This window comes from Medicago truncatula, chromosome 2 (genome assembly GCF_003473485.1).
Source record: "Medicago truncatula cultivar Jemalong A17 chromosome 2, MtrunA17r5.0-ANR, whole genome shotgun sequence".
Lineage (NCBI taxonomy): Eukaryota > Viridiplantae > Streptophyta > Magnoliopsida > Fabales > Fabaceae > Medicago > Medicago truncatula.
This window is the reverse complement of record NC_053043.1, coordinates 28,482,026-28,554,114: the sequence shown is the minus strand read 5'-3', so window position 1 is coordinate 28,554,114 and position 72,089 is coordinate 28,482,026. Positions and strand designations below refer to the sequence as shown.

Here is a 72,089-nt window from a genome sequence, read left to right as displayed (position 1 = left end):
CATTTTTAAACTATTCCAGGTTCAATCTCAATCTAAAAACTTTCCTAATCATTATTATACGTATTCAGGCACTCAAAATCATCTAAAGTTCGACTTAACAAGTGAAATCACAAATCAGGTTCCTCACTGGTCACACTCGATATGGCGAGTGAACTGCTCGCTATGGCGAGCTGCAAGGTGCAACTCGCGAGGCAGATGAAACTTGCTCGCGAGGCGACCGATGAAGATCATCACTCGCTATGGCGAGGATCATCACATGGGAGGCGAACGATGAATGTTGGCTCGGGCAGAATTGCAGTTTTAACAAAAATCCACCTAAAGGCATGGTTTTAAGCTTAACATTGATTCCAGATATCATCCTATGGATTGTCTAAGGTCTGCAAACAGTTTCTACATCAATCTAACAGTTTTTCATCAATTAATCATCAATTCATCACTTTAACCTAATTCTCAAATTCTCTAAAATCAATCCTACACTTGTTAAATTTAATCATCGGAATTACAAACTTAATAGAATTAAATGCTAGTCTCACCCTTACCTTAGCAAAATCTAAATCGCAGCTCTCTTGGTCTTCTCTCCTCTTGTTCTCCATTTTCTCCAAAAAGATCGTACCTTAAAACTTTTCTAAACCTAACCCTCATCTATTTATATCTCTTCCCATCTATTCTATCTTATTCCTCTTTTTACCACAAAACTCTCTAAAATCTCAAAACAACCCCTCAACTCAATATTTATTTTATTAAACAATAAAATAAGTCACAACCCCTCATTAAATCACATAAATCACATAAATTATATAAATATATTCTAAACTCAACAAAATAATTAATTAATTAAAACGGGCGTTACACATTCTAGTGATGTAATTTGTAACGCCCACTTTTTATTAATTAATTATTAAATCGAGTCAAGACGAGTTATATTATATTTATATAATATATGTGTGATTTATGATGATTTATGACAATTCAAATGATTTGGATGAGTTATGTGATGTGACGATTTTTATGAGGTTTTGAGACTTATTTTGTTGTTTAATAAAATAAGATTTGAAAATAAAATAAAATATTTAGTTAGGGGCTGTTTTGAGATTTTAGAGAGTGTTGGGGGAGAAAGTGAGATAAGTAAGATTTTAGGACGAGATATAAAAAGAGAAAACCTAGTTTTTAGAAACACTTTGTACGTACGACTATTTTTGGAGAAAAGGGAGAAAAAGCCATAGAAGGGAGAAGTCAAGGTAGAAAGCTGCGATTTCATAAACTAAGGTAAGGGTGAGACTAATGATTCAGTAGTATTAATCCATGTAATTCTGATGATCAAATTAACAAGTTAGGATTGAATTAAAAAGTTTATGAAATTAGGGTTAATAGGTGATTTTGATGATCCAATGATGTTAGGTTGTTAGATTGATGCTTAAAACGTCCTTTGACCTTAGATTATGAATATGATGAATTCTGGAATCGAAATTAGGCTTTAAACCATGTGAGTTGTTGAATTTTCGTGAAAAACTGCATTCTGCCCGAACCTATATTAATCACTCGCCCTCGCGAACGATGATCCTCGCCTCGCGAGTGATGAAGTTCATCGCTCGCCATGCGAGCCATTTCCCTTCGCCTCGCGAGTTACAAGTCGTAGCTCGCCACAACGAACAGCCTTACTCGCCGTAGCGAGCATGACCAGAGAACATGTTGAATTCTGTATTTTTGACTTTTGAGTTGAACCTTAGATGCTTTTGAGTGCCTAAAGATGTTTATTAAAGATTAAATGATAACTTAGAATGAGATTGAACCTAGTTTAGCTTAGAACAGTTTTAGTTGGGATTCTGGTTTGTACTCGCCGTGGCGAGCAGATGCTCTCGCCTCGCGAGCACTTCCTGAACTGAGTGCAAGTGAGAATGTTGTGATCTGTGTTGCTTGAATTGATTTGGGATGGACCCTTAGGTAGTAATGAGACCTATATAAGAAGTTAACTGCAATCTGTGAAGCTGATATGAGATGTTTGTGTTGAAAATGATGTATTATAATGTTTATGCATTACTTGAAGATTAATTGTATACATAAGATGTTGATGAATTGAATTGGTATAATTATCATGATTGTTGTTGTAATCTGCCTATGTTGCTATTGTTATTCAACCAAGTTGCATGAGTCGATATAAGATGATTAAGATGATGTTAAGCCTCCAAATTATTGGATATATATGAGATGATGATTAAGATGTTTTAAGAGATTGAGTCCATACATTAGCATACATTTGTTGGGGGCTCATGCCCTAGAGCTTTGTACTCACCACGATGGAGCATTAGCTCAAAATAACGATGGGGGCTCATGCCCTGGAAGTATATTAATACTAAAATAATGTTGGGGGCTCATGCCCTGAATTGGTACCACATGCATATAAGAGGTCTAAGTTGCATAGTCGCATAGTCGAGTCAATGATGAATGATGTTAAGATGTTATGAGATTTATGATGCTTTAATGAAGTGATTACTTGATATATTATTATCTATGATGCTATGATGTTTTAAGATGCTTATGTTGAAGATTTATGATGTTAATTATGATTGTTGAATTATATTGTTTAATATTATTGTTTTGTGAAATCTCACCCATTCTGTTTGGAAACGTTGCTCTTCGTATGAGTAACTTGCAGGTGATCGAGCGTAGGTTGCTGTTGTGCTGTTGTGAGTGGCCATGCCTCACTGAGTCTTAGGTTGCTCTGATACGTAATGATGAGTCATTTATTGACTATTTTAATATGCTTTTTAGTTTAGTTTTATTTAGATTTTATTTGATTTTATATTAGTATTATTTCCTTTTTAGGATAGTTTACTTTAAATTGCATTTTATTATATTTCAGGAAAGAATATTCGATGGATTGAATCTTGGAGCAAAAGAAAGGGACTTGGAGCTGATTGGATGCAAAAATATGAAGATTGAGAGACAAAAATATGTCTCCCACAAGTCAGAAGCTTGGCACGGCCCGTGCTAGCCTTGGCACGGCCGTGCCACCCTCCAGAGTCACTTTTGCTACTTTTGCTTAGATTTTAAGCTACTCTATTTTTAGCCCAAATGTAATAGCTTAGATTTTAAGTCGATCGAATGCTATAAATAGAGTAGCCATCCATCACAAATATTCATCTTTACTTGGAATTCAATAAGTGACAATTGCTTTTCTAATTAAAGTTCTTTTCTTTTCCTTTATTTTCTTGTCATTACTTTTATGTTTTCTCTCTTCTCCCCCATGTCTACGATGAACATGAGTGAGTAGACTTCTCCTTGTCTTGGGATTGTTGGATAAGTCTAAATGACATAATCCTAATCAAACCAAGCTCTAAGCCTTAATCTTATGTAACCCTAATTTCTTATCTGAATTCACCGTCTTAACATGGATCAACCATTATCAAACTGTGGAAACGAAAGTGGAGGGTTTGATAATTGTTTATCCATTATTCCAAATATCAATTCATAAAACGAAAGTGGATCTTTGATATTCAAACAAGTGAATTCAGACAAGGATTGCAAAGTCAGCGAAATAGGCTTTGCAATCTTTGAGACATATAGTTTCGATCTTCAAGGGAACTAATAACAATCAAGTCAGCGAAATAGGCTTGGTTGTTATAGGAACCAAAATCTAATAGTAATCAAGTCAGCGAAATAGGCTTGGTTGCTAGAGGAACATAAGAGAAACTGTCTTGAGAAATTAGGTCTAACATAACATTATAAGCTTATAGTTTTGGTTTGAGAAGGACTTGTTATTTAGATGAAACTAATGATCCCAAGGCTCTTTTTATTATTATTATCTTTCAAACGCTTGAAAACCCCCAACTTACAATTCTCTTCTCTTCTAATCATCTCTAAAGGTTAATTGAGTTAAATTACTCCCTGTCGGAACGATACTCTTTTAATACTACTTCGGTAAGACCATGCACTTGCGGTTTTATCTCATCAAGTTTTTGGCGCCGCTGCCGGGGAGTAAACTAATTTGATTAAATCTTTCTTTGTGATTAGAACTCTTCTCTCTCCCCCTCTTCTTTCTTTCTTTTCCTACACTTGACTTCTTGGGTAGCATAAAAATAATAGATAACATGGCTGAGGAACGCACTCTTAAGGAGTATTCGATCCCTTCTTCGGATGAGCCATGCACTATTATAGTTTACCCAACTGTTGAAGGTAGCAATTTCAAAATAAAACCTGCGCTACTAATTCTGGTACAACAAAACCAGTTTTCTGGATCACCCTCTGAAGATCCAAATTTACATATCTCAAACTTTTGGAGACTTAGTGTAACTTGCAAAAACGACCAAGAAGCCGTTAGGCTACATCTCTTTCCTTTTTCTCTAAAAGATAGGGCCAGCAATTGGTTCAATTCTTTAAAGCCCGGTTCCATCACCTCATAGGACCAACTGAGACGAGAATTCCTTTGCCGCTTCTTTCCCCCATCAAAGACCGCCCAACTTAGGGGAAAGCTTTACCAATTTACTCAAAAAAACGGGGAATCTCTTTTCGATGTGTGGGAGCGTTTTAAAGAAATACTTAGACGTTGTCCCCACCACGGTTTGGAGAAATGGTTAATCATCCACACCTTTTATAACGGTCTAACATCTAACACTAAATTAACTGTTGATGCAGCTGCAGGTGGTGCCCTAATGAACAAGGATTTCACAACAGCTTACGCCTTAATTGAGGACATGGCTCTAAATCTTTTTCAATGGACGGAAGAAAAAGCAATCATCAATCCTTCACCCTCTAAAAATGAGGCAGGTATGGACGAAACCTCTTCCTCTGACTATCTATCTACCAGGGTGAATGCATTATCTCAAAGACTTGATCGCATGAGTACTTGTGTTATCACACCTACCTTCTCACCTCCATGTGAAGCATGTGGCCTATCTAGTCACTCTAGCATCGATTGCAAACCAAGTAGTATTGAGCAGTTAAACTTTGTTCAGAATGGCCAAAGAGTTGTTCAAAAATCTCACATTGAACTTTTAATGGAAAACTATTTTCTTAAACAATCCGAACAGCTCCAAGAGCTTAAGGACCAAACTAGACTTTTGAACAACTCTCTTGCTACTCTCACAACAAAGATAGACTCCATCTCCTCTCACAACAAAACCTCTGAAACTCAGCTCTCCCAAGTAGTTCATAAGGTTGACCACCCCAACAAAATGAATGCTGTTACACTTAGGAGTGGCAAGCCACTCGAAGACCCCGTAAGGAGAGCCAAATCCAATGACAGTGAGAAAGAGATCTGCGAACCACCATCTAGGGAAACTAGGGCAGAAAGAGAAGAACCACGAGTTGAGGAAAACACACCACCTCCCTTTAAGCCGAAAATTCCTTTCCCACAAAGGTTTGCCAAATCTAAGCTAGATGAGCAATTTAAAAAGTTCATAGAGATGATGAACAAAATATACATTGATGTGCCTTTCACCGAAGTCTTAACCCAAATGCCTACCTATGCTAAATTTTTGAAAGAAATCCTTTCTAAAAAGAGAAAAATTGAGGAAGGTGAGACGGTTAACCTTACGGAAGAATGCAGTGCCATCATCCAAAATAAATTGCCACCAAAGCTTAAAGACCCAGGCAATTTTTCCATACCTTGTGTCATAGGGTCAGAAGTAGTGAAGAAAGCTATGTGTGATCTAGGAGCCAGTGTCAGCCTAATGCCTTTATCCCTTTACGAGAGGTTGGGAATAGGGGAACTTAAATCGAGAAGGATGACCCTACAACTAGCGGACCGTTCTGTTAAGTATCCAGCTGGAATCATAGAAGATGTCCCCGTTAAGGTAGGAGAGGTATACATCCCCGCTGATTTTGTTGTAATGGAGATGGAGGAAGACAACCAAGTACCAATTCTTTTAGGAAGACCTTTTCTTGCTACCGCAGGAGCCATCATTGATGTAAAAAAGGGTAAGCTTGCTTTTAATGTCGGTAAAGAGACTGTTGAATTTGAACTTGCCAAACTAATGAAAAGTCCTTCCATTAAGGACTCTTGTTGCATGATAGATATAATCGACCATTGCGTGAAAGAGTGCTCTTTAGCATCATCTACACATGATGGTTTGGAAGTATGCTTGGTAAACAATGCAGGTACAAAACTGGAAGGGGAGGCAAAAGCTTATGAAGAGCTGTTGAATAGAACTCCTCCAATGGAAGGTCTAAGTGTGGAGGAGTTAGTAAAAGAAGAACCAGCACTTCTACCCAAGGAGGCACCAAAAGTAGAGCTTAAACCGCTCCCATCAAATCTAAGGTATGAATTCTTGGGCCCTAACTCTACCTATCCTGTTATTGTAAATGCAAGCCTCGATGAAGTAGAAATTGAAAAGTTACTTTATGTCCTCAAGAAGTATCCTAAAGCTATAGGGTACACCATTGACGACATTAAAGGAATAAATCCTTCATTATGCATGCATAGGATACTTCTTGAAGAAGACTATAAACCCTCCATTGAGCATCAAAGAAGGCTAAATCCTAATATGAAAGAAGTTGTGAAAAAAGAAGTTTTAAAACTCCTAGATGCAGGTGTTATTTATCCAATTTCTGATTCCAAATGGGTTAGCCCCGTGCAAGTTGTACCTAAAAAGGGTGGTCTCACAGTTATTAAAAATGATAAAAATGAATCCATTGCCACTAGGACTGTCACCGGTTGGAGAATGTGTATTGATTATAGGAAGCTTAATAAAGCAACCCGTAAAGGCCACTTCCCTCTCCCTTTTATAGATCAAATGTTAGAAAGGTTAGCTAAGCATTCACATTTTTGCTACTTAGATGGTTATTCCGGATTTTTCCAAATACCCATTCACCCTAATGACCAAGAAAAGACGACTTTTACATGCCCCTTTGGGACCTTTGCCTATAGAAGGATGCCTTTTGGTCTTTGTAATGCCCCTGCTACTTTTCAAAGATGCATGATGTCTATTTTTTCTGACTTTGTTGAAAAAATAATGGAAGTTTTTATGGATGATTTCTCTGTGCATGGATCTAGTTTTAATGATTGTCTGACTAACCTTGAAAAAGTTTTGGAAAGATGTGAACAGGTGAACCTAGTCTTAAATTGGGAGAAATGTCACTTCATGGTAAGAGAAGGAATTGTCCTAGGACACTTGGTCTCTGACAGAGGTATAGAGGTAGATAAAGCAAAAATCGAAATTATTGAAAAAATGCTAGCTCCTACCTCAGTCAAAGAAATTAGAAGTTTCCTAGGACATGCAGGGTTCTACCGCCGTTTCATTAAAGATTTTTCATCAATCACTAAACCACTAACAAGCCTCCTTCTTAAGGACGCAGACTTTGTGTTCGATAATGCTTGTTTGCAGGCATTTTGCAGGTTGAAAGAAGCACTGATCACTGCCCCAATCATACAACCACCAGATTGGAGTTTGCCCTTTGAAATAATGTGTGACGCAAGTGACTATGCGGTTAGGGCGGTGTTAGGTCAGAGAAAGGAAAAAAAGATGCATGCCATATACTACGCCAGTAAGACCCTAGATGGGGCACAGGTAAATTATGCCACAACAGAAAAAGAACTGCTAGCAGTTGTCTACGCCATTGACAAATTTCGGCAATACTTGGTGGGATCAAAAATCATTGTTTACACAGATCACTCAGCCATAAAATACTTGCTAAACAAAAAAGATGCCAAACCGAGATTGATCCGATGGATTTTGCTCCTCCAAGAATTTGACCTTGAAATAAAAGATAAAAAGGGTGTAGAAAATGTTGTCGCTGACCACTTGTCCCGACTTCGGGAGACCAATGAGGATGAGTTACCCTTGGATGATTCCTTCCCGGATGACCAACTCTTCTTATTGGCACAAACTGACGCACCTTGGTATGCAGATTTTGTTAATTATCTTGCAGCAGGAGTGCTACCGCTTGAGTTCAGCTACCAACAAAAGAAGAATTCTTCAATGATCTCAAGCACTACTATTGGGATGAGCCCTACCTCTTCAGAAGAGGCTCAGATGGGATTTTCAGGAGATGCATTCCTGAAAACGAGGTAAGTAGTATTCTAACTCATTGCCACTCCTCTTCTTATGGTGGCCACGCCAGTACACAAAAGACTTCTTTCAAAATTCTTCATTCTGGTTTCTGGTGGCCATCACTCTTCAAAGATGTGCATTCCTTTATTTCTAAATGTGACAAATGTCAACGCACCGGTAGTATTACTAAAAGAAATGAAATGCCTTTGAACAACATCCTTGAAGTCGAAATTTTTGATGTTTGGGGTATTGACTTTATGGGACCATTCCCCTCCTCTTTTGGGAATCAATACATATTGGTAGCAGTTGACTATGTGTCCAAATGGGTTGAAGCCATTGCTTCCCCCACTAATGATACACAAATTGTTATAAAACTGTTTAAAAAAGTCATCTTTCCTAGGTTCAGAGTGCCAAGGGTTGTGATAAGCGATGGAGGGTCTCACTTCATTTCAAGACATTTTGAAAAACTTTTGCAAAAACTTGGAGTGAGGCACAAAATTGTGACACCCTATCACCCCCAAACTAGCGGACAAGTGGAGGTCTCAAATAGACAAATCAAAGCTATCCTTGAAAAAACTGTTTCAACCTCTAGGAAAGATTGGTCAAGTAAGCTTGACGATGCCCTTTGGGCCTTTCGAACGGCTTATAAAACTCCCATTGGAATGACTCCTTTTAAACTTGTCTATGGGAAATCTTGTCACCTTCCCGTTGAGCTTGAGCATAAGGCCTATTGGGCAATTAGAAACCTCAACTTAGACCCCAATTTAGCCGGTGAAAAAAGAAAGCTTCAATTAAGCGAGCTAGAAGAACTTAGGATAGATGCCTATGAGAATGCCCGCATTTATAAAGAAAGAACTAAGAATTGGCATGACAAGAAAATCGTCAAGAAGCACTTCAAAAGCGGTGACCTTGTGCTACTCTTTAATTCTAGGCTAAAGCTCTTCCCCGGTAAACTAAGGTCACGATGGTCCGGTCCTTTTCAAGTTCGCACAGTCTACCCTTATGGGGCGATTGAAATATTTTCTGAAGAAACAGGATCCTTCACGGTTAATGGGCAAAGGCTTAAAATCTATAATACCGGAGAAGTAAATGAAGTAGTGGCTGATTTCACTCTGAGTGACCCACCTTAAGGATTTTTATCCTTATTTTTGTCAAGCTAGTGACAATAAAAGAGCGCTTCGTGGGAGGCAACCCACTAATTTAATTGCTTTCTTTATTTTCTGTTATATTTTTTGTTTTGTAGGTAACTGTCCGAGATTAACTAGGAAACGCAAGCAAAATCAAAGTTACAAGAACCAGAAAGGTGGCACGGCCCGTGCTTAAGTTTGCACGGCCGTGCCAGGAATCACAACACCACCTTAACCAAAATTGGCAGAATGATGGCACGGCCCGTGCTAAGGTTGGCACGGCCGTGCCAACCTGACAGGCCTCCGGGGTTCAAAATTTTCGGCGAATTGTGAGCTTTCCGCATCCTTTCTCACTTTTTCCTTGTTTCTTTCGTTTTTTTTTTTAAAATCATTGAGGAAAATGCTTCTCCTAAGTGTGGGGGGAGCCTAATAAAGTGTCTTTAGTCGTAGTGTTTCCAAACTCCTTTGAACTTTATTCTTTTGTTGTGTTTTATTGTAAAAGGCATGAATAAGCAGCTTGTTTTTATTGTTTTATTATGACATAATTTTTTGTTGTCTCTTCAATGGTCGTTTCTTGTACATGAAAGTGATTTCTTGTGTTATAAGTATTCTTGCTATACCCACATCAATTTTTATTGTGAAACTAATTCTCCAATGAGAAAAACACCTAGTTGCAATCCTTGAGTAAGTGTATGAATAGGTATTTTAAGGAACACGTTCTAACTTTAATGGTAACCTGGACCCTTAAAAATCTTCAGAGTAAAAGTAGTATAAGTTTATGTGGGAATAATTCTAATGTGATGAAATGTGTAAACCGAAATGGGGCGGAAGGATATCACCACACGTGGAGGAAAGGATACCCTCTCACTAACTTCCTAAATGTGGTGATGACTTCTCAAATAAATTGTGCTTGAATTAAACCCTCTAAAAAGAGGAACTTCCTTAGTGAAGTAAACAAGTTGTAGCACTACTTAGGGTGATCATAGAAACTTGGAGGAAAGGATACCCCCTCACGGACTTCCAATGTGAAATGATAGCCCCTAGGCATCTACAAGCCCCCAAATGTATAAATTCATCAAGTCTATCTTAACTCTCCCACTTCTCTTATATGAAATGAAGAAAAGATTTTTCTCGGTCATTCTAGTGTTAAGGTTAGAACCTGTTCCTCATAATATCTATCTTATACAGGAGCAAGAAAAGGGTTGGACTACACACACACAGTCACTTGAAATTTGTTGTCGGGTTGAATAAGTTTACAAGGAATGCTTGAAGTTGTGATTAGTGTACATTGAAATGAAACCTCGAGGGAGACATAAGCTTTTATTTAAAGTGTCATATATTAATCCTTTTGTTGCTGCCATGTCTATGCCTTTTTGCTTGAGGACAAGCAAAGATTCAAGTGTGGGGGAGTTTGATGAGTCATTTATTTACTATTTTAATATGCTTTTTAGTTTAGTTTTATTTAGATTTTATTTGATTTTATATTAGTATTATTTCCTTTTTAGGATAGTTTACTTTAAATTGCATTTTATTATATTTCAGGAAAGAATATTCGATGGATTGAATCTTGGAGCAAAAGAAAGGGACTTGGAGCTGATTGGATGCAAAAATATGAAGATTGAGAGACAAAAATATGTCTCCCACAAGTCAGAAGCTTGGCACGGCCCGTGCTAGCCTTGGCACGGCCGTGCCACCCTCCAGAGTCACTTTTGCTGCTTTTGCTTAGATTTTAAGCTACTCTATTTTTAGCCCAAATGTAATAGCTTCGATTTTAAGTCGATCGAATGCTATAAATAGAGTAGCCATCCATCACAAATATTCATCTTTACTTGGAATTCAATAAGTGACAATTGCTTTTCTAATTAAAGTTCTTTTCTTTTCCTTTATTTTCTTGTCATTACTTTTATGTTTTCTCTCTTCTCCCCCATGTCTACGATGAACATGAGTGAGTAGACTTCTCCTTGTCTTGGGATTGTTGGATAAGTCTAAATGACATAATCCTAATCAAACCAAGCTCTAAGCCTTAATCTTATGTAACCCTAATTTCTTATCTGAATTCACCGTCTTAACATGGATCAACCATTATCAAACTGTGGAAACGAAAGTGGAGGGTTTGATAATTGTTTATCCATTATTCCAAATATCAATTCATAAAACGAAAGTGGAGCTTTGATATTTGAACAAGTGAATTCAGACAAGGATTGAAAAGTCAGCGAAATAGGCTTTGCAATCTTTGAGACATATAGTTTCGATCTTCAAGGGAACTAATAACAATCAAGTCAGCGAAATAGGCTTGGTTGTTAAAGGAACCAAAATCTAATAGTAATCAAGTCAGCGAAATAGGCTTGGTTGCTAGAGGAACAGAAGAGAAACTGTCTTGAGAAATTAGGTCTAACATAACATTATAAGCTTATAGTTTTGGTTTGAGAAGAACTTGTTATTTAGATGAAACCAACGATCCCAAGGCTCTTTTTATTATTATTATCTTTCAAACGTTTGAAAACCCCCAACTTACATTTCTCTTCTCTTCTAATCATCTCTAAAGGTTAATTGAATTAAACTACTCCCTGTCGGAACGATACTCTTTTAATACTACTTCGGTAAGACCGTGCACTTGCGGTTTTATCTCATCACGTAACGGGATGGGGTTTCTAATATGCATGCTTCATTTCCTTTACGTATTTGACTATGATGTTTATGACTTGATTTGTTTAACTGAATTTATTTGAGATATTATGATGGAGCCTGCGTGCCAAGACAATTTATGATTTTGAATTAACTCCGCTGCGATGATTGAGATATTTTGTTGGGAAGTTAAATTGTTATTTTACTATTTTAGATTATATGAAATGTCATATCCCGTTTTGTGATGTTTACTCTGATTTATGTTAAGAAATTTTTATGTTGGGAAAACGGGGTGTTACACATTATAGTGATGTAATTGCTTAGATTTTAAGTCGAATGTTACCTATAAATAGAGTAGCTAGCCATCACAAATATTCATCTTTTCTTTGGAATTCAATAAGTGACAATTGTCTTTTGAATAAAAGTTCTTTTCTTTTCCTTTACTTTCTTGTTATTTACTTTTATGCTTTCTCTCTTCTTCTCCATGTCTACGATGAACATGAGTGAGTAGACTTCTTATGTCTTGGGATTGTTGGATAAGTCTAATGACATAATCCTAATCAAGTCAAGCCTTAAACCTTAATATTATGTAACCCTAGTTTCTCTTCTAAATTCACCGTTTTAACATGGATTAAATATTATCAAACTGCGGAAACGAAAGTGAAGGGTTTGATAATCGTTAATCCATTATTCTAAATGTTAATTCATAAAACGAAAGTGGAGCTTTAATATTCGATCAAGTGAATTTAGACAAGGATTGCAAAATATGAAAATAGTCTAGTGAACCTTGAGACTTATAGAGTTTCGAACTTCAAGGATTCTAATAGTAATCAACCATGAAAATAGGCGTGCTTGCTAGAGGAACACACTCACTGTGACCGATAGGAGATGTGATAGGCTTAAGAGAAACTCGTCTTTAGAAACTAGGTCTAAAACAGGTTTTAGGTTTAATGGCTTGGCTTGTGAATGATTTGTCGCCTATGACGGACCAACGATCCCAAGGCTCTCTTTTATTATTATTTTCTCTTTCAACCATTTGAAAACAACAATATTGTATTCTTGATTCTCTTCTAATCACCAACTAAAGTTAATTGAATTAAACAACTCCCTGTCGGAACGATACTCTTTTCATTACTACTTCGGTAAGACCGTGCACTTGCGGTTTTATCCCATCAAGTTTTTGGCACCGTTGCCGGGGAGTTAACTAATTTAATTAACTCTTTCTTTGTGATTAGAAATTTTCTTTTCCTTTCTCTTCTACTTCTTTCTTTCTTTTCATTACCATTAACTTCTTGGGTAGCATAAAATAATAAACGACATGGCCGAGGAACGCACTCTTAAGAAGTTTTCGATCCCTTCTACGAATGAGCCATGTGCTATTATAGTCTACCCGACGGTTGAAGGTGATGACTATAAAGTAAAACCTGCACTACTAAGCTTGGTACAACAAAACCAGTTTTCTGGATCACCCACTGAGGATCCAAATTTGCATATTTCCACCTTTGGGAGACTCAGTGTAACTTATAAAGCTGACCAAGAGGCCGTTAGGCTACATCTCTTCCCTTTTTCTTTAAAAGACAAGGCCAGCAGTTAGTTTAATTCTTTAAGGGCTGGCTCCATCACTTCATGGGATCAACTAAGGCGAGAATTCCTTTGCCGATTCTTCCCCCCGTCTAAAACCGCTCAACTAAGGGAAAAACTTTATCAATTCACTCAAGAAGACGGGGAATCTCTTTACGATGTGTGGGAGCGTTTTAAAGAAATGCTTAGACTTTGTCCCCATCATGGTTTGGAGAAGTGGTTGATTATCCACACCTTTTACAATGGTTTAACATATAACACAAAGATAACTGTTGATGCAGCTGCAGGTGGTGCCCTAATGAACAAAGACTTCACAACAACCTATGCCTTGATTGAAGATATGGCTCTAAACCTCTTCCAGTGGACCGATGAGAAGGTCATCATCAATTCTTCACCCTCTAAAAAAGAGGTAGGTATAAACAAAATATTTTCCCTTGACCATCTATCTACCAAGGTGGATGCACTATCTCACAGATTTGATCAAATGAATGCTTGTGTTGTCACACCTGTAACACCCCGTTTTCCCAACGTAAAAATTTCATAAAAATAATCAGAGTTTTCCACATAAACGGAATGCTACACTTCTTAAAATCATAAACGGAAATAAATAACAATTTATCCTTCAAAATTCAATCAACATAAATATTCAAAACTTTGCAGCGGATTTAATTCAACATCGAAACATAGTCTTTGGCACGAAGACCTATCAAAACATCTCATGAAATATCCAATCTAAAACATAGTCATGTAAATTCATAATCAATACGTAAGGAATAGAAAAGCATGCAACATAATCCCATCTCGTTACGTATCAGAGCACCTAAAGACACACGTGAGAGATAGTCCACTCACGACAGCAACTAACATCAACCTACTCTGGATTGTAACAGCCCGATTTTTAGCTAGATTTATTTTAATTACTTTTATTATGTGTTTTATGTGTTTAAGTGTGATTAATCATCATTGGGTGCATTTTCATGGGTTTCCGTGTTAGAAGGGTATTTCAGTCATTTTAGACTTAAGGGTATTTTGGTCATTTTGTGAGAACGGGTAAAATTATAGTTTTGGGTGAGAATTAATTTTAGTGTTTAGTGAGAATAGTTATTTCATTAAGCTACTAGAGTAAATTGAGATTTTACCGTTTAGTGACCGTTGGTGATATTTTACCGTGATTAGTTAAATATCGTTTGAAGTGTAGAAATATTTTTGGTTTGAATAGAAATGGGTTAAGCCCACTAGAAACTAGGTTAAGCCCATTAAGGGTCATACCTAAGCAGTTGTCTTAGGAAAATATCACTTCATTCATTTCATAAGATATTTTCTAGAGAGAGGTAGAGAGAGAAAATGGGAGAAGAGAAGAACAAGGGTTAGAGAGAAGAGGAACTTGAAGAATTCAAGGGTTTGAAGAATTATAGGAGCAAAAGTGAAGCTAGAGCTAATAGTTGGAGATAATTAAGGTAAGGGGGTTAGTTTTCATCATAATCATCTAGTTAATTCTTTTTCTCTTGTTCTATGCATAATTGATTATGAGAATAAGTGATTATCATGAACCCAATCTTTGAAATTCGTGCTTCTGTTGTAGAGATGTGTTTGAATATGTTAATTTGATGTTAAATGATTTGTTCATGATGAAATTGCAAGTTCATGATGTATGAAAATGGGTAGTTTGTAAATTATGCTCAATTGGTGAATTATGCATGGTTGTTGATGAATTGTGATATGTTTCATGATCAATGGTTGTTGTTGTTGTTTAGTAATATTGTTGATGATGATACATGACTTGGGTTTGCATGATTCATGATTTGTTGTTGAGAAATGGATTGTTGTTGGTGGTTTTGTGAAATTGGTGAAGTTGAGTTAAGTGTTCATGTGAAGGACCAAAATGAACTTTTGATATATATGGTTGTTGTATGAAATTTTGTTATTTTTGGATGAACTGAACCTAGGAGAATTTCTGTTTTCATGTTGTGGTTATGTTAGTTGAGTCGTTTGGGAGAAAAAGGGTTTTTCGTGTGAAATCTCGATGTTTAAGCGTTTTCGCCAATAAGTGATTATGTGAGGTTTTGGAAGATGACTTTTGGGATGGTTGAAACATGAAAATTTTGGTAGATTAAGTTAGAGTCAAGTGTCAGGAACGTGTAGGCGAAAACGGCATCAAAATCCGATTAACGGTTTGAATTTTACGCGCGAAATGGTGAAAAACGCACTTTTGGAAAAGCTGATTTTTGGACATGATACTGTCAAAATCGTGCCACGATTTTGCCATCATGCCACGATTTCTTGGCAGGACGTTTAATGGTTCTGGACATAAAAACGTGTCACGATTTCCAGAAAAACGTGACACGATTTTTGTGAATCAGATCCTTCATATTTCACTATTTTTCACCCCTTTCCGCTTTGAATTGGATTTTTATGTAAACATGAAAGTTTTAGATAATTTTGTTAGCTTTCTAATGGCGTTGGTTTGAGGTCCAAATGATTTTTAGAACTTGAGTTATGATCAAATTACTACACATGAGTCGTGGAACTTTTCCAAACTTGATATGGATTTTGTCGGAAATAATTCTTTTAACAGGTCACCTTATAAATCCTTCATGATTGATTTTGTATGACTATATGGAAGTATTGGATTGATAGTTGAATATGGATTGTGATGTTTATCTTAAGGTGACGTATTTTCCTCTTTATTTGGAATGTGAGCAAATCATGTAATTGATGTGAAATTATGTGAAGGTGATGATATTGGTGAATCCATATACATTGTTTATTATGATAAGTGGGTGAATATATACATATGTTATGAATTGTTGGGAGTTCATGTATGTCGAGAAATGATGAATTGATGTGAATGCATTTATGCAAACAATATTGGTGAGAATATGGTGAGTTGTTGTGTGAACATATGCATTGTTGTTGAGTCATATGTTCATGCATACATGACTGATGGAGATGGGTATTTTTAAATATCTAAATGGTGAGATTATGATGTTCTGTCGGCATCAAGGGCGACGACCTAAATATTGGTGAGACCGGTACCGCATGCATATAGGGTGTGTCTAGGATCATATCATGTAATGGCATGAGTCCTAGTTGTGAATGTAGTTGATGTACACTGTGAAGGAAAATCGATTTTAATATAGAATAAGCAGCGGAAAATAATTCGATTTTCTTTCCTTGGATCATTACGAATTACACATGAATCAGTGATTCGATTGTTACCTCGAAGTGTGAAACTGAAAACTGGAATCTGGAAACCAGAATCACGATCACAACAAAGCAAGCAGCAAGCAAAATAGCCTTTAGCAAGTCCATACAAACAGTGCTCCTCCAAAACTCGGTGCTAGCCAAGGAATCAGAAGTCTCAGAGAGCTAGGGTTTCTTCAAAACACGTAACATCAAACTTCAGCACTAGGGTTCTATTTATAGAACTCCTTGTATGCTATGCAAGTCAGAAGCCACTATTGCACTTCACTAAGCCCAATAACGAGCTCAGTAATTTTGCTAACTAATTAGCTTTATTTACTAAACGCACCCCTTATATAAGTCGTACTTATATATTTCTCTTTTGACTGTTCTTTGTGTGTGACCCTATAGGTTCTAGTCACGTTGGCAATAATATTAAATCTGATATTTAATATTATAAACAATGAGCGGTATCTAGCAACACATCATTGCTACCCAAGGGACAAGAATGTCAAGTGATCTGACAAAACCTTTCATGATAATATTCATGCGTACAATTACTCCTTTGTCTCGATACCTTTTATTGATCCCAAGGCATAGCTATTGTCACCCTTGTATAGATCAATAATTATATTTCTTGATTCCGAAATATACTGAATAACGAACAAGTTCAATATCTCATATTGACTTAGTTCGGCATGGCCATGCAGTTTTACAGTCATATTTCATCAAGAGGCCTAAAGATATATCTGCTATTTATGAGGAGGGACAAATCCCATCTAGGACACTCATGCCCCTTAGCATGATTCATCAAGTACCCCTCAACCAACGTTATGATTATCCTTTTACAGACAACGTTAGAATGGAAACAAAGCTCTTGAGTCCACATCTAGGGATCATAGTGGTTTCAGGTCTAAGAGCGATATACATTATTATTATTGTGAGAATATCTTATGACAATTTCATAACTTACTATGTAGTATTCTCACGGTGGGTCAATCCAATATAAATATTACTCCTAATATTTATATCTATGTATAGACTTGATATCTCATATCTATGACCCATGAGATGCGGTCATCAGTCTACATACATAATAGTCTCGACGCTTTATTATTATCCTTTATTCATATTAAAGCTTTGACTACGGATACATTTAAGAATAGCGTTCTTTAAGATAATGTAATCTCATGATTAAGTCACACTTAATATATTATTACACGAACTATCTATTCTAAGGACTTTATTAACATTATCTAAATATAATAAAGAGTGCCATATATTATTCAATAATAAAAGTCATGATACATAAGATAGGTGTAACATAAACTATTGGCCTCTAGGGCTTACACCAACACACTGTGGTTGTGAATGAGTAATTGTGATCATTACATTTGATTGATTGATGAATTGTGTCATTATTGACTATATGAATTGAGGAACTTGTGAATTGGTAAGATTGTTGAATGAATGACTGTTGATGATATTATGTTTGTTAAACACATATCTAAGAGATTTGATTTTTGGTAAGAATGCATTTTTTGAAACTATCTACTCTTGATCCATTACATGTTACCTAAATTTAATTATTCCTGCTTAATTGATTAATTGGATTATGTTGATGTAATACTCACCCTCAGTGGTTTGTCCGCCTGCTTGCCTGTATGGGTAAGTAGACGTTGTGCAGGAGTAGTAGCTTGGTGAGTACTTGGTGTTGCTGGATAGTGAGAGCTTTCTCCACTATCAGGTCTTAGAGTAGAGTCGGCTCTGATCTAGGGATTTTGGTTGATAGCTCTAGATCTTTTGTTTGATTTATTCGTGTTTTAAGATTTGTCCACTTGTCGGACTTGGAGATTTTTCTTATGCTTATGCATTTTTGAGATCATTTGACATGTATGCCTGATGTATAAGAGTTTTGTATCCGCTGTGACTGATGAGGTTTTATATACATGCATGTTGACCGTTGAATTTTCATAAAATGTCACTAAGACCTCCTTGGAGTATTTTCATCATATCTCAAAAACCAAAAATCATTTTCAAGTCAAACCAAAGTCATTGGAAAGCTAACAAAATTATCTACAACTTTGATGAAGATTCCTAAACCTAATTCAGAACAGAGAAATCCAGAAAAGTTGATTTTCCTATGCTCGGGAAAAGAAGACGACTGTGCTGATCCCTCCTGATTCCTTTGTAGTAATTTGATCATATCTTGAGTTCTATGTGCTTAAATCGAGTTCCTCCAAAGCCGAGTGACAGATAACATCCATGTCTACAACTTTCGTGAAGACACCTAAACCCAGTTCGAAACTTAAACTTGTCAAACTGAGACAATAAAAACGCGTTTTGCACACTGACAGCAAAGTCGCAGTTCAGCTGCGATTTCGCCTTTGGGGAAATCTTTTCGACTCCGTTTTCGATCCAATACTCTCCAAACATGACCCTAATCATTACCCTATGATTACCCTATCATTATAACACTAATTATTCATCAACCTACTGTATTATCCACTCTTTTTAAGACTAGAAACTCAATTCGAAACCTAAACTAGTTTTCCTTAATTCTCATCTTTCAATTTCATCTTTTAATTCTAATCTCTCAAATTCTAAAACCTCAACCTACAACCATGTTAATTCATCTTCAGAATCACATACTCAGGATTTTTAAAGTTTAGTCCCACCCTTACCTTAGTATTGATGATCGGCGGCCTGTCTCCCTTTTGGTTCTCCTCTTCTCTTGTTTTCTCCCTTTTTTCTCCAAAAGCAGTTTCACGTAAAAACTTTTCTAAACCTAGTTTCCTCCTTATATCACTCCTCAATCCACTTTATCTTATTTCCTCTATTTCCACTAAACTCTTCTAAATTCCAAAACAGCCCCACATCTCAATATTTATTTTATTTTCAAATCTTATTCTAGTAAATAATAAAATAAGTCTTTAAATAAAATATCAACACATCACATAATCATATAAAATCACATAAATCATCAAAGTGGACTCTAAACTCTAAAAAATAATTAAATAATTAAAGAGGGCGTTACACTGCTCCCTATGGGGAGCTGCAAGGTGCAACTCGCGAGGCGAATGAAACTTGCTCGCGAGGCGAGCGATGAAAATCATCACTCGCGAGGGCGAGGATCATCCCTTGTGAGGCGAGCGATGAATATAGGCTCGGGCAGAATTGCAGTTTTCACGAAAATCCATCTAAGGGCATGGTTTTAAGCTTAACATTGATTCCAGATATCAACCTAAGGATTGCCTAAGGTCTGTACACAGTTTCTACATCAATCTAACAATTTTTTCATCAATTAATTATCAATTTCTCACTTTAACCTAATTCTCAAATTCTCAAAAACTAATCCTACAACCTGTTAAATACAACCATTAGAATCATAGACTTAATAGAATTGAATGCTAGTCCCACCCTTACCTTAAGAAATCGATGGACAACCTCTTCTTGGTTCTTCTCTCTTCTTGTTCTCCCTTTTCTCCCAAAAGTTATTGTACGTAAAAACTATTTTGACTTAGGTTTTCTCCTATTTATATCTCTTTCCATTTATTTTATCTTATTTCCTCTTTTTCCCACAAAACTCTCTAAAATCTCAAAACAACCCCTCATCTCAATATTTATTTTATTTTCAAATCTTATTCTATTAAATAATAAAATAAGACTTCTCAAATAAAATATCACACATCACATAAAAATCATATAAATTATCTTAATAGACTCTAAACTCTTTAAAATAATTAAATAAATAAAGAGGGTGTTACAACACCTACTTCTAATTCTCCTCCATGTGGAGCATGTGGTATATCTGGTCATTCTAGCATTGAATGCAAGCTGTGTAGTGTTGAGCAATTAAACTTTATTCAAAATAACCAAGGGATAAATTTTAACCAAAATTTTCACAAAAATCCCTTTGGTGAAAAAACAACACTACCCGGTTATTCAAATAGCCAAAGAGTCATTCAAAAGTCTAACATTAAACTATTAATGGAGAATTATTTTCTTAAACAATCCGAACAGCTCCAAGAGCTTAAGGATCAAACTAGACTGTTGAACGACTCTCTTGCCACACTTACATCAAAGGTAGACTCCATCTCCTCTCACAATAAAATTTCTGTAACTGAACTCTCCTAAGTTGTCCACAAAGTCAGCCAACCTAAAACTAACAAAATAAATGTCGTTACACTTAGGAGTGGTAGACCATTAGAGGACACCATAGGAAGAACCAAACCCAATGAAGGTGAGAAAGAGATTAGCGAGCCACAAGTTAAGGAAGCTAGGGTAGAAAGAGATAGTGAGGAAACTACCCCACCTCCGTTCAAACAAAAAATCCCTTTCCTGCAAAGGTTTGCTAAGTCTATGCTAGATGGGCAATTCAAGAAATTTATTGAAATGATGAATAAAATCTATATTGATGTGTCTTTTACCGAGGTCCTAACTCAAATGCCTACTTATGCCAAGTTCTTAAAAGAAATCCTTTCTAAGAAAAGAAAAATTGAGGAGGGCAAAACAGTTAACCTTACGAAAGAATGTAGTGCCATCATCCAAAATACACCAAAGCTTAAGGACCCAGGAAGTTTTTCCATACCAAGTGTCATAGGGTCAGAAGTAGTGAAAAAGGCAATGTGTGACTTAGGAGCTAGTGTTAGCCTGATTCCATTGTCCCTTTATGAAAGGTTGGGAATCGGGGAACTTAAGTCGACTAGGATGACCCTACAATTAGCAGACCGTTCTGTTAAATATCCAGTTGGAATTATAGAGGATGTCCCAGTCAAAGTAGGGAAGGTGTATATCCCCACTGATTTTGTTGTAATGGAGATGGAAGAAGACAACCAGGTACCAATTCTTTTATGAAGACCCTTCCTTGCTACCGCAGGAGCCATAATTGATGTTAAAAATGGAAAGTTGGCATTTAATGTTGGTAAAGAGACCGTTGAATTTGAACTTGCTAAACTAATGAAAAGTCCTTCCATTAAAGACTCTTGTTGCATGATATATATAGTCGACCATTGTGTGAAAGAGTGCTCTTTAGCATCAACTACACATGATGGTTTGGAAGTCTGTTTGGTAAACAATGCAGGTACAAAGCTAGAAGGGGAGGCACAAGATTACGAAGAGCTGTTGGATAAAAACCCTCCTATGGAAGGTTTGAGTGTGGAGGAGTTAGTGAAGGAAGAACCAGCACCTATACCAAAGGGGGCACCAAAAGTGGAGCTTAAGCCGCTTCCATGAAATCTAAGATGTGAGCAGGTGAACTTAGTCTTGAATTGGGAGAAATGTCACTTCATGGTAAGAGAAGGAATTGTCCTAGGACACTTGGTCTCCGAAAGAGGTATAAAGGTACACAAGGCAAAAATTGAAATCATTGAAAAAATGCTACCTCCCACCTCGGTCAAGGAAGTTAGAAGTTTCCTAGGACACGCGGGGTTTTACCGCCGTTTTATTAACGATTTTTCATCAATTACTTGTTGAGGCAAAATTCCTAATTAATTTTAAAGATAATAAACCAATATGATTAAAGAATTAATGGACTTTGATTAATTCCTTGGTATTTAACTTGTGCTCTTGAGTGTTTTACTAAGACAGGAACAAGGTTTAGATCATACCAAGAATCAAGAAATCAAAGGACATTTGAATTCATGATCTAACACTGAGGTCAGAAAGTTAGATCAGAATGTTGCTTGAAGATCAGAATGTTCAAGCAGAGATCAGAAGGTTGTTCTTAAACAAGCCAAGAGTCTCAAGAACTTTGATCAAGATCATGCAAGGCACATATGACATGGGAATATGTCCAGGAAGGTACATTTGCATGGATCAATCAAGCAATAAAGGCATATACAAGGATTATGTCAAAGAAGGTATTCAATGTTCATTTAAGACTAAGAACATTGATGTACTAGGAATATTCCACAAGGGAATATCATCCTAGATGTTAAAATCACTACTCTTCATTATTGTTTCACTATTAGGATTTGATTACATCAAATGGTAGTCTTACAAATCATCCTAAGTGAAACAGATGGAACATTCTGATGATCAGAATGTTCAAGCTCTACACATGCTTACTTTATGAACAGTACAGTAGGTGAAAAGCAAAAAGCAAAAGCAAAGCAGATCTGTCATCTTCAACAAGAGATAGACACGTATGGGAGTTGGTACTGTACAAGGATAACACAATCCCTCAAAGCATGGGCAATGAAGATGCAGAATCCCACTATATCTTCCTGCACAGGTCCCAAGGCAAATCTAGGGAAGGAACATTCTGATGTATGAGGAAAAGTCCATACTTTGGTTGTTGCCCAAAAATTCATATGGAAAGCATATGGCACACCCAGAACTTCATGTGTTCATCCATATATGATGAACCCAGATGAAGATCATCATGAACACAACAACATTCTGATGTTCATCAGAGATCAGAATGTTTGCCCAGAATTTCAAGTTAAAGCTTGTGGGACCCAAGACACATGGCATAACACCATTGGACACCCTACAACGGCTATATGAGCCCAAAGACTCTATAAATAGAGATCAAGGCCTTAGAAAAACTTGCACCATTGCAAAGCATACAAGAAAACAACAAAGATTGTTTGAAGCTCTTGCAAAACTGAAATTGATCAATCTCTAAGGCTTTCGTTTACTTAGTGCAAATCAATACTCCCTATTATCTGAAAGATAACTTCTTCTTTTTCTTCTCTTCTGTTTGATTCAACAAACATTCAACCTCCATACAAATTGTAACAAAGTCTCATCTAGCTTTAGGGGTACTAAAGTGTTAGTTTGAGCAAAGGTTGTAAAAGTCTAAGTGGTTAACTTAGCAACAAGGTGCAAGCCTGCTGAGGCTTAGAGAATACAGATTGTAATTGTTCAGGTGAACAAAGATTGTAAGGTGCAGGACTTGAGAGGTTATCTCAAGCACCATAGTGGAAACTCTCACAAGATTGTGAGGAGTGGACTAGCCCACGTTGGGTGAACCACTATAATTCTCTGTGTGTTCTTTCCTTCTTCTCTATACTCTTAAATTATAGTATACACAACACACACTTGCACATTGACTTTATTAAACTGTTTCTGTGTATGAACTTCAGAACGTTCTGAAGTCAGAAAGTTAACTTAACTATTCCAAGTAAACTACTTGAGAATCACTTTTAAGTTTCAGGATAATTTTTAAAGGGTCACAATTCAAACCCCCCTTCCTTGTGACTATTTTATCTACTTCAATTGGCATCAGAGCTAGGCTCTAAGGGTTTGAACACTTAAACAAGTGTTAGAGAAAAGATTCAGGAAGTATGTCTAAAGTCAAGTACATAGCTGAAGGAGGATCATCAAATAGACCACCACTCTTTGATGGATCAAACTACTACTTCTAGAAAGGCAAGATGAAACTCTTTCTCAGATCTCAAGACAATGATATGTGGACAGTCATTACAGATGGAGACTTTGTTCCAACAACCAAAGAAGGAGCTGTCAAAGCAAAAAGTGCATGGTCAACAGATGAAAAAGCTCAGGTATTACTAAACTCTAAAGCTAGACTCTTTTTATCATGTGCACTAACCATGGAAGAAAGTGAAAGAGTTGATGAATGTACAAATGCTAAAGAGGTATGGGATACCTTGAAAATACATCATGAGGGTACATCTCATGTCAAAGAAACTAGAATTGACATTGGAGTCAGAAAATTTGAAGTCTTTGAAATGAGTGAAAATGAAACCATTGATGAGATGTATGCCAGATTTACTACAATAGTAAATGAAATGAGATCTCTTGGAAAGGCATATTCTACTCATGATAGAATTAGAAAAATACTGAGATGTCTTCCAAGTATGTGGAGACCTATGGTCACTGCAATCACTCAGGCCAAAGATTTAAAATCTATGAACCTGGAAGATCTCATTGGTTCACTGAGAGCTCATGAAGTTTTACTTCAAGGAGACAAACCAGTAAAGAAGGTAAAAACACTTGCCTTCAAAGCATCTCAGCCAAGCTCATCAGCTGCTGATGATGATGTGCAAGAATCACAAGAGTTAGAAGAAGTTCATGAAGAAGAAGCTGAAGATGAACTTGCACTAATCTCTAAAAGAATTCAAAGAATGATGTTGAGAAGAAATCAGATCAGAAAGAAGTTTCCAAACACCAACATGAGCACCAAAACTGAAGCTGACAAAAGTCAAGTTACCTGCTTTGGATGCAACAAAACTGGACACTACAAAAGTGAATGTCCTGACATCAAGAAAGTTAAAAGAAAACCTCCATTCAAGAAGAAGGCAATGATCACTTGGGTTGACATGGAAGAATCAGATCCTCAAGAAGATGCAGATACAGACATGGGACTAATGGCTCAGTCAGATGATGAAGAAGAGGTAATTATCTATAAAACTGATTCTTTATATAAAGATCTTGAAAATAAAATTGATAGTCTCTTATATGACTCAAACTTCTTAACTAATAGATGTCATTCTTTAATCAAAGAACTTTCTGAGATAAAAGAAGAAAAAGAAATACTTCAAAACAAGTATGATGAGTCTAGAAAGACCATAAAAATTCTGCAAGATTCTCATTTTGAAATGTCAGAAAAACAAAGAGAACTAAACAGAAAACAAAAAGGCATTATGTCTGTACCTTCTGAAGAACAAAAGGAAAACATACTTTTGAAAAAGGAAGTTGAAACATTAAAAAAGGATCTGACAGGGTTTATAAAATCTACAGAAACTTTTCAAAACATAGTAGGATCTCAAAATGAAAGTGCTAAGAAATCTGGCTTAGGCTTTAAGGATCCAAGCAAAATTATTGAAAGTTTTGTACCTAAAGCTAAAATGAGAATTAAATGTTATTTCTGTGATAAGTATGGACATGATGAATCAGTATGTCATGTTAAGAAAAAATTTATCAAACAAAATAATTTAAATCTTAGTTCAGAACGTTCTCATCTCAATAGATCAGAAAGTTCACAAAAGGCTGGAAAGGCTAAGAAGACATGTTTCTACTGTAACAAATCTGATCATAAAAGACAGAATGTTACTTTTAGAAAAGATCTCTTAGAAGAACTAACCCTCAAGGACCCAACATTACATGGGTACCTAAAATTTTTATCTTGTCAAATGTAGGTCCTGCCTCAGGGTGCAAGAACAAAACCATGGTACCTGGATAGTGGTTGTTCTAGGCATATGACAGGTGACAGGAATTGCTTTCTAACCTTTGAAAAGAAGGATGGAGGACTAGTGACATTTGGAAACAATGACAAAGGTAAAATCAGAGGTAAAGGTACTATATGTAACACCCCGTTTTCCCAACGTGAAAATTTCATTTATTTAATCAGAGTAATTCACAAAAACGGAATGTCACACTATTTTTCTTAAAATCATAAACTGAATAAATAACTATTTATCCTTTACAATTCAATAACAAAATCTTTAATACTTCGCAGCGGAATTTATTCAATAACTAAACAGTCTTTGGCACGAAGGCCTCTTCATAAATTTCTCATATAATCCAATCTAAAACCAAAGTCATAATTCTTCTTAAAACAATACGTAAGGAATAGAAAGACAACAATAAAATTCTCATCCCATTACGTATCAGAGCACCTAAGACACTTGAGCCACCACTCCTACTAATCATTAATACCTGCAAGTTACTCATACGAAGAGCAACATTTTCAATCAGAAGGGGTGAGATTTCACAAAACAATAATATCAAGCATATAATTCAATAATTATATTTAACAACACAAATAACTTCATCTATTAGCAATAATACTTCTTAATGTATAATTCTTAATAATCCAACCAACCTCTAATTACCATTTACTTTATATTCATCACATTATAAATATCATCATATAACACATATTAACCAAATCGTAACAAACATAGATCATCACATCATAGTCATAGTTCATATATAGCATAACAACATCTTAATCCTAATTCATACACAACATAACAACATCATTAATTTATAATAATAATTATTCATCAAACATCTCATTATCAATTCATGAATAAAAGACAACTTATCAACTTAACATGAACATCATCAAGTACACCTAACAACTCATAAATATCTTCATATAATCATCATCACTAATAACTTAAACTACACAATATAATCATCACTTAATAATAATAATAATTATATATATCATAACATAAACATCTTCTTATAGTAATATAACAATAACAACATAGTCATCATTTTATAATAATATAACAACAACATAACATAATATTCACTTAACGATAATAATAATTATATATACATCATCTCGTCATAATTTAATAATATAACAACATATTCATCTTCTTATATTAATACAACAACGTATTCATCATCTTATATAAATATAATCAACACATACTAACACCATAATCGACATCATAAATCTTTGATAAACAATTACCAAGTAATCACAACATTCGATCATCATCAATAACATAACATAATATTCACTTAATAATAATTAATTATATATAGAACAACATAATCAACGTAACAATATCATAATCAATATCTTAAGCAACATAGCAACGTAACAATATCATAATCAACATGTTAGACAACATAGCAACATAACAATATCATAATCAACATGTTAAACAACATAGCAACATCTTAGTCAACACCATATAATTCACATCATAAACATCGTATAATCTTCGTAGGTACTTCTTTAATAACACATAGGTAGAAGACAACTCGACAACTCATAGATGATAATTCATCAACAACGACCTTGACTCGACAAATGCGACAATGCAACTTAGACACTTATATGCATGTGGTACCAATCGTCATCATAAGTATTAATATACTTTCATCGTGCGGAGGACAAAGCTCCTAAAACGTGCGGAGGACAAAGCTCCTAATCGTGGTGAGGACAAAGCTCAATGAAATGCTATGCATGGACTCTTAACAACAAAACACCGTAATCATCGTAATCAACATATCATCATGCATCCAATAATTTGGAGCTAAACGTCATCATTTCATCATATATATAGACATCATGCACTTAGTTAAATAACAGCAGTAGCACAGTCAAGTTACACAACAACAGAGAGATATCAATATATCAATTGCAATTCACAACATAACAATATTAATGTGAAGCATCAACAACTTAAACATCAAACATCTTCCACATAAGGCATATAAATATTTCACATAACCAACAACAGCAACATAGGCGACACATAAACATCTCAGTATATAACAATATCAAATGATAATCAACAACAACTCATGCAACTTAGTTAAATAACAATAGCAACATAATCAGATCATATCAACAGCTTAATATCAATTCATTTTCAACAACTTCCTGATCATTCAATAATAATTCAAGTAATGCAATCAATCAATAAATCACATTATAAACACTTAGCATTTCAATATAGCTTCACAATTCACAATCATTATCCTTAATAGGTCACACTATGTACCTAAAGTTCATTTCTAACCAATCCAAGCAACTCAAGTCTCACAATGCACTAAAACACTCAATTCTGGAAGTGCTCGCGAGGCGAGAGCATCTGCTCGCCGTGGCGAGTACAAGCCAACTTTCCAACTAAGGTTGTTCTAGGTTCAATCTCGTCCCCATTCGTTCCCTAATCATTAGTAGGTACGTTCAGGCACTCAAAGGCACTCAAGGTCCAACTAAAAAGTCGAAATTACAAAATCCAACATGCTCTCTGCCTTAGCTCGCTATGGCGAGTAAGGTTGCTCCCTATGGCAAGCAATACCAAAAGAACTCGCGAGGCGAAGGGAAAGGCTCGCGTGGCGAGTGATGAAGATCATCACTCGCGAGGCGAGATTCATAGCTCGACGTGGCGAGCGATGAATGTCGCTACGGCCAGGCTTCCTATTTTCACAAAAATCCCACGATTCACATGGTTCTAAGCCTAGTATCGATTCCAAAGTTTGTCCTAAACATTATCTAAGGTCCAGGAACACTTTCTACACCAATTTAATCAATTCTTACCGTTTAATCATCAATTTTAGGGATTTGACCTAGTTTTCATTTTCTCCAAATTAATCCTTTCTCAAGGTTTTAAGCCTAATTTCAATTCCTTAATTCATCTTAATCATTATCTAAGGTCTAAGGACAGTTTCTACATCTTTTTAACAAGTTTCCACCGTTTATTCATTAATTCTATAATTTTAACCTACTTTTCAATTCCTCACAAACTCATCCTACATCATGTTAAACCTAACCATTGATTCACATACTTAATAGAATTGCAAAGTTAGTCTCACCCTTACCTTAGAATGAAAATCGCAGCTTTCCTAGGTCTTCTCCCTTCTCTTGGCTTTTTCTCCCTTTTTCCAAAACTGGTCGTACGTACGTTATGTTTTTCTAAACTAGATCTCTCCTATTTATATAAATCTTTAACCTACTTATTTTTCTCTTAAATCCAAATATTAATATTCTATCCCAATATATATATATATATATATATAAAATATTTCTATAACAATAATAAATAACAAATATATCTCTATACATATATATATATATATATATATATATATATATATATATATTTCCATAACAAATCATGTATATTTCCATAGAAAATGACATATATTTCTACAACAAATCATACATATTTCTATAACAGATTATATATTTCTACATCAAATAACATATATATTTCTAAATCAAATAACGTATATATATTTCTAAATCAAATAGCATATATATTCCTAAATCAAATAGCATATATATTCCTAAATCAAATAACATGTATTTATTTCTAAATAAATACCAACATATAACATATCAAAATATTACTCATCAACATAAATCATATAAATCATACAAATCATATAAGTATATTCTAAACTCATTAAAAATAATCAAATAATTAGAGAGGGCGTTACAACTCTCCCCCTTAAAAGAATTTCGTCCTCGAAATTCAAGCACACAATAAATAAATTCAATCATTGCATAACCATACTAAACCATATATAGTTAAATAGAAACTTCAACAAAACATGCAAACCACATCAAAGTTAGTCAATCAAACATGATCATATAATAAACATAACTATTATTCAGAAACACAACAACAACTAATCAAACAGCATAAAGATAGTAATATAACTATTACTATACTCGACACGACTCTTCTAATTGGCCGGACGGACCGACCTGCTCTGATACCAATTGTAACACCCCGTTTTCCCAACGTGAAAATTTCATTTATTTAATCAGAGTAATTCACAAAAACGGAATGTCACACTACTTTTCTTAAAATCATAAACTGAATAAATAACTATTTATCCTTTAAAATTCAATAACAAAATCTTAATACTTCGCAGCGGAATTTATTCAATAACTAAACAGTCTTTGGCACGAAGGCCTCTTCATAAATTTCTCATATAATCCAATCTAAAACCAAAGTCATAATTCTTCTTAAAACAATACGTAAGGAATATAAAGACAACAATAAAATTCTCATCCCATTACGTATCAGAGCACCTAAGACACTTGAGCCACCACTCCTACTAATCATTAATACCTGCAAGTTACTCATACGAAGAGCAACATTTTCAAGCAGAAGGGGTGAGATTTCACAAAACAATAATATCAAGCATATAATTCAATAATTATATTTAACAACACAAATAACTTCATCTATTAGCAATAATACTTCTTAATGTATAATTCTTAATAATCCAACCAACCTCTAATTACCATTTACTTTATATTCATCACAATATAAATATCATCATATAACACATATTAACCAAATCGTAACAAACATAGATCATCACATCATAGTCATAGTTCATATATAGCATAACAACATCTTAATCCTAATTCATATACAACATAACAACATCATTAATTTATAATAATAATTATTCATCAAACATCTCATTATCAATTCATGAATAAAAGACAACTTATCAACTTAACATGAACATCATCAAGTACACCTAACAACTCATAAATATCTTCATATAATCATCATCACTAATAACTTAAACTACACAATATAATCATCACTTAATAATAATAATAATTATATACATCATAACATAAACATCTTCTTATAGTAATATAACAACAACAACATAGTCATCATTTTATAATAATATAACAACAACATAACATAATATACACTTAACGATAATAATAATTATATACATCATCTCGTCATAATTTAATAATATAACAACATATTCATCTTCTTATATTAATACAACAACGTATTCATCATCTTATATAAATATAATCAACACATACTAACACCATAATCGACATCATAATACTTTGATAAACAATTACCAAGTAATCACAACATTCGATCATCATCAATAACATAACATAATATTCACTTAATAATAATTAATTATATATAGAACAACATAATCATCACTTAATAGTAACAATTATATTCAACATCATAACAACTTAACAATATTATAATCAATATCTTACACAACATAGCAACATAACAATATCATAATCAACATGTTAAACAACATAGCAATATAACAATATCATAATTAATATCTTAAGCAACATAGCAACGTAACAATATCATAATCAATATCTTAAGCAACATAGCAACGTAACAATATCATAATCAACATGTTAGACAACATAGCAACTTAACAATATCATAATAAACATGTTAAACAACATAGCAACATCTTAGTCAACACCATATAATTCACATCATAAACATCGTATAATCTTCGTAGGTACTTCTTTAATAACACATAGGTAGAAGACAACTCGACAACTCAGATGATAATTCATCAACAACGACCTTGACTCGACAAATGCGACAATGCAACTTAGACACTTATATGCATGTGGTACCAATCGTCATCATAAGTATTAATATACTTTCATCGTGCGGAGGACAAAGCTCCTAAAACGTGCGGAGGACAAAGCTCCTAATCGTGGTGAGGACAAAGCTCAATGAAATGCTATGCATGGACTCTTAACAACAAAACACCGTAATCATCGTAATCAACATATCATCATGCATCCAATAATTTGGAGCTAAACGTCATCATTTCATCATATATATAGACATCATGCACTTAGTTAAATAACAGCAGTAGCACAGTCAAGTTACACAACAACAGAGAGATATCAATATATCAATTGCAATTCACAACATAACAATATTAATGTGAAGCATCAACAACTTAAACATCAAACATCTTCCACATAAGGCATATAAATATTTCACATAACCAACAACAGCAACATAGGCGACACATAAACATCTCAGTATATAACAATATCAAATGATAATCAACAACAACTCATGCAACTTAGTTAAATAACAATAGCAACATAATCAGATCATATCAACAGCTTAATATCAATTCATTTTCAACAACTTCCTGATCATTCAATAATAATTCAAGTAATGCAATCAATCAATAAATCACATTATAAACACTTAGCATTTCAATATAGCTTCACAATTCACAATCATTATCCTTAATAGGTCACACTATGTACCTAAAGTTCATTTCTAACCAATCCAAGCAACTCAAGTCTCACAATGCACTAAAACACTCAATTCTGGAAGTGCTCGCGAGGCGAGAGCATCTGCTCGCCGTGGCGAGTACAAGCCAACTTTCCAACTAAGGTTGTTCTAGGTTCAATCTCGTCCCCTTTCGTTCCCTAATCATTAGTAGGTACGTTCAGGCACTCAAAGGCACTCAAGGTCCAACTAAAAAGTCGAAATTACAAAATCCAACATGCTCTCTGCCTTAGCTCGCTATGGCGAGTAAGGTTGCTCGCTATGGCAAGCAATACCAGAAGAACTCGCGAGGCGAAGGGAAAGGCTCGCGTGGCGAGTGATGAAGATCATCACTCGCGAGGCGAGGTTCATAGCTCGACGTGGCGAGCGATGAATGTCGCTACGGCAAGGCTTCCTATTTTCACAAAAATCCCACGATTCACATGGTTCTAAGCCTAGTATCGATTCCAAAGTTTGTCCTAAACATTATCTAAGGTCCAGGAACACTTTCTACACCAATTTAATCAATTCTTACCGTTTAATCATCAATTTTAGGGATTTGACCTAGTTTTCATTTTCTCCAAATTAATCCTTTCTCAAGGTTTTAAGCCTAATTTCAATTCCTTAATTCATCTTAATCATTATCTAAGGTCTAAGGACAGTTTCTACATCTTTTTAACAAGTTTCCACCGTTTATTCATTAATTCTATAATTTTAACCTACTTTTCAATTCCTCACAAACTCATCCTACATCATGTTAAACCTAACCATTGATTCACATACTTAATAGAATTGCAAAGTTAGTCTCACCCTTACCTTAGAATGAAAATCGCAGCTTTCCTAGGTCTTCTCCCTTCTCTTGGCTTTTTCTCCCTTTTTCCAAAACTGGTCGTACGTACGTTATGTTTTTCTAAACTAGATCTCTCCTATTTATATAAATCTTTAACCTACTTATTTTTCTCTTAAATCCAAATATTAATATTCTATCCCAATATATATATATATATATAAAATATTTCTATAACAATAATAAATAACAAATATATCTCTATACATATATATATATATATATATATATATATTTCCATAACAAATCATGTATATTTCCATAGCAAATGACATATATTTCTACAACAAATCATACATATTTCTATAACAGATTATATATTTCTACATCAAATAACATATATATTTCTAAATCAAATAACGTATATATATTTCTAAATCAAATAGCATATATATTCCTAAATCAAATAGCATATATATTCCTAAATCAAATAACATGTATTTATTTCTAAATAAATACCAACATATAACATATCAAAATATTACTCATCAACATAAATCATATAAATCATACAAATCATATAAGTATATTCTAAACTCATTAAAAATAATCAAATAATTAGAGAGGGCGTTACAACTCTCCCCCCTTAAAAGAATTTCGTCCTCGAAATTCAAGCACACAATAAATAAATTCAATCATTGCATAACCATACTAAACCATATATAGTTAAATAGAAACTTCAACAAAACATGCAAACCACATCAAAGTTAGTCAATCAAACATGATCATATAATAAACATAACTATTATTCAGAAACACAACAACAACTAATCAAACAGCATAAAGATAGTAATATAACTATTACTATACTCGACACGACTCTTCTAATTGGCCGGACGGACCGACCTGCTCTGATACCAATTGTAACACCCCGTTTTCCCAACGTGAAAATTTCATTTATTTAATCAGAGTAATTCACAAAAACGGAATGTCACACTACTTTTCTTAAAATCATAAACTGAATAAATAACTATTTATCCTTTAAAATTCAATAACAAAATCTTAATACTTCGCAGCGGAATTTATTCAATAACTAAACAGTCTTTGGCACGAAGGCCTCTTCATAAATTTCTCATATAATCCAATCTAAAACCAAAGTCATAATTCTTCTTAAAACAATACGTAAGGAATATAAAGACAACAATAAAATTCCCATCCCATTACGTATCAGAGCACCTAAGACACTTGAGCCACCACTCCTACTAATCATTAATACCTGCAAGTTACTCATACGAAGAGCAACATTTTCAAGCAGAAGGGGTGAGATTTCACAAAACAATAATATCAAGCATATAATTCAATAATTATATTTAACAACACAAATAACTTCATCTATTAGCAATAATACTTCTTAATGTATAATTCTTAATAATCCAACCAACCTCTAATTACCATTTACTTTATATTCATCACAATATAAATATCATCATATAACACATATTAACCAAATCGTAACAAACATAGATCATCACATCATAGTCATAGTTCATATATAGCATAACAACATCTTAATCCTAATTCATATACAACATAACAACATCATTAATTTATAATAATAATTATTCATCAAACATCTCATTATCAATTCATGAATAAAAGACAACTTATCAACTTAACATGAACATCATCAAGTACACCTAACAACTCATAAATATCTTCATATAATCATCATCACTAATAACTTAAACTACACAATATAATCATCACTTAATAATAATAATAATTATATACATCATAACATAAACATCTTCTTATAGTAATATAACAACAACAACATAGTCATCATTTTATAATAATATAACAACAACATAACATAATATACACTTAACGATAATAATAATTATATACATCATCTCGTCATAATTTAATAATATAACAACATATTCATCTTCTTATATTAATACAACAACGTATTCATCATCTTATATAAATATAATCAACACATACTAACACCATAATCGACATCATAATACTTTGATAAACAATTACCAAGTAATCACAACATTCGATCATCATCAATAACATAACATAATATTCACTTAATAATAATTAATTATATATAGAACAACATAATCATCACTTAATAGTAACAATTATATTCAACATCATAACAACTTAACAATATTATAATCAATATCTTACACAACATAGCAACATAACAATATCATAATCAACATGTTAAACAACATAGCAATATAACAATATCATAATTAATATCTTAAGCAACATAGCAACGTAACAATATCATAATCAATATCTTAAGCAACATAGCAACGTAACAATATCATAATCAACATGTTAGACAACATAGCAACTTAACAATATCATAATAAACATGTTAAACAACATAGCAACATCTTAGTCAACACCATATAATTCACATCATAAACATCGTATAATCTTCGTAGGTACTTCTTTAATAACACATAGGTAGAAGACAACTCGACAACTCAGATGATAATTCATCAACAACGACCTTGACTCGACAAATGCGACAATGCAACTTAGACACTTATATGCATGTGGTACCAATCGTCATCATAAGTATTAATATACTTTCATCGTGCGGAGGACAAAGCTCCTAAAACGTGCGGAGGACAAAGCTCCTAATCGTGGTGAGGACAAAGCTCAATGAAATGCTATGCATGGACTCTTAACAACAAAACACCGTAATCATCGTAATCAACATATCATCATGCATCCAATAATTTGGAGCTAAACGTCATCATTTCATCATATATATAGACATCATGCACTTAGTTAAATAACAGCAGTAGCACAGTCAAGTTACACAACAACAGAGAGATATCAATATATCAATTGCAATTCACAACATAACAATATTAATGTGAAGCATCAACAACTTAAACATCAAACATCTTCCACATAAGGCATATAAATATTTCACATAACCAACAACAGCAACATAGGCGACACATAAACATCTCAGTATATAACAATATCAAATGATAATCAACAACAACTCATGCAACTTAGTTAAATAACAATAGCAACATAATCAGATCATATCAACAGCTTAATATCAATTCATTTTCAACAACTTCCTGATCATTCAATAATAATTCAAGTAATGCAATCAATCAATAAATCACATTATAAACACTTAGCATTTCAATATAGCTTCACAATTCACAATCATTATCCTTAATAGGTCACACTATGTACCTAAAGTTCATTTCTAACCAATCCAAGCAACTCAAGTCTCACAATGCACTAAAACACTCAATTCTGGAAGTGCTCGCGAGGCGAGAGCATCTGCTCGCCGTGGCGAGTACAAGCCAACTTTCCAACTAAGGTTGTTCTAGGTTCAATCTCGTCCCCTTTCGTTCCCTAATCATTAGTAGGTACGTTCAGGCACTCAAAGGCACTCAAGGTCCAACTAAAAAGTCGAAATTACAAAATCCAACATGCTCTCTGCCTTAGCTCGCTATGGCGAGTAAGGTTGCTCGCTATGGCAAGCAATACCAGAAGAACTCGCGAGGCGAAGGGAAAGGCTCGCGTGGCGAGTGATGAAGATCATCACTCGCGAGGCGAGGTTCATAGCTCGACGTGGCGAGCGATGAATGTCGCTACGGCAAGGCTTCCTATTTTCACAAAAATCCCACGATTCACATGGTTCTAAGCCTAGTATCGATTCCAAAGTTTGTCCTAAACATTATCTAAGGTCCAGGAACACTTTCTACACCAATTTAATCAATTCTTACCGTTTAATCATCAATTTTAGGGATTTGACCTAGTTTTCATTTTCTCCAAATTAATCCTTTCTCAAGGTTTTAAGCCTAATTTCAATTCCTTAATTCATCTTAATCATTATCTAAGGTCTAAGGACAGTTTCTACATCTTTTTAACAAGTTTCCACCGTTTATTCATTAATTCTATAATTTTAACCTACTTTTCAATTCCTCACAAACTCATCCTACATCATGTTAAACCTAACCATTGATTCACATACTTAATAGAATTGCAAAGTTAGTCTCACCCTTACCTTAGAATGAAAATCGCAGCTTTCCTAGGTCTTCTCCCTTCTCTTGGCTTTTTCTCCCTTTTTCCAAAACTGGTCGTACGTACGTTATGTTTTTCTAAACTAGATCTCTCCTATTTATATAAATCTTTAACCTACTTATTTTTCTCTTAAATCCAAATATTAATATTCTATCCCAATATATATATATATATATAAAATATTTCTATAACAATAATAAATAACAAATATATCTCTATACATATATATATATATATATATATATATATATATTTCCATAACAAATCATGTATATTTCCATAGCAAATGACATATATTTCTACAACAAATCATACATATTTCTATAACAGATTATATATTTCTACATCAAATAACATATATATTTCTAAATCAAATAACGTATATATATTTCTAAATCAAATAGCATATATATTCCTAAATCAAATAGCATATATATTCCTAAATCAAATAACATGTATTTATTTCTAAATAAATACCAACATATAACATATCAAAATATTACTCATCAACATAAATCATATAAATCATACAAATCATATAAGTATATTCTAAACTCATTAAAAATAATCAAATAATTAGAGAGGGCGTTACAACTCTCCCCCCTTAAAAGAATTTCGTCCTCGAAATTCAAGCACACAATAAATAAATTCAATCATTGCATAACCATACTAAACCATATATAGTTAAATAGAAACTTCAACAAAACATGCAAACCACATCAAAGTTAGTCAATCAAACATGATCATATAATAAACATAACTATTATTCAGAAACACAACAACAACTAATCAAACAGCATAAAGATAGTAATATAACTATTACTATACTCGACACGACTCTTCTAATTGGCCGGACGGACCGACCTGCTCTGATACCAATTGTAACACCCCGTTTTCCCAACGTGAAAATTTCATTTATTTAATCAGAGTAATTCACAAAAACGGAATGTCACACTACTTTTCTTAAAATCATAAACTGAATAAATAACTATTTATCCTTTAAAATTCAATAACAAAATCTTAATACTTCGCAGCGGAATTTATTCAATAACTAAACAGTCTTTGGCACGAAGGCCTCTTCATAAATTTCTCATATAATCCAATCTAAAACCAAAGTCATAATTCTTCTTAAAACAATACGTAAGGAATATAAAGACAACAATAAAATTCCCATCCCATTACGTATCAGAGCACCTAAGACACTTGAGCCACCACTCCTACTAATCATTAATACCTGCAAGTTACTCATACGAAGAGCAACATTTTCAAGCAGAAGGGGTGAGATTTCACAAAACAATAATATCAAGCATATAATTCAATAATTATATTTAACAACACAAATAACTTCATCTATTAGCAATAATACTTCTTAATGTATAATTCTTAATAATCCAACCAACCTCTAATTACCATTTACTTTATATTCATCACAATATAAATATCATCATATAACACATATTAACCAAATCGTAACAAACATAGATCATCACATCATAGTCATAGTTCATATATAGCATAACAACATCTTAATCCTAATTCATATACAACATAACAACATCATTAATTTATAATAATAATTATTCATCAAACATCTCATTATCAATTCATGAATAAAAGACAACTTATCAACTTAACATGAACATCATCAAGTACACCTAACAACTCATAAATATCTTCATATAATCATCATCACTAATAACTTAAACTACACAATATAATCATCACTTAATAATAATAATAATTATATACATCATAACATAAACATCTTCTTATAGTAATATAACAACAACAACATAGTCATCATTTTATAATAATATAACAACAACATAACATAATATACACTTAACGATAATAATAATTATATACATCATCTCGTCATAATTTAATAATATAACAACATATTCATCTTCTTATATTAATACAACAACGTATTCATCATCTTATATAAATATAATCAACACATACTAACACCATAATCGACATCATAATACTTTGATAAACAATTACCAAGTAATCACAACATTCGATCATCATCAATAACATAACATAATATTCACTTAATAATAATTAATTATATATAGAACAACATAATCATCACTTAATAGTAACAATTATATTCAACATCATAACAACTTAACAATATTATAATCAATATCTTACACAACATAGCAACATAACAATATCATAATCAACATGTTAAACAACATAGCAATATAACAATATCATAATTAATATCTTAAGCAACATAGCAACGTAACAATATCATAATCAATCTTAAGCAACATAGCAACGTAACAATATCATAATCAACATGTTAGACAACATAGCAACTTAACAATATCATAATAAACATGTTAAACAACATAGCAACATCTTAGTCAACACCATATAATTCACATCATAAACATCGTATAATCTTCGTAGGTACTTCTTTAATAACACATAGGTAGAAGACAACTCGACAACTCATAGATGATAATTCATCAACAACGACCTTGACTCGACAAATGCGACAATGCAACTTAGACACTTATATGCATGTGGTACCAATCGTCATCATAAGTATTAATATACTTTCATCGTGCGGAGGACAAAGCTCCTAAAACGTGCGGAGGACAAAGCTCCTAATCGTGGTGAGGACAAAGCTCAATGAAATGCTATGCATGGACTCTTAACAACAAAACACCGTAATCATCGTAATCAACATATCATCATGCATCCAATAATTTGGAGCTAAACGTCATCATTTCATCATATATATAGACATCATGCACTTAGTTAAATAACAGCAGTAGCACAGTCAAGTTACACAACAACAGAGAGATATCAATATATCAATTGCAATTCACAACATAACAATATTAATGTGAAGCATCAACAACTTAAACATCAAACATCTTCCACATAAGGCATATAAATATTTCACATAACCAACAACAGCAACATAGGCGACACATAAACATCTCAGTATATAACAATATCAAATGATAATCAACAACAACTCATGCAACTTAGTTAAATAACAATAGCAACATAATCAGATCATATCAACAGCTTAATATCAATTCATTTTCAACAACTTCCTGATCATTCAATAATAATTCAAGTAATGCAATCAATCAATAAATCACATTATAAACACTTAGCATTTCAATATAGCTTCACAATTCACAATCATTATCCTTAATAGGTCACACTATGTACCTAAAGTTCATTTCTAACCAATCCAAGCAACTCAAGTCTCACAATGCACTAAAACACTCAATTCTGGAAGAGCTCGCGAGGCGAGAGCATCTGCTCGCCGTGGCGAGTACAAGCCAACTTTCCAACTAAGGTTGTTCTAGGTTCAATCTCGTCCCCATTCGTTCCCTAATCATTAGTAGGTACGTTCAGGCACTCAAAGGCACTCAAGGTCCAACTAAAAAGTCGAAATTACAAAATCCAACATGCTCTCTGCCTTAGCTCGCTATGGCGAGTAAGGTTGCTCGCTATGGCAAGCAATACCAGAAGAACTCGCGAGGCGAAGGGAAAGGCTCGCGTGGCGAGTGATGAAGATCATCACTCGCGAGGCGAGGTTCATAGCTCGACGTGGCGAGCGATGAATGTCGCTACGGCAAGGCTTCCTATTTTCACAAAAATCCCACGATTCACATGGTTCTAAGCCTAGTATCGATTCCAAAGTTTGTCCTAAACATTATCTAAGGTCCAGGAACACTTTCTACACCAATTTAATCAATTCTTACCGTTTAATCATCAATTTTAGGGATTTGACCTAGTTTTCATTTTCTCCAAATTAATCCTTTCTCAAGGTTTTAAGCCTAATTTCAATTCCTTAATTCATCTTAATCATTATCTAAGGTCTAAGGACAGTTTCTACATCTTTTTAACAAGTTTCCACCGTTTATTCATTAATTCTATAATTTTAACCTACTTTTCAATTCCTCACAAACTCATCCTACATCATGTTAAACCTAACCATTGATTCACATACTTAATAGAATTGCAAAGTTAGTCTCACCCTTACCTTAGAATGAAAATCGCAGCTTTCCTAGGTCTTCTCCCTTCTCTTGGCTTTTTCTCCCTTTTTCCAAAACTGGTCGTACGTACGTTATGTTTTTCTAAACTAGATCTCTCCTATTTATATAAATCTTTAACCTACTTATTTTTCTCTTAAATCCAAATATTAATATTCTATCCCAATATATATATATATATATATATATATTTCCATAACAAATCATGTATATTTCCATAGCAAATGACATATATTTCTACAACAAATCATACATATTTCTATAACAGATTATATATTTCTACATCAAATAACATATATATTTCTAAATCAAATAACGTATATATATTTCTAAATCAAATAGCATATATATTCCTAAATCAAATAGCATATATATTCCTAAATCAAATAACATGTATTTATTTCTAAATAAATACCAACATATAACATATCAAAATATTACTCATCAACATAAATCATATAAATCATACAAATCATATAAGTATATTCTAAACTCATTAAAAATAATCAAATAATTAGAGAGGGCGTTACAACTCTCCCCCTTAAAAGAATTTCGTCCTCGAAATTCAAGCACACAATAAATAAATTCAATCATTGCATAACCATACTAAACCATATATAGTTAAATAGAAACTTCAACAAAACATGCAAACCACATCAAAGTTAGTCAATCAAACATGATCATATAATAAACATAACTATTATTCAGAAACACAACAACAACTAATCAAACAGCATAAAGATAGTAATATAACTATTACTATACTCGACACGACTCTTCTAATTGGCCGGACGGACCGACCTGCTCTGATACCAATTGTAACACCCCGTTTTCCCAACGTGAAAATTTCATTTATTTAATCAGAGTAATTCACAAAAACGGAATGTCACACTACTTTTCTTAAAATCATAAACTGAATAAATAACTATTTATCCTTTAAAACTCAATAACAAAATCTTAATACTTCGCAGCGGAATTTATTCAATAACTAAACAGTCTTTGGCACGAAGGCCTCTTCATAAATTTCTCATATAATCCAATCTAAAACCAAAGTCATAATTCTTCTTAAAACAATACGTAAGGAATATAAAGACAACAATAAAATTCCCATCCCATTACGTATCAGAGCACCTAAGACACTTGAGCCACCACTCCTACTAATCATTAATACCTGCAAGTTACTCATACGAAGAGCAACATTTTCAAGCAGAAGGGGTGAGATTTCACAAAACAATAATATCAAGCATATAATTCAATAATTATATTTAACAACACAAATAACTTCATCTATTAGCAATAATACTTCTTAATGTATAATTCTTAATAATCCAACCAACCTCTAATTACCATTTACTTTATATTCATCACAATATAAATATCATCATATAACACATATTAACCAAATCGTAACAAACATAGATCATCACATCATAGTCATAGTTCATATATAGCATAACAACATCTTAATCCTAATTCATATACAACATAACAACATCATTAATTTATAATAATAATTATTCATCAAACATCTCATTATCAATTCATGAATAAAAGACAACTTATCAACTTAACATGAACATCATCAAGTACACCTAACAACTCATAAATATCTTCATATAATCATCATCACTAATAACTTAAACTACACAATATAATCATCACTTAATAATAATAATAATTATATACATCATAACATAAACATCTTCTTATAGTAATATAACAACAACAACATAGTCATCATTTTATAATAATATAACAACAACATAACATAATATACACTTAACGATAATAATAATTATATACATCATCTCGTCATAATTTAATAATATAACAACATATTCATCTTCTTATATTAATACAACAACGTATTCATCATCTTATATAAATATAATCAACACATACTAACACCATAATCGACATCATAATACTTTGATAAACAATTACCAAGTAATCACAACATTCGATCATCATCAATAACATAACATAATATTCACTTAATAATAATTAATTATATATAGAACAACATAATCATCACTTAATAGTAACAATTATATTCAACATCATAACAACTTAACAATATTATAATCAATATCTTACACAACATAGCAACATAACAATATCATAATCAACATGTTAAACAACATAGCAATATAACAATATCATAATTAATATCTTAAGCAACATAGCAACGTAACAATATCATAATCAATCTTAAGCAACATAGCAACGTAACAATATCATAATCAACATGTTAGACAACATAGCAACTTAACAATATCATAATAAACATGTTAAACAACATAGCAACATCTTAGTCAACACCATATAATTCACATCATAAACATCGTATAATCTTCGTAGGTACTTCTTTAATAACACATAGGTAGAAGACAACTCGACAACTCATAGATGATAATTCATCAACAACGACCTTGACTCGACAAATGCGACAATGCAACTTAGACACTTATATGCATGTGGTACCAATCGTCATCATAAGTATTAATATACTTTCATCGTGCGGAGGACAAAGCTCCTAAAACGTGCGGAGGACAAAGCTCCTAATCGTGGTGAGGACAAAGCTCAATGAAATGCTATGCATGGACTCTTAACAACAAAACACCGTAATCATCGTAATCAACATATCATCATGCATCCAATAATTTGGAGCTAAACGTCATCATTTCATCATATATATAGACATCATGCACTTAGTTAAATAACAGCAGTAGCACAGTCAAGTTACACAACAACAGAGAGATATCAATATATCAATTGCAATTCACAACATAACAATATTAATGTGAAGCATCAACAACTTAAACATCAAACATCTTCCACATAAGGCATATAAATATTTCACATAACCAACAACAGCAACATAGGCGACACATAAACATCTCAGTATATAACAATATCAAATGATAATCAACAACAACTCATGCAACTTAGTTAAATAACAATAGCAACATAATCAGATCATATCAACAGCTTAATATCAATTCATTTTCAACAACTTCCTGATCATTCAATAATAATTCAAGTAATGCAATCAATCAATAAATCACATTATAAACACTTAGCATTTCAATATAGCTTCACAATTCACAATCATTATCCTTAATAGGTCACACTATGTACCTAAAGTTCATTTCTAACCAATCCAAGCAACTCAAGTCTCACAATGCACTAAAACACTCAATTCTGGAAGAGCTCGCGAGGCGAGAGCATCTGCTCGCCGTGGCGAGTACAAGCCAACTTTCCAACTAAGGTTGTTCTAGGTTCAATCTCGTCCCCATTCGTTCCCTAATCATTAGTAGGTACGTTCAGGCACTCAAAGGCACTCAAGGTCCAACTAAAAAGTCGAAATTACAAAATCCAACATGCTCTCTGCCTTAGCTCGCTATGGCGAGTAAGGTTGCTCGCTATGGCAAGCAATACCAGAAGAACTCGCGAGGCGAAGGGAAAGGCTCGCGTGGCGAGTGATGAAGATCATCACTCGCGAGGCGAGGTTCATAGCTCGACGTGGCGAGCGATGAATGTCGCTACGGCAAGGCTTCCTATTTTCACAAAAATCCCACGATTCACATGGTTCTAAGCCTAGTATCGATTCCAAAGTTTGTCCTAAACATTATCTAAGGTCCAGGAACACTTTCTACACCAATTTAATCAATTCTTACCGTTTAATCATCAATTTTAGGGATTTGACCTAGTTTTCATTTTCTCCAAATTAATCCTTTCTCAAGGTTTTAAGCCTAATTTCAATTCCTTAATTCATCTTAATCATTATCTAAGGTCTAAGGACAGTTTCTACATCTTTTTAACAAGTTTCCACCGTTTATTCATTAATTCTATAATTTTAACCTACTTTTCAATTCCTCACAAACTCATCCTACATCATGTTAAACCTAACCATTGATTCACATACTTAATAGAATTGCAAAGTTAGTCTCACCCTTACCTTAGAATGAAAATCGCAGCTTTCCTAGGTCTTCTCCCTTCTCTTGGCTTTTTCTCCCTTTTTCCAAAACTGGTCGTACGTACGTTATGTTTTTCTAAACTAGATCTCTCCTATTTATATAAATCTTTAACCTACTTATTTTTCTCTTAAATCCAAATATTAATATTCTATCCCAATATATATATATATATATATATATATATATATATATATATATATTTCCATAACAAATCATGTATATTTCCATAGCAAATGACATATATTTCTACAACAAATCATACATATTTCTATAACAGATTATATATTTCTACATCAAATAACATATATATTTCTAAATCAAATAACGTATATATATTTCTAAATCAAATAGCATATATATTCCTAAATCAAATAGCATATATATTCCTAAATCAAATAACATGTATTTATTTCTAAATAAATACCAACATATAACATATCAAAATATTACTCATCAACATAAATCATATAAATCATACAAATCATATAAGTATATTCTAAACTCATTAAAAATAATCAAATAATTAGAGAGGGCGTTACAACTCTCCCCCCTTAAAAGAATTTCGTCCTCGAAATTCAAGCACACAATAAATAAATTCAATCATTGCATAACCATACTAAACCATATATAGTTAAATAGAAACTTCAACAAAACATGCAAACCACATCAAAGTTAGTCAATCAAACATGATCATATAATAAACATAACTATTATTCAGAAACACAACAACAACTAATCAAACAGCATAAAGATAGTAATATAACTATTACTATACTCGACACGACTCTTCTAATTGGCCGGACGGACCGACCTGCTCTGATACCAATTGTAACACCCCGTTTTCCCAACGTGAAAATTTCATTTATTTAATCAGAGTAATTCACAAAAACGGAATGTCACACTACTTTTCTTAAAATCATAAACTGAATAAATAACTATTTATCCTTTAAAATTCAATAACAAAATCTTAATACTTCGCAGCGGAATTTATTCAATAACTAAACAGTCTTTGGCACGAAGGCCTCTTCATAAATTTCTCATATAATCCAATCTAAAACCAAAGTCATAATTCTTCTTAAAACAATACGTAAGGAATATAAAGACAACAATAAAATTCCCATCCCATTACGTATCAGAGCACCTAAGACACTTGAGCCACCACTCCTACTAATCATTAATACCTGCAAGTTACTCATACGAAGAGCAACATTTTCAAGCAGAAGGGGTGAGATTTCACAAAACAATAATATCAAGCATATAATTCAATAATTATATTTAACAACACAAATAACTTCATCTATTAGCAATAATACTTCTTAATGTATAATTCTTAATAATCCAACCAACCTCTAATTACCATTTACTTTATATTCATCACAATATAAATATCATCATATAACACATATTAACCAAATCGTAACAAACATAGATCATCACATCATAGTCATAGTTCATATATAGCATAACAACATCTTAATCCTAATTCATATACAACATAACAACATCATTAATTTATAATAATAATTATTCATCAAACATCTCATTATCAATTCATGAATAAAAGACAACTTATCAACTTAACATGAACATCATCAAGTACACCTAACAACTCATAAATATCTTCATATAATCATCATCACTAATAACTTAAACTACACAATATAATCATCACTTAATAATAATAATAATTATATACATCATAACATAAACATCTTCTTATAGTAATATAACAACAACAACATAGTCATCATTTTATAATAATATAACAACAACATAACATAATATACACTTAACGATAATAATAATTATATACATCATCTCGTCATAATTTAATAATATAACAACATATTCATCTTCTTATATTAATACAACAACGTATTCATCATCTTATATAAATATAATCAACACATACTAACACCATAATCGACATCATAATACTTTGATAAACAATTACCAAGTAATCACAACATTCGATCATCATCAATAACATAACATAATATTCACTTAATAATAATTAATTATATATAGAACAACATAATCATCACTTAATAGTAACAATTATATTCAACATCATAACAACTTAACAATATTATAATCAATATCTTACACAACATAGCAACATAACAATATCATAATCAACATGTTAAACAACATAGCAATATAACAATATCATAATTAATATCTTAAGCAACATAGCAACGTAACAATATCATAATCAATATCTTAAGCAACATAGCAACGTAACAATATCATAATCAACATGTTAGACAACATAGCAACTTAACAATATCATAATAAACATGTTAAACAACATAGCAACATCTTAGTCAACACCATATAATTCACATCATAAACATCGTATAATCTTCGTAGGTACTTCTTTAATAACACATAGGTAGAAGACAACTCGACAACTCATAGATGATAATTCATCAACAACGACCTTGACTCGACAAATGCGACAATGCAACTTAGACACTTATATGCATGTGGTACCAATCGTCATCATAAGTATTAATATACTTTCATCGTGCGGAGGACAAAGCTCCTAAAACGTGCGGAGGACAAAGCTCCTAATCGTGGTGAGGACAAAGCTCAATGAAATGCTATGCATGGACTCTTAACAACAAAACACCGTAATCATCGTAATCAACATATCATCATGCATCCAATAATTTGGAGCTAAACGTCATCATTTCATCATATATATAGACATCATGCACTTAGTTAAATAACAGCAGTAGCACAGTCAAGTTACACAACAACAGAGAGATATCAATATATCAATTGCAATTCACAACATAACAATATTAATGTGAAGCATCAACAACTTAAACATCAAACATCTTCCACATAAGGCATATAAATATTTCACATAACCAACAACAGCAACATAGGCGACACATAAACATCTCAGTATATAACAATATCAAATGATAATCAACAACAACTCATGCAACTTAGTTAAATAACAATAGCAACATAATCAGATCATATCAACAGCTTAATATCAATTCATTTTCAACAACTTCCTGATCATTCAATAATAATTCAAGTAATGCAATCAATCAATAAATCACATTATAAACACTTAGCATTTCAATATAGCTTCACAATTCACAATCATTATCCTTAATAGGTCACACTATGTACCTAAAGTTCATTTCTAACCAATCCAAGCAACTCAAGTCTCACAATGCACTAAAACACTCAATTCTGGAAGAGCTCGCGAGGCGAGAGCATCTGCTCGCCGTGGCGAGTACAAGCCAACTTTCCAACTAAGGTTGTTCTAGGTTCAATCTCGTCCCCATTCGTTCCCTAATCATTAGTAGGTACGTTCAGGCACTCAAAGGCACTCAAGGTCCAACTAAAAAGTCGAAATTACAAAATCCAACATGCTTCTGCCTTAGCTCGCTATGGCGAGTAAGGTTGCTCGCTATGGCAAGCAATACCAGAAGAACTCGCGAGGCGAAGGGAAAGGCTCGCGTGGCGAGTGATGAAGATCATCACTCGCGAGGCGAGGTTCATAGCTCGACGTGGCGAGCGATGAATGTCGCTACGGCAAGGCTTCCTATTTTCACAAAAATCCCACGATTCACATGGTTCTAAGCCTAGTATCGATTCCAAAGTTTGTCCTAAACATTATCTAAGGTCCAGGAACACTTTCTACACCAATTTAATCAATTCTTACCGTTTAATCATCAATTTTAGGGATTTGACCTAGTTTTCATTTTCTCCAAATTAATCCTTTCTCAAGGTTTTAAGCCTAATTTCAATTCCTTAATTCATCTTAATCATTATCTAAGGTCTAAGGATAGTTTCTACATCTTTTTAACAAGTTTCCACCGTTTATTCATTAATTCTATAATTTTAACCTACTTTTCAATTCCTCACAAACTCATCCTACATCATGTTAAACCTAACCATTGATTCACATACTTAATAGAATTGCAAAGTTAGTCTCACCCTTACCTTAGAATGAAAATCGCAGCTTTCCTAGGTCTTCTCCCTTCTCTTGGCTTTTTCTCCCTTTTTCCAAAACTGGTCGTACGTACGTTATGTTTTTCTAAACTAGATCTCTCCTATTTATATAAATCTTTAACCTACTTATTTTTCTCTTAAATCCAAATATTAATATTCTATCCCAATATATATATATATATATATATATATATATATATATATATATTTCCATAACAAATCATGTATATTTCCATAGCAAATGACATATATTTCTACAACAAATCATACATATTTCTATAACAGATTATATATTTCTACATCAAATAACATATATATTTCTAAATCAAATAACGTATATATATTTCTAAATCAAATAGCATATATATTCCTAAATCAAATAGCATATATATTCCTAAATCAAATAACATGTATTTATTTCTAAATAAATACCAACATATAACATATCAAAATATTACTCATCAACATAAATCATATAAATCATACAAATCATATAAGTATATTCTAAACTCATTAAAAATAATCAAATAATTAGAGAGGGCGTTACAACTCTCCCCCCTTAAAAGAATTTCGTCCTCGAAATTCAAGCACACAATAAATAAATTCAATCATTGCATAACCATACTAAACCATATATAGTTAAATAGAAACTTCAACAAAACATGCAAACCACATCAAAGTTAGTCAATCAAACATGATCATATAATAAACATAACTATTATTCAGAAACACAACAACAACTAATCAAACAGCATAAAGATAGTAATATAACTATTACTATACTCGACACGACTCTTCTAATTGGCCGGACGGACCGACCTGCTCTGATACCAATTGTAACACCCCGTTTTCCCAACGTGAAAATTTCATTTATTTAATCAGAGTAATTCACAAAAACGGAATGTCACACTACTTTTCTTAAAATCATAAACTGAATAAATAACTATTTATCCTTTAAAACTCAATAACAAAATCTTAATACTTCGCAGCGGAATTTATTCAATAACTAAACAGTCTTTGGCACGAAGGCCTCTTCATAAATTTCTCATATAATCCAATCTAAAACCAAAGTCATAATTCTTCTTAAAACAATACGTAAGGAATATAAAGACAACAATAAAATTCCCATCCCATTACGTATCAGAGCACCTAAGACACTTGAGCCACCACTCCTACTAATCATTAATACCTGCAAGTTACTCATACGAAGAGCAACATTTTCAAGCAGAAGGGGTGAGATTTCACAAAACAATAATATCAAGCATATAATTCAATAATTATATTTAACAACACAAATAACTTCATCTATTAGCAATAATACTTCTTAATGTATAATTCTTAATAATCCAACCAACCTCTAATTACCATTTACTTTATATTCATCACAATATAAATATCATCATATAACACATATTAACCAAATCGTAACAAACATAGATCATCACATCATAGTCATAGTTCATATATAGCATAACAACATCTTAATCCTAATTCATATACAACATAACAACATCATTAATTTATAATAATAATTATTCATCAAACATCTCATTATCAATTCATGAATAAAAGACAACTTATCAACTTAACATGAACATCATCAAGTACACCTAACAACTCATAAATATCTTCATATAATCATCATCACTAATAACTTAAACTACACAATATAATCATCACTTAATAATAATAATAATTATATACATCATAACATAAACATCTTCTTATAGTAATATAACAACAACAACATAGTCATCATTTTATAATAATATAACAACAACATAACATAATATACACTTAACGATAATAATAATTATATACATCATCTCGTCATAATTTAATAATATAACAACATATTCATCTTCTTATATTAATACAACAACGTATTCATCATCTTATATAAATATAATCAACACATACTAACACCATAATCGACATCATAATACTTTGATAAACAATTACCAAGTAATCACAACATTCGATCATCATCAATAACATAACATAATATTCACTTAATAATAATTAATTATATATAGAACAACATAATCATCACTTAATAGTAACAATTATATTCAACATCATAACAACTTAACAATATTATAATCAATATCTTACACAACATAGCAACATAACAATATCATAATCAACATGTTAAACAACATAGCAATATAACAATATCATAATTAATATCTTAAGCAACATAGCAACGTAACAATATCATAATCAATATCTTAAGCAACATAGCAACGTAACAATATCATAATCAACATGTTAGACAACATAGCAACTTAACAATATCATAATAAACATGTTAAACAACATAGCAACATCTTAGTCAACACCATATAATTCACATCATAAACATCGTATAATCTTCGTAGGTACTTCTTTAATAACACATAGGTAGAAGACAACTCGACAACTCATAGATGATAATTCATCAACAACGACCTTGACTCGACAAATGCGACAATGCAACTTAGACACTTATATGCATGTGGTACCAATCGTCATCATAAGTATTAATATACTTTCATCGTGCGGAGGACAAAGCTCCTAAAACGTGCGGAGGACAAAGCTCCTAATCGTGGTGAGGACAAAGCTCAATGAAATGCTATGCATGGACTCTTAACAACAAAACACCGTAATCATCGTAATCAACATATCATCATGCATCCAATAATTTGGAGCTAAACGTCATCATTTCATCATATATATAGACATCATGCACTTAGTTAAATAACAGCAGTAGCACAGTCAAGTTACACAACAACAGAGAGATATCAATATATCAATTGCAATTCACAACATAACAATATTAATGTGAAGCATCAACAACTTAAACATCAAACATCTTCCACATAAGGCATATAAATATTTCACATAACCAACAACAGCAACATAGGCGACACATAAACATCTCAGTATATAACAATATCAAATGATAATCAACAACAACTCATGCAACTTAGTTAAATAACAATAGCAACATAATCAGATCATATCAACAGCTTAATATCAATTCATTTTCAACAACTTCCTGATCATTCAATAATAATTCAAGTAATGCAATCAATCAATAAATCACATTATAAACACTTAGCATTTCAATATAGCTTCACAATTCACAATCATTATCCTTAATAGGTCACACTATGTACCTAAAGTTCATTTCTAACCAATCCAAGCAACTCAAGTCTCACAATGCACTAAAACACTCAATTCTGGAAGTGCTCGCGAGGCGAGAGCATCTGCTCGCCGTGGCGAGTACAAGCCAACTTTCCAACTAAGGTTGTTCTAGGTTCAATCTCGTCCCCATTCGTTCCCTAATCATTAGTAGGTACGTTCAGGCACTCAAAGGCACTCAAGGTCCAACTAAAAAGTCGAAATTACAAAATCCAACATGCTCTCTGCCTTAGCTCGCTATGGCGAGTAAGGTTGCTCGCTATGGCAAGCAATACCAGAAGAACTCGCGAGGCGAAGGGAAAGGCTCGCGTGGCGAGTGATGAAGATCATCACTCGCGAGGCGAGGTTCATAGCTCGACGTGGCGAGCGATGAATGTCGCTACGGCAAGGCTTCCTATTTTCACAAAAATCCCACGATTCACATGGTTCTAAGCCTAGTATCGATTCCAAAGTTTGTCCTAAACATTATCTAAGGTCCAGGAACACTTTCTACACCAATTTAATCAATTCTTACCGTTTAATCATCAATTTTAGGGATTTGACCTAGTTTTCATTTTCTCCAAATTAATCCTTTCTCAAGGTTTTAAGCCTAATTTCAATTCCTTAATTCATCTTAATCATTATCTAAGGTCTAAGGACAGTTTCTACATCTTTTTAACAAGTTTCCACCGTTTATTCATTAATTCTATAATTTTAACCTACTTTTCAATTCCTCACAAACTCATCCTACATCATGTTAAACCTAACCATTGATTCACATACTTAATAGAATTGCAAAGTTAGTCTCACCCTTACCTTAGAATGAAAATCGCAGCTTTCCTAGGTCTTCTCCCTTCTCTTGGCTTTTTCTCCCTTTTTCCAAAACTGGTCGTACGTACGTTATGTTTTTCTAAACTAGATCTCTCCTATTTATATAAATCTTTAACCTACTTATTTTTCTCTTAAATCCAAATATTAATATTCTATCCCAATATATATATATATATATATATATATATATATATATATATTTCCATAACAAATCATGTATATTTCCATAGCAAATGACATATATTTCTACAACAAATCATACATATTTCTATAACAGATTATATATTTCTACATCAAATAACATATATATTTCTAAATCAAATAACGTATATATATTTCTAAATCAAATAGCATATATATTCCTAAATCAAATAGCATATATATTCCTAAATCAAATAACATGTATTTATTTCTAAATAAATACCAACATATAACATATCAAAATATTACTCATCAACATAAATCATATAAATCATACAAATCATATAAGTATATTCTAAACTCATTAAAAATAATCAAATAATTAGAGAGGGCGTTACAACTCTCCCCCCTTAAAAGAATTTCGTCCTCGAAATTCAAGCACACAATAAATAAATTCAATCATTGCATAACCATACTAAACCATATATAGTTAAATAGAAACTTCAACAAAACATGCAAACCACATCAAAGTTAGTCAATCAAACATGATCATATAATAAACATAACTATTATTCAGAAACACAACAACAACTAATCAAACAGCATAAAGATAGTAATATAACTATTACTATACTCGACACGACTCTTCTAATTGGCCGGACGGACCGACCTGCTCTGATACCAATTGTAACACCCCGTTTTCCCAACGTGAAAATTTCATTTATTTAATCAGAGTAATTCACAAAAACGGAATGTCACACTACTTTTCTTAAAATCATAAACTGAATAAATAACTATTTATCCTTTAAAACTCAATAACAAAATCTTAATACTTCGCAGCGGAATTTATTCAATAACTAAACAGTCTTTGGCACGAAGGCCTCTTCATAAATTTCTCATATAATCCAATCTAAAACCAAAGTCATAATTCTTCTTAAAACAATACGTAAGGAATATAAAGACAACAATAAAATTCCCATCCCATTACGTATCAGAGCACCTAAGACACTTGAGCCACCACTCCTACTAATCATTAATACCTGCAAGTTACTCATACGAAGAGCAACATTTTCAAGCAGAAGGGGTGAGATTTCACAAAACAATAATATCAAGCATATAATTCAATAATTATATTTAACAACACAAATAACTTCATCTATTAGCAATAATACTTCTTAATGTATAATTCTTAATAATCCAACCAACCTCTAATTACCATTTACTTTATATTCATCACAATATAAATATCATCATATAACACATATTAACCAAATCGTAACAAACATAGATCATCACATCATAGTCATAGTTCATATATAGCATAACAACATCTTAATCCTAATTCATATACAACATAACAACATCATTAATTTATAATAATAATTATTCATCAAACATCTCATTATCAATTCATGAATAAAAGACAACTTATCAACTTAACATGAACATCATCAAGTACACCTAACAACTCATAAATATCTTCATATAATCATCATCACTAATAACTTAAACTACACAATATAATCATCACTTAATAATAATAATAATTATATACATCATAACATAAACATCTTCTTATAGTAATATAACAACAACAACATAGTCATCATTTTATAATAATATAACAACAACATAACATAATATACACTTAACGATAATAATAATTATATACATCATCTCGTCATAATTTAATAATATAACAACATATTCATCTTCTTATATTAATACAACAACGTATTCATCATCTTATATAAATATAATCAACACATACTAACACCATAATCGACATCATAATACTTTGATAAACAATTACCAAGTAATCACAACATTCGATCATCATCAATAACATAACATAATATTCACTTAATAATAATTAATTATATATAGAACAACATAATCATCACTTAATAGTAACAATTATATTCAACATCATAACAACTTAACAATATTATAATCAATATCTTACACAACATAGCAACATAACAATATCATAATCAACATGTTAAACAACATAGCAATATAACAATATCATAATTAATATCTTAAGCAACATAGCAACGTAACAATATCATAATCAATATCTTAAGCAACATAGCAACGTAACAATATCATAATCAACATGTTAGACAACATAGCAACTTAACAATATCATAATAAACATGTTAAACAACATAGCAACATCTTAGTCAACACCATATAATTCACATCATAAACATCGTATAATCTTCGTAGGTACTTCTTTAATAACACATAGGTAGAAGACAACTCGACAACTCATAGATGATAATTCATCAACAACGACCTTGACTCGACAAATGCGACAATGCAACTTAGACACTTATATGCATGTGGTACCAATCGTCATCATAAGTATTAATATACTTTCATCGTGCGGAGGACAAAGCTCCTAAAACGTGCGGAGGACAAAGCTCCTAATCGTGGTGAGGACAAAGCTCAATGAAATGCTATGCATGGACTCTTAACAACAAAACACCGTAATCATCGTAATCAACATATCATCATGCATCCAATAATTTGGAGCTAAACGTCATCATTTCATCATATATATAGACATCATGCACTTAGTTAAATAACAGCAGTAGCACAGTCAAGTTACACAACAACAGAGAGATATCAATATATCAATTGCAATTCACAACATAACAATATTAATGTGAAGCATCAACAACTTAAACATCAAACATCTTCCACATAAGGCATATAAATATTTCACATAACCAACAACAGCAACATAGGCGACACATAAACATCTCAGTATATAACAATATCAAATGATAATCAACAACAACTCATGCAACTTAGTTAAATAACAATAGCAACATAATCAGATCATATCAACAGCTTAATATCAATTCATTTTCAACAACTTCCTGATCATTCAATAATAATTCAAGTAATGCAATCAATCAATAAATCACATTATAAACACTTAGCATTTCAATATAGCTTCACAATTCACAATCATTATCCTTAATAGGTCACACTATGTACCTAAAGTTCATTTCTAACCAATCCAAGCAACTCAAGTCTCACAATGCACTAAAACACTCAATTCTGGAAGTGCTCGCGAGGCGAGAGCATCTGCTCGCCGTGGCGAGTACAAGCCAACTTTCCAACTAAGGTTGTTCTAGGTTCAATCTCGTCCCCATTCGTTCCCTAATCATTAGTAGGTACGTTCAGGCACTCAAAGGCACTCAAGGTCCAACTAAAAAGTCGAAATTACAAAATCCAACATGCTCTCTGCCTTAGCTCGCTATGGCGAGTAAGGTTGCTCGCTATGGCAAGCAATACCAGAAGAACTCGCGAGGCGAAGGGAAAGGCTCGCGTGGCGAGTGATGAAGATCATCACTCGCGAGGCGAGGTTCATAGCTCGACGTGGCGAGCGATGAATGTCGCTACGGCAAGGCTTCCTATTTTCACAAAAATCCCACGATTCACATGGTTCTAAGCCTAGTATCGATTCCAAAGTTTGTCCTAAACATTATCTAAGGTCCAGGAACACTTTCTACACCAATTTAATCAATTCTTACCGTTTAATCATCAATTTTAGGGATTTGACCTAGTTTTCATTTTCTCCAAATTAATCCTTTCTCAAGGTTTTAAGCCTAATTTCAATTCCTTAATTCATCTTAATCATTATCTAAGGTCTAAGGACAGTTTCTACATCTTTTTAACAAGTTTCCACCGTTTATTCATTAATTCTATAATTTTAACCTACTTTTCAATTCCTCACAAACTCATCCTACATCATGTTAAACCTAACCATTGATTCACATACTTAATAGAATTGCAAAGTTAGTCTCACCCTTACCTTAGAATGAAAATCGCAGCTTTCCTAGGTCTTCTCCCTTCTCTTGGCTTTTTCTCCCTTTTTCCAAAACTGGTCGTACGTACGTTATGTTTTTCTAAACTAGATCTCTCCTATTTATATAAATCTTTAACCTACTTATTTTTCTCTTAAATCCAAATATTAATATTCTATCCCAATATATATATATATATATATATATATATATATATATTTCCATAACAAATCATGTATATTTCCATAGCAAATGACATATATTTCTACAACAAATCATACATATTTCTATAACAGATTATATATTTCTACATCAAATAACATATATATTTCTAAATCAAATAACGTATATATATTTCTAAATCAAATAGCATATATATTCCTAAATCAAATAGCATATATATTCCTAAATCAAATAACATGTATTTATTTCTAAATAAATACCAACATATAACATATCAAAATATTACTCATCAACATAAATCATATAAATCATACAAATCATATAAGTATATTCTAAACTCATTAAAAATAATCAAATAATTAGAGAGGGCGTTACAACTCTCCCCCCTTAAAAGAATTTCGTCCTCGAAATTCAAGCACACAATAAATAAATTCAATCATTGCATAACCATACTAAACCATATATAGTTAAATAGAAACTTCAACAAAACATGCAAACCACATCAAAGTTAGTCAATCAAACATGATCATATAATAAACATAACTATTATTCAGAAACACAACAACAACTAATCAAACAGCATAAAGATAGTAATATAACTATTACTATACTCGACACGACTCTTCTAATTGGCCGGACGGACCGACCTGCTCTGATACCAATTGTAACACCCCGTTTTCCCAACGTGAAAATTTCATTTATTTAATCAGAGTAATTCACAAAAACGGAATGTCACACTACTTTTCTTAAAATCATAAACTGAATAAATAACTATTTATCCTTTAAAACTCAATAACAAAATCTTAATACTTCGCAGCGGAATTTATTCAATAACTAAACAGTCTTTGGCACGAAGGCCTCTTCATAAATTTCTCATATAATCCAATCTAAAACCAAAGTCATAATTCTTCTTAAAACAATACGTAAGGAATATAAAGACAACAATAAAATTCCCATCCCATTACGTATCAGAGCACCTAAGACACTTGAGCCACCACTCCTACTAATCATTAATACCTGCAAGTTACTCATACGAAGAGCAACATTTTCAAGCAGAAGGGGTGAGATTTCACAAAACAATAATATCAAGCATATAATTCAATAATTATATTTAACAACACAAATAACTTCATCTATTAGCAATAATACTTCTTAATGTATAATTCTTAATAATCCAACCAACCTCTAATTACCATTTACTTTATATTCATCACAATATAAATATCATCATATAACACATATTAACCAAATCGTAACAAACATAGATCATCACATCATAGTCATAGTTCATATATAGCATAACAACATCTTAATCCTAATTCATATACAACATAACAACATCATTAATTTATAATAATAATTATTCATCAAACATCTCATTATCAATTCATGAATAAAAGACAACTTATCAACTTAACATGAACATCATCAAGTACACCTAACAACTCATAAATATCTTCATATAATCATCATCACTAATAACTTAAACTACACAATATAATCATCACTTAATAATAATAATAATTATATACATCATAACATAAACATCTTCTTATAGTAATATAACAACAACAACATAGTCATCATTTTATAATAATATAACAACAACATAACATAATATACACTTAACGATAATAATAATTATATACATCATCTCGTCATAATTTAATAATATAACAACATATTCATCTTCTTATATTAATACAACAACGTATTCATCATCTTATATAAATATAATCAACACATACTAACACCATAATCGACATCATAATACTTTGATAAACAATTACCAAGTAATCACAACATTCGATCATCATCAATAACATAACATAATATTCACTTAATAATAATTAATTATATATAGAACAACATAATCATCACTTAATAGTAACAATTATATTCAACATCATAACAACTTAACAATATTATAATCAATATCTTACACAACATAGCAACATAACAATATCATAATCAACATGTTAAACAACATAGCAATATAACAATATCATAATTAATATCTTAAGCAACATAGCAACGTAACAATATCATAATCAATATCTTAAGCAACATAGCAACGTAACAATATCATAATCAACATGTTAGACAACATAGCAACTTAACAATATCATAATAAACATGTTAAACAACATAGCAACATCTTAGTCAACACCATATAATTCACATCATAAACATCGTATAATCTTCGTAGGTACTTCTTTAATAACACATAGGTAGAAGACAACTCGACAACTCATAGATGATAATTCATCAACAACGACCTTGACTCGACAAATGCGACAATGCAACTTAGACACTTATATGCATGTGGTACCAATCGTCATCATAAGTATTAATATACTTTCATCGTGCGGAGGACAAAGCTCCTAAAACGTGCGGAGGACAAAGCTCCTAATCGTGGTGAGGACAAAGCTCAATGAAATGCTATGCATGGACTCTTAACAACAAAACACCGTAATCATCGTAATCAACATATCATCATGCATCCAATAATTTGGAGCTAAACGTCATCATTTCATCATATATATAGACATCATGCACTTAGTTAAATAACAGCAGTAGCACAGTCAAGTTACACAACAACAGAGAGATATCAATATATCAATTGCAATTCACAACATAACAATATTAATGTGAAGCATCAACAACTTAAACATCAAACATCTTCCACATAAGGCATATAAATATTTCACATAACCAACAACAGCAACATAGGCGACACATAAACATCTCAGTATATAACAATATCAAATGATAATCAACAACAACTCATGCAACTTAGTTAAATAACAATAGCAACATAATCAGATCATATCAACAGCTTAATATCAATTCATTTTCAACAACTTCCTGATCATTCAATAATAATTCAAGTAATGCAATCAATCAATAAATCACATTATAAACACTTAGCATTTCAATATAGCTTCACAATTCACAATCATTATCCTTAATAGGTCACACTATGTACCTAAAGTTCATTTCTAACCAATCCAAGCAACTCAAGTCTCACAATGCACTAAAACACTCAATTCTGGAAGTGCTCGCGAGGCGAGAGCATCTGCTCGCCGTGGCGAGTACAAGCCAACTTTCCAACTAAGGTTGTTCTAGGTTCAATCTCGTCCCCATTCGTTCCCTAATCATTAGTAGGTACGTTCAGGCACTCAAAGGCACTCAAGGTCCAACTAAAAAGTCGAAATTACAAAATCCAACATGCTCTCTGCCTTAGCTCGCTATGGCGAGTAAGGTTGCTCGCTATGGCAAGCAATACCAGAAGAACTCGCGAGGCGAAGGGAAAGGCTCGCGTGGCGAGTGATGAAGATCATCACTCGCGAGGCGAGGTTCATAGCTCGACGTGGCGAGCGATGAATGTCGCTACGGCAAGGCTTCCTATTTTCACAAAAATCCCACGATTCACATGGTTCTAAGCCTAGTATCGATTCCAAAGTTTGTCCTAAACATTATCTAAGGTCCAGGAACACTTTCTACACCAATTTAATCAATTCTTACCGTTTAATCATCAATTTTAGGGATTTGACCTAGTTTTCATTTTCTCCAAATTAATCCTTTCTCAAGGTTTTAAGCCTAATTTCAATTCCTTAATTCATCTTAATCATTATCTAAGGTCTAAGGACAGTTTCTACATCTTTTTAACAAGTTTCCACCGTTTATTCATTAATTCTATAATTTTAACCTACTTTTCAATTCCTCACAAACTCATCCTACATCATGTTAAACCTAACCATTGATTCACATACTTAATAGAATTGCAAAGTTAGTCTCACCCTTACCTTAGAATGAAAATCGCAGCTTTCCTAGGTCTTCTCCCTTCTCTTGGCTTTTTCTCCCTTTTTCCAAAACTGGTCGTACGTACGTTATGTTTTTCTAAACTAGATCTCTCCTATTTATATAAATCTTTAACCTACTTATTTTTCTCTTAAATCCAAATATTAATATTCTATCCCAATATATATATATATATATATATATATTTCCATAACAAATCATGTATATTTCCATAGCAAATGACATATATTTCTACAACAAATCATACATATTTCTATAACAGATTATATATTTCTACATCAAATAACATATATATTTCTAAATCAAATAACGTATATATATTTCTAAATCAAATAGCATATATATTCCTAAATCAAATAGCATATATATTCCTAAATCAAATAACATGTATTTATTTCTAAATAAATACCAACATATAACATATCAAAATATTACTCATCAACATAAATCATATAAATCATACAAATCATATAAGTATATTCTAAACTCATTAAAAATAATCAAATAATTAGAGAGGGCGTTACAACTCTCCCCCCTTAAAAGAATTTCGTCCTCGAAATTCAAGCACACAATAAATAAATTCAATCATTGCATAACCATACTAAACCATATATAGTTAAATAGAAACTTCAACAAAACATGCAAACCACATCAAAGTTAGTCAATCAAACATGATCATATAATAAACATAACTATTATTCAGAAACACAACAACAACTAATCAAACAGCATAAAGATAGTAATATAACTATTACTATACTCGACACGACTCTTCTAATTGGCCGGACGGACCGACCTGCTCTGATACCAATTGTAACACCCCGTTTTCCCAACGTGAAAATTTCATTTATTTAATCAGAGTAATTCACAAAAACGGAATGTCACACTACTTTTCTTAAAATCATAAACTGAATAAATAACTATTTATCCTTTAAAACTCAATAACAAAATCTTAATACTTCGCAGCGGAATTTATTCAATAACTAAACAGTCTTTGGCACGAAGGCCTCTTCATAAATTTCTCATATAATCCAATCTAAAACCAAAGTCATAATTCTTCTTAAAACAATACGTAAGGAATATAAAGACAACAATAAAATTCCCATCCCATTACGTATCAGAGCACCTAAGACACTTGAGCCACCACTCCTACTAATCATTAATACCTGCAAGTTACTCATACGAAGAGCAACATTTTCAAGCAGAAGGGGTGAGATTTCACAAAACAATAATATCAAGCATATAATTCAATAATTATATTTAACAACACAAATAACTTCATCTATTAGCAATAATACTTCTTAATGTATAATTCTTAATAATCCAACCAACCTCTAATTACCATTTACTTTATATTCATCACAATATAAATATCATCATATAACACATATTAACCAAATCGTAACAAACATAGATCATCACATCATAGTCATAGTTCATATATAGCATAACAACATCTTAATCCTAATTCATATACAACATAACAACATCATTAATTTATAATAATAATTATTCATCAAACATCTCATTATCAATTCATGAATAAAAGACAACTTATCAACTTAACATGAACATCATCAAGTACACCTAACAACTCATAAATATCTTCATATAATCATCATCACTAATAACTTAAACTACACAATATAATCATCACTTAATAATAATAATAATTATATACATCATAACATAAACATCTTCTTATAGTAATATAACAACAACAACATAGTCATCATTTTATAATAATATAACAACAACATAACATAATATACACTTAACGATAATAATAATTATATACATCATCTCGTCATAATTTAATAATATAACAACATATTCATCTTCTTATATTAATACAACAACGTATTCATCATCTTATATAAATATAATCAACACATACTAACACCATAATCGACATCATAATACTTTGATAAACAATTACCAAGTAATCACAACATTCGATCATCATCAATAACATAACATAATATTCACTTAATAATAATTAATTATATATAGAACAACATAATCATCACTTAATAGTAACAATTATATTCAACATCATAACAACTTAACAATATTATAATCAATATCTTACACAACATAGCAACATAACAATATCATAATCAACATGTTAAACAACATAGCAATATAACAATATCATAATTAATATCTTAAGCAACATAGCAACGTAACAATATCATAATCAATATCTTAAGCAACATAGCAACGTAACAATATCATAATCAACATGTTAGACAACATAGCAACTTAACAATATCATAATCAACATGTTAAACAACATAGCAACATCTTAGTCAACACCATATAATTCACATCATAAACATCGTATAATCTTCGTAGGTACTTCTTTAATAACACATAGGTAGAAGACAACTCGACAACTCATAGATGATAATTCATCAACAACGACCTTGACTCGACAAATGCGACAATGCAACTTAGACACTTATATGCATGTGGTACCAATCGTCATCATAAGTATTGTCATACCCCAATTTTTGACCTAAGACAGCACTGACACGTGTCATCTAACTCCGACCGGTCTCAGCCTTTCGAGCAAAAAAAATTCGGCAGGGAGGTATTTTAAAATAGCTCATAGTTGATTCCGAGTCGGGCCCTCTTCTCTCAATTTTCATTTAATTTTAATTTCCATCTTTTATTAACTTTAAATTCATTTTTTTTAACCTTTATTTTATCTTGTTTTTGTTTTATTTATTTTTAGTCCTTTTATTTTATTTTTAATGTCCAAAATAAATCAAAATTTTCCGATAATGTCCAAACACACAGCTCAAAACAGCCTGTAAAGTCTCCTCTCCAAGCAACAAAGTTTTCATTTTCAAGCTCTATAAAAACAAAAGCGCAAGCAGCCAAAGAGAAGGAGGGCCCAACAAGAGAAACATTCCACGGCTAAGCACACAGACACAACATTTCTCACCTGCAAGAAATCAACAGAGTCCAGTAACACAAAAATTCCAAACACCAAAACCATAGTTCAACACCGTACCGCCATACCAAACACTGTCAGCGCTATAACATCAATTACCAACACAAGCCACAAAAAAACAGCCGTAACTCAACACCAATCAACCCACAAACACGTAATAACAAAATCAAACTCAGTAACCATCACCAAACCGTCATAAAACATAACTCTAGCACAACAAACCATCAAATCCAAACCATACCACTTCCGGTTCCGAATTCAAACCGGATCTACCAAAAAGTAATATTTCTTTCCTTTTAGATCTAGGTCAAACCGTTGGGTTTTGAGCATTTTTGAGTTAAAAATCGGAAAGAAGGAGAGAAAAGAAGGAGAGAGGACGAAAAAAAATATAAAAAGGGAGTACATAACCACTCCGGCGCGGCGGCGCGGCCATCTTGGCCGGCCGGCCACCGCACCAGCCACCGGAGAAGAAGGCGGCGTTGGAGGAGGATTCTAGAGAGAAGGCAGAGCCTCTCTCTCTAGAAACAAAAGAAGAGAGAGAAGTTTGAAGTGAAAATGAATAAAAAAACCGGTGCCTACCTATTTATAATGCTAGACTGAACCGGTTCAATCTTGGAACCGGTCTGAACCGGCCTATTCCAGGCCCACACGCGCCTGGCCTCACCCAAGGCCCAAATCCTTTTCGTTTTATTTTTTGCACCCCCCTTTACTGCTCACACACCCCCAGCATCTCATTTTTCTAATTTCTTTTTTTCATACATTTTAATTCTCGCTCTATCTGTTAATCCAGAGTGCTCTGGTCCCCAGTTAACTGGTAATATTGTAATTATTCTCCAGAACAATCTGGTCCTTGTTAATTAAATTAATCCAGAGTGCTCTGGTCCTATATTAACTATTAATATTATATTTCTGTTTAAATTAATTATTCTCCAGAGTGCTCTGGTCATTGTTAATTAAATTAATCCAGAGTGCTCTGGTCCTAAATTAACTGTTAATATTATATTTTTGTTAATCCAGAGTGCTCTGGTCCAAACTTAAATGTTAATATTTATTTATTTTTGTTTAACTTAATTATTCTCCAGAATATTCTGGTCCATGTTAAAATAATTTCACAATTTAGCTTAACTTCATTTTTCTCATTCTGCTTATATAATTTTCATATCTTTATTCAAAAACAACAAAAACATTCAAATATCAAAAATTCATAAAAAGAACTTTTTCACAGTAAACCTTGATCTTAAATCAAGTGACCGTCTTTTTCTTTTTCTTAATCAAATTTCAAATCAATTCTAATTCAACTTCAAGTCTATTTCTTTCAATCTAAAAAACACAAATCAATTCTCATTTGCCATTTGGCTTTTTATTTCAAAACCTCTTTCAAAACATATAAAAAAACACCAAACAAATCAAACGTCAATTTCTACCCCGAACTACGAGGTTTTGATCCCTCACGGGTACGTAGGCAGAGGACCTTGTCCTTCCAAATCAATTAAAAAAACAATTTTCTTTTTTCTCTTTTCAATTATCAATTTTCTTTTGCCTCTTCAATTAAAATCAATTTTCTTTTTCCTTTTCAATTCATCTTTCAATTCCATTTTCATCTTTTTAAAAGCAAGCAAGTCTAAGCACAAAAAGTTAAATAAAATCAAGAGGTTCTCGTAGAGTACTACGAATATTTAGGGTGCTAATACCTTCCCTAAATATAACTAACCCCCGAACCCTAAATCTTTTCAAAATGGGTGGTTTGGAACTTTTTCCTCTTTAAAAAAAATTTGTTCAGTCGTGAGATAAAAAGTGAGTCAAGAGTCAATCAAATGGCCTTGACGTCCGAAAAATGGCGCGACAAGTATTAATATACTTTCATCGTGCGGAGGACAAAGCTCCTAAAACGTGCGGAGGACAAAGCTCCTAATCGTGGTGAGGACAAAGCTCAATGAAATGCTATGCATGGACTCTTAACAACAAAACACCGTAATCATCGTAATCAACATATCATCATGCATCCAATAATTTGGAGCTAAACGTCATCATTTCATCATATATATAGACATCATGCACTTAGTTAAATAACAGCAGTAGCACAGTCAAGTTACACAACAACAGAGAGATATCAATATATCAATTACAATTCACAACATAACAATATTAATGTGAAGCATCAACAACTTAAACATCAAACATCTTCCACATAAGGCATATAAATATTTCACATAACCAACAACAGCAACATAGGCGACACATAAACATCTCAGGATATAACAATATCAAATGATAATCAACAATAGCTCATGCAACTTAGTTAAATAACAATAGCAGCATAATCAGATCATATCAACAACTTAATATCAATTCATTTTCAACAACTTCCTGATCATTCAATAATAATTCAAGTAATGCAATCAATCAATAAATCACATTATAAACACTTAGCATTTCAATATAGCTTCACAATTCACAATCATTATCCTTAATAGGTCACACTATGTACCTAAAGTTCATTTCTAACCAATCCAAGCAACTCAAGTCTCACAATGCACTAAAACACTCAATTCTGGAAGTGCTCGCGAGGCGAGAGCATCTGCTTGCCGTGGCGAGTACAAGCCAACTTTCCAACTCAGGTTGTTCTAGGTTCAATCTCGTCCCCATTCGTTCCCTAATCATTAGTAGGTATGTTCAGGCACTCAAAGGCACTCAAGGTCCAACTAAAAAGTCGAAATTACAAAATCCAACATGCTCTCTGCCTTAGCTCGCTATGGCGAGTAAGGTTGCTCGCTATGGCGAGCAATACCAAAAGAACTCGCGAGGCGAAGGGAAAGGCTCGCGTGGCGAGCGATGAAGATCATCCCTCGCGAGGCGAGGTTCATAGCTCGCCGTGGCGAGAGATGAATGTCGCTACGGCCAGGCTTCCTATTTTCACAAAAATCCGACGATTCACATGGTTCTAAGCCTAGTATCGATTCCAAAGTTTGTCCTAAACATTATCTAAGGTCCAGGAACACTTTCTACACCAATTTAATCAATTCTTACCGTTTAATCATCAATTTTAGGGATTTGAACTAGTTTTCATTTTCTCCAAATTAATCCTTTCTCAAGGTTTTAAGCATAATTTCAATTCCTTAATTCATCTTAATCATTATCTAAGGTCTAAGGACAGTTTCTACATCTTTTTAAGAAGTTTCCACCGTTTATTCATTAATTCTATAATTTTAACCTACTTTTCAATTCCTCACAAACTCATCCTACATCATGTTAAACCTAACCATTGATTCACATACTTAATAGAATTGCAAAGTTAGTCTCACCCTTACCTTAGAATGAAAATCGCAGCTTTCCTAGGTCTTCTCCCTTCTCTTGGCTTTTTCTCCCTTTTTCCAAAACTGGTTGTACGTACGTTATGTTTTTCTAAACTAGGTCTCTCCTATTTATATAAATCTTTAACCTACTTATTTTTCTCTTAAATCCAAATATTAATATTCTATCCCAATATATATATATATATAAAATATTTCTATAACAATAATAAATAACAAATATATCTCTATAACATATATATATATATATATATATATATATATATATATATATTTTCATAACAAATCATGTATATTTCCATAGCAAATGACATATATTTCTACAACAAATCATACATATTTCTATAACAGATTATATATTTCTACATCAAATAACATATATATTTCTAAATCAAATAACGTATATATATTCCTAAATCAAATAGCATATATATTCCTAAATCAAATAACATTTATATTCCTAAATCAAATAACATGTATTTATTTCTAAATAAATACCAACATATAACATATCAAAATATTACTCATCAACATAAATCATATAAATCATACAAATCATATAAGTATATTCTAAACTCATTAAAAATAATCAAATAATTAGAGAGGGCGTTACACTATAGGTAATCTTAACTCTGCTAAAATAGAAAATGTTCTGTATGTGGAAGGTTTAAAACATAATCTACTTAGCATAAGTCAATTGTGTGATTGTGGATTTGAAGTTATCTTTAAACCTAACATATGTGAAGTCAGACAAACCTCCTCTAACAAATTGTTTTTCTCTGGTTCAAGAAGAAAGAACTTATATGTTTTAGAACTGAATGATATGCCTGCTGAATCTTGTTTTATGTCTCTTGAAAAAGACAAATGGATCTGGCACAAAAGGGCTGGTCATATAAGCATGAAAACCATTGCTAAACTTTCTCAACTTGATCTAGTTAGAGGTTTGCCTAAGATTAGCTTTGAAAAGGACAAGATCTATGAAGCATGTGTTAAAGGTAAACAAGTAAAAAGTAGCTTTAAAACTATTGAGTTTATTTCAACTCAGAAACCTTTAGAGCTTCTTCATATTGATCTCTTTGGTCCAGTTCAAACTGCAAGTCTAACTGGCAAAATATTTGGATTTGTTATTGTTGATGATTTCTCCAGATTTACATGGGTTCTATTTTTAAAACATAAAGATGAATCTTTTGAAGCATTTCAAAACTTTTGCAAAAGAGTTCAGAATGAAAAAGGTTATAATATCATCACAGTTAGGAGTGATCATGGAGGAGAATTTGAAAATGCATCCTTCAAAACATTCTTTGATGAAAATGGTATTAAACATAATTTTTCTTGTGCAAGAACTCCACAACAAAATGGAGTTGTTGAAAGAAAAAATAGAACCTTGCAAGAAATGGCAAGAACAATGTTAAATGAATCAAATGTTGAAAATTACTTTTGGGCAGAAGCCATTAACACATCTTGTTACATTTTGAGTAGAGTTTCTATAAGAAAGGTTCTTAACAAAACCCCATATGAACTCTGGAAAAATATTAAACCTAGCATATCCTACTTTCACATTTTTGGCTGCTATTGTTACATACTGAACAATAAAGAAAAATTGGGTAAGTTTGATCCTAAATCAGATAAAGCTATCTTTTTAGGATACTCTACAACTTCTAAAGGTTACAGAGTGTACAATCTAAAAATCCAGACAGTTGAAATTAGTATGCATATCATATTTGATGAATATGATGAACATTCTCAACCTAAAGAGAATGAAGACACTGAAGTGTCAACACTTCAGAATGTTCCCACTCAAAATACTGTGAATACAGTAGAGAAAGAAGATGATCAGAATGTTCAGGATCAATCTCTTCAAAGTCCACCTAGAAGCTGGAGAATGGTAGGAGATCATCCTGCTGATCAAATCATTGAAAGTACAACTGATGGTATAAGAACCAGATTGTCCTTTCAAGATAACAACATGGCAATGATCTCTCAAATGGAACCCAAGTCAATCAATGAAGCTATTATTGATGACTCTTGGATTGAGGCCATGAAGGAAGAACTTTCTCAGTTTGAAAGAAACAAAGTTTGGAACCTAGTTCCAAATAATCAAGACAAAACCATCATTGGAACGAGATGGGTTTTCAGAAACAAACTTGATGAAGAAGGTAAGGTTGTCAGAAACAAAGCAAGGTTAGTTGCTCAAGGCTACAACCAACAAGAAGGTATTGATTATGATGAGGCCTTTGCACCAGTTGCAAGGTTAGAAGCCATCAGAATTCTTCTTGCATATGCTGCACATAAAAGCATTAAACTTTTTCAAATGGATGTGAAAAGTGCATTTTTAAATGGCTTTCTGAATGAAGAAGTTTATGTAAGTCAACCACCTGGATTCATAGACAAAGAAAAACCAAATCATGTTTTCAAATTAACAAAAGCTCTTTATGGTCTTAAACAAGCTCCTAGAGTTTGGTATGACAGACTTAGCACATTTTTAATTGAAAATGGTTTTTCAAGAGGAAAAATTGATACCATACTTTTTAGAAAAACACATAATACTGACTTGCTTATTGGTCAAGTATATGTGGATGACATCATTTTTGGTGCTACTAAAATAAAAATGTGTGAAGAATTTTCCAACCTTATGCAAAGTGAATTTGAGATGAGCATGATGGGTGAACTTGGTTTTTTCCTTGGTTTACAAATCAAACAACATTCAAATGGAATTTTCATAAGTCAAGAAAAGTATGTCAAAGACATTCTTAAGAAATATAAAATGAATGAGGCAAAAATCATGAGTACCCCTATGCATCCATCTTCAAGTTTAGATAAGGATGAGAATGGAAAATCTATTTCAGAAAAAGAATATAGAGGCATGATAGGTTTATTATTATATTTGACTGCTAGCAAACCTGATATAGTGTTTGCAGTAGGGTTATGTCCTAGATTTCAAACATGTGCAAAAGAATCTCACTTAACTGCAGTTAAAAGAATCTTTAGATATCTAGTAGGTACTACTGATCTTGGCCTTTGGTATAGAAAAGGTTTTAGTTTTGATCTTGTAGCCTATTGTGATGCTGATTATGCTGGAGACAAAGTTGAGAGGAAGAGCACAAGTGGATCTTGTCAATTCTTGGGACAAGCATTGATTTGATGGTCTTGCAGAAAGCAAAACACCATTGCACTCTCCACAACTGAAGCTGAGTATGTATCTGCAGCCAGTTGCTGCTCTCAAACTTTATGGGTAAGAAATCAGCTGGAAGACTACTCTCTAAGGTACACAAGTGTTCCAACAAACGGCTACTTTTTTTTTCTCTCTCTCTCTCTCTCTCTCCTGTCCGTTTGCTTTTTTGACAGTTTTCATCTTTCCCAATGTCAACTGCCATCATTTCTTTCCCTCTCTCTCTTTCTCTTCTGCACGCTTGGTCCATATAATCAGCAACCACTCCTGATTATTTCACATTAATCTCTAATCCAAAATTTTCACTCTTCATCTCTCCACCAAAATTCCAAAAACACTCTGTTTTCTGCTTTTACGAAGAAAATGGCCAGAACAAAAACCATTTCAAAATCTTCTGATAATGAGACCAATCAAGTGGAACAATCTCAACCACCACCACCAAACGCCGCTGCTGATCAAACCTCTGATCAACAACTTTTGAGTGAAACCCCTGTACGCACCATTCTTCAGGACGTAATCATTCCTGCTTCTGAAACTCCCAAATCTTCCAAAACCAGATCCTCTAAGAAACCCATCATCAAACCCAGACCAAAAACTACCAGACGTTCAACAAGGATGAAGAAACCCTTGAAGAAACCAAAGGTATCTCACGTGAATCTAGATTCTAACGAAGAAAAAGAAGATTCAAGTGATGATGAAGACTCTGAGGATGAAACAGAGGAAGATCCAGAAGAAGAAGATGAAGACTCTGAACAAACTCTTTCTGACGCAATGAAATCAGTAAAAGCTTCCTCAAAAAGGGATAAGGAACTTACAAAGAAAATACTTCAAAGGAGAAAGGAGATTGCTGCTGAAGCTATGCCCTTATCTGAGGAAAAGACCTCTGAAGATGAAGAAGAAAGTGAAGAGGAAGAATCTGAAGAAAAGGCTGAAAAAGAAGAAGAGAAAGGCTCTTCTAAGAAGTATGGGAAAGGTAAAGATATCACCAAACTTGCTGCTACCTTAAAAGCTTCAAGGGCAGAAAAAATTGCTCTCAGACCAATGAGTAGAACCAAATACTTCAACCTTGAAAGCTTAGAGACAAAGGCATGGAATCTGAAGGAGTTTACAGAACCTTAAGGATGGACAGATTTTGTAACTCTCCAAGAGCATACCTATGAAAATCTGGTCAGAGAATTCTACACCAACCTGTCAGTCAAGGAGAAGAAGAATGTGAATGAAAAGTTTCTCATTTCTTTTGTTAAAGGTGTAAAGATTAAGGTAACTCAGGAATTTCTCTCTGAAGCCTTGAAGATTCCCAATGAAGGTAAAAAACTGTACTCTAGTTCTTGGTTTGATGATTCTAGAGTCAACCGTAACAAACTCATAATCAAATACATCAAAGCTAACCACACCTTCAACTCCACAAACTTAGAAGACACTCCCAAAATCCTTCACAACATGATTAGGCACTCCCTTTTGCCTAGATGTGGATCATTTGAAGTTATCTCAGACATAGACCTTTGCTTCATCTACCATCTCATGAAGAAGATTACGTTAAACCTCTATTTTATCATCATTCAACACATGATTGATTCTTGTTTAGCCACAAAACAAACATCTGCTGGATTGCCATATGGAATGCATCTAACTTCCATTTTCAAAAAGGCAAATGTGCCTCTTGAAGAAGAAAAACGCAAGCTAGACTTCATGACTTTTTCTTCCAAAACTCTAGGTTAACTCCACATCACTACATCCAACATGCCATCTTCCACAGCCTCTAGAACTTCTGGGTCTGTTAAGAGACTTTCCAACCAGAATGTTCAGAAG

The 72,089-nt window shown here is 32.8% G+C and overlaps 1 protein-coding gene and 2 non-coding genes across 3 annotated transcripts; 1 reads left to right on the top strand and 2 right to left on the bottom strand.

Annotated features, from left to right (window-relative positions):
• Positions 1-4,454: 4,454 nt before the first annotated feature.
• On the bottom strand, positions 4,455-4,561 carry LOC120578810 (small nucleolar RNA R71). Its single transcript, XR_005644619.1, has one exon. It is a non-coding gene; the product is annotated as a small nucleolar RNA R71 (small nucleolar RNA).
• Positions 4,562-13,424: 8,863 nt separating this feature from the next.
• Positions 13,425-13,531, bottom strand: LOC120578812 (small nucleolar RNA R71). Its single transcript, XR_005644621.1, has one exon. It is a non-coding gene; the product is annotated as a small nucleolar RNA R71 (small nucleolar RNA).
• A 10,355-nt stretch (positions 13,532-23,886) lies between these two features.
• On the top strand, positions 23,887-71,399 carry LOC120578359 (bromodomain-containing protein DDB_G0278469-like). Its single transcript, XM_039831039.1, has 5 exons — positions 23,887-24,015; positions 24,364-24,867; positions 25,612-25,678; positions 68,755-69,292; positions 70,652-71,399. The coding sequence occupies exons 1-5, from the start codon at positions 23,887-23,889 to the stop codon at positions 71,397-71,399; spliced, it is 1,986 nt and encodes a 661-aa protein (XP_039686973.1).
• Positions 71,400-72,089: the final 690 nt, after the last annotated feature.

Coding starts and splice junctions, on each gene's coding strand:
- LOC120578359 (XM_039831039.1), top strand. CDS start 23,887: ATGAAACTCTTTCTCAGATCTCAAGACAATGATATGTGGACAGTCATT. Junction 24,868..25,611: donor AGTCAGATGATGAAGAAGAG/GTAATTATCTAT, acceptor TGTCAAATGTAG/GTCCTGCCTCAGGGTGCAAG. Junction 69,293..70,651: donor GTTGTCAGAAACAAAGCAAG/GTTAGTTGCTCA, acceptor GAAAATGGCCAG/AACAAAAACCATTTCAAAAT.